Source organism: Petaurus breviceps, unplaced genomic scaffold (assembly GCF_028583685.1).
Source record: "Petaurus breviceps papuanus isolate PSGF00001 unplaced genomic scaffold, PetGlider_PUasm1.0 90617, whole genome shotgun sequence".
NCBI classification, from domain to species: Eukaryota; Metazoa; Chordata; class Mammalia; order Diprotodontia; family Petauridae; genus Petaurus; species Petaurus breviceps.
In genome coordinates this window covers 107,057-179,145 of record NW_027187287.1, presented here as the reverse complement: position 1 = coordinate 179,145, position 72,089 = coordinate 107,057, and positions in this window count along the sequence as shown.

Here is a 72,089-nt window from a genome sequence, read left to right as displayed (position 1 = left end):
AGGTTATGTTATACTAGTTTGGTGTTCTACTTTAATGTTTAATAATAAATGTTTTTTTTTGTTTGTCTGTTATTATTATTATTTGGTTTTTGGAGGGGGGAAGGCAGGGCAGTTGGGGTTAAGTGACTTACCCAAGGTCACATGGCTAGTAAGTGTTAAGTATCTGAGGTCAGGTTTGAACTCAGGTCTTCCTGATTCCAGGGTGGGTGCTGTATTCACTGGGCCACCTAGCCACCCCCAAGTAGCCTTCCAATAATGTATTTTTGTTGGGTCTTAGGCCAACCTTTTATTAATCTTGTTTTCTCTTTTTTTTTGCCTTTTGCTGTTTTGTATTCATTATCTTTTGTCAACCTCCAAAATGTTTATTAAATAAACTTGAACCAGTGTTGTTATTGGCTGCTGTGGTTTTATATTTGGTAAAAGATCAAATGTTTATTCATTGCAGTGCTTTTTGGGATCTTAAGGCATCCTCCTTGTGGTTGAAATGATGATCAGAGTTAGTATCTTTGCTTTGATCATCTTTCTATTTTTCAATGTTAATGCCTTGTTAAAAAGATTTTGTTAGAGATGTTCTAACTGCACACAGTGTCTTTTCTCATCTTTACCGTTTCATTAACTTGGTTGTTGGTCTTGACTGTTAATATAGTTAATTTATAATCTGACTGAACAAAGGTGACAGCTTTTGAAATTTCTCGAGGAATTATTTACCACTTAAATTTTTTCTGTTAAGATAAAATCAGGTTCCTTTTTTTTTTCTGTGATTTCTTCTCATCAAACCCAGTAGCTTCTGACTCTCTTTAAAAGGATTCATGATATATAGAAATGACATTTCTGAGTAGTCTACAAGCTTTGGGATCTTTCATTTTTTATTTCTGAACCATATTTTTCACCATTTTTTATTTTATCTTAGTTCTCCTGCAACTAAGTTACTGTTGGCCAATGGATATACAAGTATTGAGACCAGATAATTCATTAAGTGGTACACTACTTGTTGGTGACAAGCCTCTTGAAGCTAAATAGGCTGGTCTTTTAAAGAACAGACATGCAATTTGTCACTGAGTTATTAAAAAAAAACTTTCAATTTCTTAGAATGTGCCAAAAGCTTCTTTTTTGTTGTTTTAACCTTTGAGAGAATGTAGCACTCCTTTTATGCCATGTTGAAGTATTTAAGTAGGTCGTTTATGGAGCCCTGAAATAAATAAAAAATACCACACCATTCGGTTCACATACACATTTATTTACCTCAACATCTTAGATTTCCTTTAACTATTATGAAGAACTAATATCGACATTTTGCTCTCTTTACTTGGCATTTTTTTCAGTATGTTAAGTTCATAGAAGGTAGATTCTACAAATTTATAAACCTGTTACTTAATGCTCATTTGTTATGATTCATATTGAAATCTGTTAAGATCTCAGAAGTGTTTTCATATATTTAAAAACATTGGCATATATATCAAAATGCTTTTATTTTGTATATTTGTAAAATATAGATTAATTAGTCTTTAATGTGTTTTTCTTTTGCTAATACTTCAGGCATAAAAAGATCTTTGAATTTCCATATAAATAGGTTTTCAGATTATTACATGTTAACATATTTTGATATCCCTCTCCATGGCCTTGTTTTTTTTTTTAAACCTTATATTTGTGTGCTGAGAAGCTGACAGTTTAAGGGTTCATTGCTAAGTGATAGAAAGCAGATTCCCAAAGAAGGTTATTTTAAATCTTAAAGGTTTACAGTGAAGAAAATACCTTTGTAAATAGTGTCAATAAGTCCTAGATCTTATTAGCAAGCTATGCTCACTTAGGTTGTTAAGCAGTATACTGATAACTTCATCATTTCTCATCCATTACTTAAAGCTACCTTGGAATAGCCTCCCTAACCCACAAAACCTTTATGCACACATAAATAACCCATTGTAACATGAGTACGTGTTTAACCTTATCTTGTGAGTGCTCTGCTGGTTTTTTGTTCATTTGTTATTAACTTGATTTTTTAAAAAGTAGGCAAACCCATCTCAGTGTATGAGAATTTAAGGATTAGCAGTTACTGTAGATGTGTCTATGTGATTTTCAAATTACTCTCTGAGAAAATGTTTCAAAAATTGTTGTATGTTGGGATGCTAAGCTTTTTGAAGACAAAAAAATTAAGTGGAATTGAAGGGTGGAATAATTTTCTTTTGGTTCTTATTGATATATGTTACGAATTCATAGAGAGGTACTCTAGTGTACCTCTAGAAGTACATCATACTATAGAGATGTAAAATTGCAGTAAAAAGTGTACTTCTGACTTCAAGTCAAGGTAGTAAATTACAACATAGTCCCTATTTGTTAATTGAAAATTAAAAAAAAAATTGAACTCCATGTATGTCAGACACAGTAGAAATCTAGTGTTTAATTACTGTTAAAGTCAATTAATCAAAATAGTTTATTAATTAATCATTATGATACAACACTGTGTTTCCAGGCCATTATCTTTTTCCCAGTAGTGATTTAGGTATTATACCCACTTACTGGAATGAATATAGCTATTACCCTATTGGAATTGTTTTGAAGAGAATTTCTTCATTCTAGTTAGTAACTCCTTGTTCTGTTCAATTTAGTAAATTCATTTTATGTGATTATTTTCAGGTTTTCTGAAAGCATCCTGACTATCATTTTTGTTTTCAAATAATTCATTTATTTAATTTTTAACATTTGTTTCCATAAGATTTTGAATTTTAAATTTGCTACCCTACTCTCTCCTCCCCATTTCCCAATGAGTTTTGCAATCTAATGTAGATTTTACTTATACATTGACATTAAATGTATTTTCACATTAGTCATGATATAAAGAAGACTCAGAATTAATGGTAGACACCACAAGAAAATAGAAACAAAAGAAAATAACAAAAGTTGGGAAAACAGTATGAATCCATTTGCATTCAGACTTGAAAGTTCTTTTGCTTAAAGTGGATAATATTTTCCATCGTTACTCTTGGAGTTGTGTTACACTCACTGTTGAAAAGGACTGTCTGTCAGGGTCAGTCATTGTACACTGCCTGTTATTTCTTAGAGTACAGTAGTATTCCATCGCTGTCAAGAAGTCACAACTTGTTCATCCAGTGCCTATTTAATGGGCAACCCCTTAACTCCAGTTTTTTGCCACCATAAGAAGAGCCTCTATAAATATAACTCCCTTTCCTTTTTTTTTTTTTTAAACCTCTTTGGGATATAGACCTAGTAGTTACATTCTTGGTGAAAGGCCAGACACACTTAAAAAAAACTACTTTCAAGATATAAATTGTCTTATTAACTACTGGTCAAATGATTTTATCCATTGTGCCACCTAATGTTGATGTTAAGATACAGATTGTACACGTTTTAGAAAAGAATAAGAAAGAGAGTTAGAGGGGGTCCAAATTATAGATAGTTTTTAAGTATGTTAAATGAAAAAAGGAGTGACACTGTATTAGCTAATGATAAAAGTATGGTCTATTCAGGGGTTCTTACTAATAAGGATTATTTAGGGAAGGAATTAATACACGTATGGAGACATTAAAAACTAGAAATTGTGGCAACAATAATGGGAGTCTTTTGGAGACAGTGGGAGGAAAATGGCTCCATGGTATACAAAGAGACGTTTGTCGTAGAAAGGAAAAGGGCTGCCTCTTCATCAGCCACTAGCATGGAGGAGATGTGGGGAAGAGGATTGTGAGATGAGGAGAAAGCATACCTCTCACCAAATGGCCTGAGTTTCTTTCGTTGAAGTATGGTTGATGAGAGAATTGATGTTTTAGAATAGGTGCTATGGTCAGTGGTATACAATGACCAATTAGGGAAGAGTATTCTCCTTTCATGTTATACTGAGGGTCCATTTGGAAATAGGCATCACAGATTTTTTGGTGGATTTAGACTACATGATTTTATGATTTTTTTTTCCAACTGCAATCAGCAGCTCAAGTGAAAGCAGAGAAGGCAATATTGGAGCAATTTCATGTTTGCTGTCGGAGAAGCATGATTAATTATGGAATAAGGGGAAGGCATTCAGGGTTGAAATTAGTATGAATAGGTATGCCTACAGCTAGTGTAATGACCTAAGAATATATTGACAGTAAGAGGGAGGGAGTAGTGTGTAGGGTGAAGATGAAGTTCAGGTTTAGGAGTAGAATCACATTAGGAGAAATGTATTGATAAAAGACTATTAGCTAATAAAGGATCTTCAGAATTTTTGAAGTCCCTTGAGGGTGATAATATAATCAAAGGTATGATGATCTTAATATGTAAGTTGAATTAGAGTGGATTTGTAGGTGTAGCAGCAAGCACCCCAAGCGCCCTCAGGGTGGCTGCCCATACAGGTTCTTGGATCTGCTTTGTTAAAGGAAAGTAACTCAAAATGGGTTAACAAGCTTACTTTAATCAGTCAGACATATATCATTTACCTTGTTCAGGGGAAAAGGTCAGCACCCCGAACTTCAAAGTATACAGGCAGAATTATCAAGACAGAAACAGATCAAGTAGACAGATTTCCAAACTGTCCAACCATTACATCCATACCCAGTCAACATCTGGGTTTCCACATCTGGGTTTTTCAAAGTCGGGGGGGCCCTGGACAACGGCTTCCCAGAATACAGATCAAATCACAGAACACTTCTCAAAGTGAGCCCTCAAAACAAAGCCTCACATCAGGGTTTATATAGCCTTCTCCTGGCTCAGAGAATGCAACAACCTTATTGACCCACTGGCCAATCAAAAAGTATCTACTGAAAAACAAGCCTCCCTCCCCAGGCTTCTGGTGCACTTTAGCCTAGGGGCAGGGAAGATCTTCCAAATTTGCATTCCCATTACAGAATACAAGCAGAAAAGGCTAGATGGTCTCTGCTTTCAAGGAATTCAAATGCTTATGGAGATGGACAATGCACAAAAGAAAATTCAGAAGCAGGGATGAGGGGGAAGGCACAGAATTCTGAAGAATGGAAGAGAGGAGTGAAAGGCAATGCCCCGACATCTTTGGTCAGTTCAATAGGTAAGACAACAATGGTAGAGAAATAGGACTACAGGATCTGAGAAGGGTATATAGCAAAGCAGTTGCTAAGTCATGGTGGTCCTCTATCTCATCATAAAGGATTCAATAGCTGACTTTCATTTCACTGAATCCCTGAGAGCAGTCACACAACTCTGGCAGGGAAGAGGTAAGGAATCGGGGCAGATGTGGTGTTGGTGTTCTTCCCACCCAGGCACAGGCAGTGGATTCAGGGAGATTCAGACTAAAAAAAGGTAGAGAGAGTTAAAAGATTAAGGTGCCTCTGGCGACGGCAGGAAATCCATTTAAAAAGATAAAGATACAAAAATGATTCAATCTTTGACCTTAAGTACATCATACTAGGGCAATACAATAAGTTCCTAGATAAATACAAGGTAAATGCAAAAAAAAAAAAAGTATGAAATAACATCAGGAAAGGGCAGACATTAACAACTGAGGAAATTAGGAAAGATGGTGATTCCTTTATGGAAGCCCCTGAGGTGACTCTTTAATGAATCAAGGGACTTAAAGAGGCAAAGCAATTTCACCCAATGGATGCCATGCAGGGACGGGACATGGAGGGGAGATGAGGGAGGTATGACTCGTGGAAAGGCACAGAAGCAGGAAACAGAATACTCAGGTAACTAGGCCAGTATGGTTGGATGGCAGAGTGTGTAAAAGAGATTAATATAAAAGATATCTGGAAAGGCAAGAAGAAAAGCAGAAGCAGAATTACAGGAGAATTATACTATATCCCACCAACAACAAGGAGGCACTGAAAATTCACAAACAGGGAAGTGACACAGTAGGACCTGTGCGTTAGGAATATTATTTTGGCATTTATGTACAGAATAGATTAGAAAAGATACAGAATGGAAACAAAAAGAATACATGAAATGTTTTTGTAATCACGGAGGTAAAGGATAGAATCCAATTAATGTGGTGGCTATGGGACTATATAGATGAAATGGTCGCAATAGAACTAACAATATTTGACAACTGACTGAAAATGATAGACAGCAGGGGGAGACGGAACTGAGGCATAGAGTAGCAGGTAGAATTAAGAGCTGAGAAGAATTCACAGGTTAGATGCCTTAGAATACTGAAAGAATGGTATATATGTGAAAAAAGAGGGAAGTATAGATTTAGAAGGAAAGATAAAGAATTCTGTTTTGAACATATCGATTTTAACATGAATGTGAAACATTCCAACAACATGCATTGTTCTTGTTTATTTTACATTCATGTCAGGCTCTTCGTGATTCCATTTGAGGTTTTCATGGGAAAGATATTGGAGGACTTTGCCATTTCCTTCTCCAGCTCATTGTATAACTGAGGAAACTGAGTCATGATTAACTGACTTACCCAGGAACACACAGTTAGTAATGGTTTATTGCCAGATTTACACCAGGAAAATATATACCTTGCCTCCAGCACTGGCACAATAGCTACTGTATCACATGAGTGCCCCTGGAAGAGTCAGCATATGACCTCTACTTGTCATACTTCAGCAGTAAAGACTTGTTTTGAGATGAAAAAAAAATTCATTTTGTTTGTTGAGAAAGAAAGAATAAAATATTTCTGAATGAGGAATTAGGAAACACAGCTGTGTCATGTGTGAATTCAGTGAAACAGGTAACTCATTTAGCATTTCTGTATTCTAGTTCTCTCAAGTATTCAATGATAAACATGAATGGATTGGCTTCTTGCTTCACTGGCTTATTTATTTACTGGAGATTTAAATACAAAGAACAAAATAATGCATACTCTCAAAAGAGCTTGAACAAGTACAGATAAATATGTACATAGCTTAAATATAAATTTAATAAACATGCATAAACAAAAGCAAATAGTTAATTTCAACATTTTTTTCTTTCATCCTGCAATATAATTTGGGAATAAATTCACTATTAATTGTGGTAAAGAAGAAAAGACTCATGCAGGAGCAGCTAGGTGGCACAGTGAATAAAGCACCAGACCTGGAGTCAGGACGACCTGTGTTCAAATCCGACCTCAGACACTTAACACAAAAACTAGCCATTAGACTTTGGGCAAGTCACTTAACCCCAATTGGCCTACCTTCCCCTCTCCAAAAAAGCAAAAAAAAAAAAAAAAAAAGAAAAAAAAAGAAGAGATTCATCCAAAATGAAACAGAAGTGCAAATTGCAATGGGAATGGAAAGAAAATGGTACTTGAGTTATTCCTTAAATTAAGAGAGAAACTCTATAAGATAAGTGTTAGGAGGGAGTGAATTCTAAACATTGAGCATGGAGATGGAATATTAAATGACCTATGTCACGAACAAGAGGAAAAAGGACAGTTTACCTAGAACAGAAATGCAGAAGGAGTATTTTAAAATGTTTCTTTTAGAAGGGTTGAGCCAAGATGGAGGAGTAAAAGCAGGAACTTCCTTCAGCTCGGCCAAACTTAAAATGACTTTACACAAATTTTAGAGATAAAGAACTCACAAAAGGACAGAGTGAAATACATCTTGAAATGAAAATTAATAATTAATTAATTAATTAAATTAAGAAAATTAACAATTAATAGTTATTAATGGGAGTCAGAACTCCTGTACCAAAAGCTTCCAAGAAAAATATGAGCTGGTTACAGGCCATAGAGGATGTTAAGAAGGATTTTGAAAACCAAATAAGAGAAGTGGAGGAAAAATTGGGAAGAGAAATGAGGGTGATACAAGAAAATTATGAAATGAGAGTCAACAACCTGACTGAAGAAAATAACACCTTAAAAAATAGACTAACTCAGATGGCAAAAGAGGCTCAAAAAGGCAATGAGGAGAAGAATACCTTAAAAAGCCGAATTTGCCAGATGGAAAAAGAATCTCAAAAGCTCACTGAAGAGAATCATTCCTTCAGAATTAGATTGGAGCAAATGGAAGCCAGTGACTTTATGAGAAATCAATATACTATTAAACAGATCCAAACAAATGAAAAAATAGAAGGCAATGTGAAATATCTCACTGGAAAAACCACTGACCTGTAAAATAGATCCAGGAGAGGTAATTTTAAAATTATTGGACTATCTGAAAGTCATGATCAAAAAAAAAAAAGAGCCCAGACAACATCTTTCAAGAAATTATCTCACAAAATTGCCCCAATATTCTAGAACCAGAGGGAAAAATAGAAATTGAAAGAATTTACCGATTGTCTATTTTCTTTTCTTTTGCTTTTTGAAGGGCAATTGGGGTTAAGTGATTTGCCCAAGGTTACACAGCTAGGTGTGTGTGTGTGTGTGTTAAGTGTCTGAGGCTGGATCTGAACCCAGGTCCTCCTGACTCCAGGACTGGTGCTCTATTCACTATACCACCTAGCCACCCCATCACCGATTACCTCTTGAAAAAGATCTTAAAAAGAAAACTCGTAGGAATATTATAGCCAAGTTCCAACCATCCCAGGTCAAGGAGAAAATATGGCAAGCAGTCAGGAAGAAACATAATCAGGGTAACACAAGACCTAGCATTTTCTACATTAAGGGATCAAAGGGCTTGGAATATGATATTCCAGAGGTCAAAGGAGCTGGGATTAAAACTAATTTTAATTAATTAATTAATTAAAAAGAATCACCTACCCAGCAAAACTGAGTATAATGTTATGAGGGAAAATATGGTCATTCAATTAAATAGAGAACTTTCAAGCATTCTTGGTGAAAATACTAGAGCTGAAAGGAAAGTTGAATTTTCAAATATGAGAAGTGAAAGAAGCATGAGAATATAAACAGGAAAAAGAAACAATAAGGAACTTATTAAAGTTGAACTATTTACATTTCTACATGGAAAAATGACAATTGCAACTTATGAGTCTTTTCTCAGTATGATTATAGTTGAAGGGAATATGTGTGTGTATGTATACATATATTTGTATACATTTATATGTTTAGGAGAGTGTGTGTGTGTACAAATACATATGTGTTTGTGTATATATGTGTATATGTACACATAGATGGCACAGGATTAGTTGAATAGGAAGGAATAATATCCAAAAATTAAATTAAGAGGTGAGAGAGGAATATAATGAGAGGAGAAAGGGAGAGATAGAATAAGATAATTATCTCATCTAAAAGAGGCAAGAGAAAACTTATAATGGAGGGGAGGAAAAGGAAGGCAAAAAGGAATGGATCAACCTCACTCTCATTGAATTTGACTCAAGGAGGAAATAACATACACAATCAATTAGGTGTCTTACCCTACAGGAAAGTACATGTGAAGGGGATAAGTGTAAGGATGACAAAAGGGAGGGCAGAACGGGGGAGAGGGTAGTTAGAAGCACACACTTTTGAAAAAGGGACAGAGTTAAAGTAGAAAATAGAATGTGTGTGGGTTGGATAGGATGGAGGGAAATATAGTTAATCTCTCACAATATATCTACTTTAGAAGTGTTTTGGGTAACTACACATGTAAAACCTCTATTGAATCACTTATCCTACCAGTAGGTGTAGGTGATGAGGGAAGAAGGGAAGGAATCTGGAAATCTAAGTTTTTAAAACAAATGTTAAATTTTTTTTTTACATGCACTGGGAGGTAAGACACAGGCACTGGGCATAGAAATACACTTTGCCCTGCTACAAAGTCAGAGGGTGAATGGTGGAGGATGTACTAAGTAGCATCTATTTTGGGAGTGCTAGGAGAAAGACGGGGACAAATTTGTAACTCCAAATCTTGTGGAAATGAATGTTGAAAAATAAAAATAAACAAATTTAAAAATAATTTAGATATTTGTGCTGTACTAATTCTCCTTTAATACAGCTGGCTATGTATGTTGATCATATAAAGCCTGAAAAATTTTTGTAAATTTATGTCTTTTTCCAGGTACCTGTCAAATAATTTTTGCCTTTTGTATTTCAAGATCACCCTTTGCACATATAGGTTTTTATAGCCCCTTTGGCATAGTTCCAAATTACTCTCATAATGACTGGATTCATTCACAATTACACCAGCAAAGCAATTGTACTCCAGTTTTCTCTCATTTCTGGTGAAGTAACTGGTCAATACCATCCTTTTTTTTTGGGGGGGGGGTTGCATTGTGAGTGCCATAGGACAAAGTATATTATCTATATGCATCAGATGTTGTTATGTTATTTTCCCTTCCAAACACCTATTATTTTAAAACTATCCTATTTTTTGTACCATGATCTTCTAGGTTCACAAACATGGTGTCGTTTTTGACTCCTCATTCTCCCTCACCTGACATATCCATTCAGTTGCCAAAGCTGTATTTTCTTTTTCCAAGACATCTCTTGCCTTCCTTTTAACACTTACCCAAGTTGTCTATCTTATCTAACATGGTCCATATAAACTCTTAAGTTATTCTCTATGCAGTTGAGAAAATAATTATCCTATACCAATTTGATAATATGCTAAGCTCTGGGAATATATAGAGAAAAAAAGATAAGCCCTTCTCTCAAGTAGTTTCCAATCTAATGGGGAAGCTAACATGGAAACACACACACACACACACAGTATTATGGGGTTGGTGGTGGTGGAGAGGAGAGAAACCCTATGCCACTGATAATGCCTAGTAAAACAATATAAACTACTGTTTTTGCCAAACCCCAAAATAAATGTCATATTTTGCACCCTGAATCCATCACCTGTCTTGAGGTAGGCTGCATACCTCATCAGTTCTCCTTTGGAATTATGATTGGTGATTGCATTAATCAGACTTCTTAAGGCTTTTAATGTTACTTGCCTTTATGACATTATTTCATGAATTCTCCTATTTCAATTCACTTTATTATGCATCACTGTACAAATGTTCTTAGGTTTCTTTGAAACTATCCTCTTCATAATCTCTAATTGCACAACAGTAATTCAAATTCTTTTCTTTTTTGTCATTTAATTTATCCAGCCATTCTTTAAATGATTTTCCCTTTAATTTCTACCTCTTTACCATTGTTACAAATATTTTTTGAACATATGGTATTCTTTTTGCTTTTTAAAAAAATTCTGTTTGACATACAGACTTATTAGTGATAAGTATTTTTTCTGCAGTTTCTCCAATGTTTTCCTTTTCCTTTTTTCGGTCATCATTAATAAAATGATGGGTGTGAGGAGAAACCTCAAAGTTGTTATAATTCTAATTTTTTAAGTTAGTAGCGATTTGAAACATATATCAATGTTAATGATCTTCAATTTCTTTGAAAACTGCTTGCTCATATTGAGAATTTATGAAATAGGCAGTTGTTCTTATTCTTAGTTTTTGTGATATGTGATATGTGTTATATGTATGTGATATATCTTTGAATTACTTTTAATCAGAAATTTGCTGCACAGATTTTTTGTTACCTGTTCTTTTTAAATTTTAGGTTTACTTCCTTGTGTTCCAGACTACAAATTTCTCTTATTTTTAAAATTTTTAATAGAAAATTCTTACTACTTTTTCTCAAAATTAGAGTTTTACATCTTATTCTACAAAGGAAATATGCTATTTCCACAAAATAACTTTATACCTTTCAGCTCTTAGGCGCATTGTTGCTAAAAGCTTTTCTAAACAGATTTTTGTTGATATATTTTGTTATTATATTGCTGAGATTTCTGCTTGTATTCCTCGTCTCCCCTTTCTAGAGAGACATTGCTTATAGAAAAAGAAATGTTTTCAAAAAGAAAAAAAATAATGAAATTGATAAACACATCAAATAAATATGACATTTCATGCAGAGTTTCTTTTTTTGTGCTCTTCCTATCCTTACATAATATTATCGAAAAGTATCCTCTTTTACTTCTTCTTTGGGTAATGCTTGTCCTTTGTTTTTCATTTAATTTAGTTTTTACATTAAACTCTTTTTCATTTTGATTTTTCTTGTCTTGTTATTTCTATTTACATTTTTGTTGCCATTATCTATATTCTTTTCCTCATTCTCCTTACTTTTCTTTGTATGTGTTCCAGGAAGCCTTACTATATATTCATCAAGTTTGACAGTTTTTGCAGCCTGGTATTACTCCACCATTTCTCTACCACACTTTGCTTAAGCATTTTCCAAGTTGTGGAAATCTATGTCTTTTCTAGTTCTTTTTTTTTTCTTTCTTTCTTTTTGGAGGGTCTCTGGCAGAGCAGTTGGGGTTAAGTGACTTGTCCAAGGTCACACGGGTAGTAAGATTAAGTGTCTGAGGCTGGATTTGAACTCAGGTCCTCCTGAATCCATGTCCTGTGCTCTGTGCACTGTGCCACCTAGCGGCCCCCTTTTCTAGTTCTTTGATACCACATAAAAATACTGCTCAAAATTCTCTGTTGTACTTTTTTTTTTTTTAAAGCAATCAGGATTAAGTAACTTGCTCAAGGTTACACGGCCAGTTATTTCTGGGTGTGGTACTGAGTGTTTGAGTCCAGATTTGATCCCCAGGTCATCCTGACCCTGGAGCCGGTGCTCTTACTCGTTGTGCTACCTGGCTGCCCCTGTTGTACTTAAATGCAGCCTTTTTAATGTCAGTGGTCTCCTTTCAGTTTAGCAGAGGAATCTCTGGGATAAAGAATATGGAAGTTTTAGTGACATTATTTGCCTCATTCCAAATTGTTTTCAAAAAGGATGATACTAATTTGCAGTTCCATTAGTGTGACCTTCTTTCCACAACCATTCTAGCATTGGACAGTCTAATATTTTGTCATTTTGACACTAAAAACTTTTATAGTTGTATATATTTTTTGCAGCTTCAGGCACAACTTGTATTATTGGTATTACGTTGTTGAAAATATCAAACTGACAGACAGATCCCTATTTGCTTCCCAGGTTTACTTTATATTACCTTTCATAAAATTTCTCACATAGGCCCCATTTTTCTCCACTTATATTGCCACCATACTGATGCATGCCCTTATCATTTAGAAGTGTACTCTTTTCAGTGGGCTTCTTATTGATCTACAGGCCTCAAGTCATTCCAAACTCTAGTCGTTATTCCAATCAGCTGTCAAACTGATCCCCTTAATGGAGAGATCTGACTATTACCCATCTTCTTTCATGTCCTCTCAATGAACTTCAATCACTCCTTATTATCTCCAGGGTTACCAAGTGGATTGTATGTTTGACATTCATAATCCTTCTACCTTTATGGAATTCTCACATATTTCTTAGTCCCACATCCCCTATGATCTAGTGACACTGACCTCTTTTTTATATAGTTTATATTATTTCCTGAGTCTTAGTATTTTCACTGGCTGTCCCTCCTTGGGAGTCCTCTTTCTACTCATCTCTGTTTCCTAGCTTCCCTATTTTCCTTCAAATCAGAATTAAAAGTCCCATCAAACCTTTGTTGATCCTCCTTAAACAGTGTTATCTGTCTTGTGATTATTTCCTATTTATGCTGTCTCTATCTTGTTTTTTTTTACATTTGCCTGTTATTATTCTTTCTACCCTACTCATTAATTGGTGAGCTTATTGAGAATATAATCTAGAACATAGTAGGCACTCAACAACTGCTTTTTGACTGAATGACTGACTGTAATGTTTTGTAATTAGAGTATTTTTTAAAATAAAAATGGTAGTTAAGTATTGGTGAACAGGTTGATCGATTTGTTCTAGTGCCAAGGTTTAGACATACTTTTTGGTTATTAACTAAGAATTGCTTTATTTAGTAACTCCTACATTACTTAAAGGACATATGGAAGAAAATGGTGAAGAATTGTACTTGGCTCCCTTAATTCTGTTCATAGTATTTGCCCCATAATACCATTTTACTTTACGAAGCAAAACTAATCTTCTAAATTTTTGTGATTTTTCATAAGGGATATTGAGCAACCTGAGAGTAATAGAGCTATTACACATGTAAGAAGTTACCCAAGATTTTCAGTTATTGATTGGAGAATGGTGAGGCATTGATCGGAGGGTTAGATTAGTTGTTCCTTTTTAGCTTGTGAAAGAGTCATTGTTTCCAACATTTATCCAGAACCAAGTCTTTCTTGAGGTACTGATCTAAGGTAAAATTCATGTGGCAGATCCAAGATTATATAACCAAGGAAAGCAAGAATGAGGAAATAAGAATGGGTCAAGAAGGTCAGTAAAGGTACAAATTTACAGGGTCAAGAAGTGTGCAAAGAACAGCTTTAGTTAAGAGTGAGAGACTAGAAAATTATATATTAAGTTGCTATTTGGTCTGCCAGTTTTTAATGTCAAGTACTTGTAAACAGTCCAATTTCACAAACTCAAAAGATAAGAGTATTGTGAGGCTCAAATTACATGATGGAAACAAAGCAATTTGCAAACTTTCTATATGTCATATAAGTAAAAGTTATTGTTGGTGTTGTCAGGCTCCAATTTTGCAATGACCTTGCTCTCTGAGACTTCTCCTCTACTTCTGATCCCAAGGAAAATTTTAGAGCAGTAGTGGACTGTGCACCAAATGTTTAATAACTGGCCGTTCCAGAAAAAGAAATGTGTGCATAGACCTTTACGTTTAATCCATATTATTAACACTGTATGAAGTCTAAATAATCAACAGAAAAACAAGTCCTAATTTTTAGGGTTCATTGATTTTGTAGGTATAAATGTTCCCTTTGAAAATTCAATAGTCAGCTCTCCTGACATGATTCAAGCGGGCTTTTAGCAAGCTAAGTGGTCTTTGGCACTTAGTGGTCTTTGGACTCCTCAGGAACCTTTCAGGTAGTGAGTTCAAAATTATTTTCACAACAGAATTAAGATACTTCATTATCCTATACGTTAAATATCCAGATGTTGTTCAGTTTATTCAGTTATGTCTGTTTCTTGTCACTTCATTTGGGGTTTTATTGGAGTGGTTTGCCTTTTACTCCTTCACCTCATTTTCATAATGAGGGTTTGAGGAAGAATGTTTTTTTGTGACTTGCTCAAGACTACATAGTTAGTAAGTGTTTGAGGACATATTTGACTGTGGGAAGATGAATTTTCCTGATTCTAGACCGGGCATTCTATGTTCGATGTCATTTGGCTGATCTCAAATATCGTCAAATAAAACTCAAATAAAGAAAAGCTCTTTGTGGTCCTTGATGATTTTAAGATTGTGATGGGATCCAGAGACCAAAAAGTTCAATAAACATTGATCTAAAGTGTGAATATATAAAAAAAAAGTTGAATGATATGAACAAGTTTTTATGTGGGTTATCAACATGAGTTTTAATTTACCAAAGATAGTGGTAGGGATAGGCTAGAGTGAACATGAAAAAGATGCTAAAGCCATTGAAAATCTGGGGACAGTATCATGGAATGAGAAATGAATGAGGATTCATTGATTATTTGTAGTTTGTAATTAAGAAAGATTCTTGAGTTATTAATGGAGGAAGGGGGTTGGCATAACGTAGACAAAGAAAACTATTCATTTAAAAGGTAAGACCTCCTTAATTACCACTTTTGAAAGATTTTATTTTCTTAGTATGGAGTGGGGAAATGGAATAATTATAATAAGGGGAAGGAGAGAATGGAGAAAATGTAGAAAAAGGAAGAGATAGAACAGTAGGTAAGGACAGGCTAGAGAGGGAATTTGAAATGGGTGTAAAGTAGATGGCATTGCTGAATTCTAGTAGCTACTAATGTCCAAAGGGAATAAGAATTTTGCCCCTATCTTCCCTTCTTTGCTTGCACTAATCAAGACCTTTTGTATTCCAGAAGGTTATTTTTTGCCAGTTTATTTCCATAAGAATGACATCCCTGAAATTTCTATTTGGGCCAATTTTTTTCTGCTTTGGGGAAATCTTTTCTAAATGCAAATCCATTATTATTGTTGAGTGAATGTTTATCTAGTATCTATATCTGAGCGTTTTGTGGTCCATCTCCTTAGATTTTGATTTTGAAAGGTTTCTTTTATTTCTGGGAAACTTTGGACTTGTTACTGTCTTATACTTAGAACAAGGTTGTTCCTTTAAGTAGGCACTGTTGTATGAAAGTTATGTAGATCACAAGATATATTACTAGATGTTTGTTTTCATATGTGCATTTTTTGTGGGTGTTTCATTTCATAGGTAAGCAGTTTGTCTTGAGTGGTGATATGATTTAACTGAGTTCTTATCAACATGCTAAAGCATGTCAACAAATTCCAACTTGTGAATAATTCTTATCAGAATCAAGAAAGCTTTTAAGAGCCTATCACCATATTTGATGGGTGTTTTGCAATTCCAAAAATTACAATGTACACATGTATAAGTAAAATTTACAATGTTTAGATAGCTAGCTATACCTTGAGTAATCAAACCTTTCTTTTGTTATCGATTAGAGGTAAATTTCAGCCACTATGGCATACTTTACCATCTTGCCAGTAATTTGGGTAGTATCAGCAGTTACAAAATGGCTTTCTGATCTCTTAAGATTTTATAGTTCCAGCTTCTCCACATCACTGCTCTCCTTTGAATACATGGGTGCTCCAACTTCATTACTTTCCTAATAGTTCAGGCTCAGTCCTTCTAAGAAGACTTCTCCATACTTTTTTTGTCTTCTCAAAATTTAATCAACATACATAGCAATAATTGACTGAAATCCACAGTTATTTTAGGTACAGTTGGACTGGGTTTTTTTGTTCCCTTTCTTTTCTGACTCATTCCTCCTTCCACCCTCCAATCAATTTCAAGAATTTGTACTGTAATTCCAGTTATCTCACAAAGAACGTGAAAACAGTTCTTTAAAATGTTTATTGGTTTTCTTCATTATCTTGTGTTCCAGCTGCTACCAGTTCATTTCAGGATCTCATTGACTTATGATGCCTAGTTTTAATATACAACAGCTGTGCTTTCAACCTGTAGTCTCCTTTCACTCTACTCAGGCCTCAATATAACTTCAAGCTCTTGAAAGCATATGATATCACCTCTGTGCCCACGAATCTCCTTCAACTACTACATGGCCCCTCCCATGAGTTCCTTACTATAACATATCCTCTAAATTCTGCATGGCTTGCAAGGACCTACAGAAAATGATCCTACTTTCCTTAGTTAAGGATATTTCCTACTACTAGCTATAGAGAAACAGAGTCACATGATGATTACTCTTATCACTTTTATACTCATGTTGTTACCTAGGATACCATTCCTTCTCCTTTTAGTTATGTTCAACTCTTTGCTGACCTTTTGTGTGTGTGTGTGGTTTCATGACAAAGATACTGGAGTGCTTTGCCATTTCCAACTTCAGCTCATTTTTCAACTGAGGAACTGAGGGAAACAGAGTTGAGTGACTTGCTGGGGGTAACACAGCTAATAAGTGTCTAAGGCCAGGTTTGAAGTCAGGAAGATGACTCCTCCTTTTTTTTCTTCTTTCTTCCTTTTTGGAGGGCAGTTGGGGTTAAGCGACTTGCCCAAGATCACCTGTCTAGTTTTTGTGTTACGTGTCTGAGGTCAAATTTGAACTCAGGTCCTCCTAACTCCAGGGTGGGTGCTCTATTCACTGCGCCACCTAGCCACCCCAAGATGACTCTTCTTATCTCCAAAACCGGTACTTTATTCATGTATTATGTAGCTGCCCTTTCTAGTCACATAGTCTATTTTAAAATTATTGCATTTCTCACTTTACAACACACACATCCATCCATCCATCCTTCTATATATTAGAGCATCAAAGAAGACTTGCTGTGAAAGAATGAACTTCCAAAGTATACCCTTGGCTTAAAAAAGGTATATGTTTTTAAAAAAATGGATATAGTTCCACTGGTTAGATTCAAAACCGCCCTATTTATTTGTGCTTCACTCTAACTTAACTATCTTCTGTGCATTTTAAGGAAATTTTTCAGTAACTTAAAAAACACAATAATTGCTAATTCTCCCAGCCTATGAACCCAATTAATTAAATGAAGGAGAGAGAAAAAAATAACCCAGGCCACAAATAAGGGCAGCCAGACACAACCCACAAAATCATCATATTAAAAAAAATCTCTCTCTCTCTCTCTTATTCTATATATGTAAACCTTCATGTCTTTCTATATCTATGTAGTTATTTATATTTATATGTATATAAATACTGGGTCGGCTAGTTGGCCACTGAATGGAGTACTGGCCCTGGAGTCGGGAGGACCTGAATTCAAATCCAAAGTCAGACATTTAACACTTACTAGCCGTGTGACCTTGGGCAAGTCACTTAACCCCAATTGCCCTCCAAAAAGTAAAAAAAAAACCCTATATCTATGTGAATCTCTCTCTCTCTCTCTCTCTCTATTTCTGCACTTTATTTCCATTACCTCTTTGTCAAGAGATTGAAAATGTGCTTCATCATATGTCCCCTGGAAAGATGGCATTGATCAGATTTCATAAATCTTTTTTTTCAAATGTTTTATTAACTTCTGATTTACATCATTCATTTCCATCAGATTTTGAGTTACAAATTTTCTCCCCGTTTTTCCCCTACCCACCACCCCAAAATAGCAGTCCCACAGGATATCCCCTCCTCCAATCTGCTCTCTCCCATATTTTCTCCCATACTCCTTTCGACTTTTCCAGTGGATCTCTATGCCCCAGTGCCTGTATATCTTATCTCCAAATTACATGTAAAATAGTATTATTAATAGTATATATATTTGAATATTTGATTTTAAAACTTTGAATTCCAGATTCATTCCTTCCTCCCTTGTCACCCACCCTTACTGGGAAGCTAAGCAGTTCAGTATAGGATGTACATGTGTGGCTAATGCAAAACAATAACATAGTAGATATATTGTAAAAGACTGACTATATTTCCCTCCCTCCTATCCCACCTCCCACTTGTGCTATTCTCTACTTTGATCCCATCCCTTTTCTTTTTTTTTTTAATTCAATTTTTAATTTATTAATTTGTTTGTTTCCTTTTAGTTTACAGGATTCAATTCCACAATTCCTTGAATTTCACATTTTGTCCCCCTCCTTCCCCTCCCCCCCCATGGCATCTTATAATCAAGTATAGGATCTGTAAATACTTTCACATTATACAATGGTCAGGTTATAAGGATGGATTGTACCAGCTGGAATGAAAAATGGTAAAGAGGACATAAAATCAAATAAGAGAACGAAAAAGATCAGGTATTTTGCTTCCACCTGGATATAAATTTAGTTCTTTCTAGTTCTTTCTCTGGATGCACATTTTTCTCTCCATCATGCGTCTTTTGGGATTGACTTATATCCCTGCATTGTTGAGAAGAGTCCAGTCTATCAAAGTTGATCATCACACATATGTTGTGTCTGTAATTGTGTACAAATTCCTCCTAGTTCTACTCTTCTCACTCAGCATCAGTTCTTTTAAGCCTCTCCAGGTAAATATGAAGACCGCCTGCTCCCCGTTTCTTATAACGCAATAATATTCCATAACATGCATGTACCACAACTTGTTCAGCCATTCCCCAATTGATGGACACCCCCTTAATTTCCAATTCTTTGCCACAACAAAAAGAGCTGCTATAAACATTTTTGTACATATAGGTCTTTCTCCCATTTCTATGATCTCTTTGGGATATAACCCTAGGAGTGGTATTGCTGGATCAAAGGGTATGAAAGTATTTATAGCCCTTTGGGCATAGTTCCATATTGCTTTCCAGAAAGGCTGGATCAGTTCACAACTCCACTAACAATGCATTAGTGTTCCCGTTTGCCCACATCCTCTCCAGCATTTGTCATTTTCCTGTTTTGTCATCTTAGCCAATCTAACTGGTGAGATGTGGTACCTCAGAGTTGTTTTGATTTGCATTTCTCTAATCAATAGTGAATTAGAGCATTTCTTCATGTGCTTATAGATAGCTTTAATTTCTTTCTCTGAAAACTGCCTGTTCATATCCTTTGACCATTTATCAATTGGGGAATGACTTGTATTCTTATAAATTTGACTCAGTTCTCTGTATATTTTAGAGATGAGTCCTTTGTCAGAGACATAGGTTGTAAAGATTCTTTCCCAATTTCCCACCTCCCTCCTAATCTTGGTTACATTGGCTTTATTTGTACAGAAACTTTTCAATTTCATGTAGTCAAAATTATCCATTTTACATTTTATAATGTTCTCTAATTCCTGTTTCATCATAAAGTCATTCCCTCTCCACAAGTCTGATAGGTAAACTATTCCTTGTTTTAGCAGACTGCTTACAGTATCAACCTTTATACCTAGATCATGAACCCATTTAGACTTGATTTTGGTATATGGTGTTAGATAATGGTCTATGTCCAGTTTCTGCCATACTATATTCCAGTTTTCCCAGCAGTTTTTGTCAAATAGTGAGTTCTTATCCCAAAAACCAGGGTCTGGGGGTTTATCAAACAATACATTACTGTAGTTGTTGACTTCTGAATCTTGTGTGCCTAATCTATTCCATTGATCCACTCCTCTATTCCTAAGCCAGTACCAAGTAGTTTTGATGACTGCTGCTTTTTAGTACAGATTGAAATCTGGTAAAGCTAGTCCACCTTCCCTAGCATTTTTTTTCATTAATTCCCTTGATATTCTGGATCGTTTATTCTTCCAGATGAATTTTGTTACTATTTTTTCTAACTCTATAAAGTAGTTTTTTGGTAAATTAATTGGTATGGCACTAAATATATAATTTAATTTAGGTAAAATTGTCATTTTTATTATATTAGCTCGACCCAGCCATGAGCAATTGATTTTTTTCCAATTAGTTAGATCTGACTTTATTTGTGTGAAAAGTGTTTTGTAGTTATGATCATACAGGTCCTGGGTTTGTTTTGGCAGGTAGATTCCCAAATATTTTATTATGTCTACAGTAACTTCAAATGGGATTTCTCTTTCTACTTCTTGCTGTTGAGTTTCATTGGAAATATATAGGAATGCCGAGGATTTATGTGGGTTTATTTTCTATCCTGCAACTTTGCCAAATTTATTTATTGTCTCAAGCAGTTTTTTACTTGATTCTCTAGGATTCTCTAAGTATATCATCATATCATCTGCGAAGAGTGATAGCTTGGTCTCTTCTTTGCCTAACTTGATTCCTTTGATTTCTTTTTCTTCTCTAATTGCTACTGCTAACATTTCTAGTACCAGATTGAATAAGAGGGGTGATAGTGGACACCCTTGTTTCACCCCTGATCTTATGGGAAATGCTTCCAGCTTCTCCCCATTGCATATAATACTTGCTGATGGCTTAAAATAGATGCTACCTATTATTTTAAGGAAGGCTCCATTTATTCCTATACTTTCTAATGTTTTTTAATAGGAATGGATGTTGTATTTTGTCAAAAGCCTTTTCTGCATCTATTGAGATGATCATGTGGTTTCTGCTAGTTTTATTGTTGATATGCTCAATTATACTGATGGTTTTCCTAATATTAAACCATCCTTGCATTCCTGGAATAAATCCTACCTGATCAAAGTGTATTATTCTTTAGATAAGTTGCTGTAGTCTTTTGGCTAGTATTTTATTTAGAATTTTTGCATCTATATTCATGAGGGAGATTGGTCTATAATTTTATTTCTCTGTTTTATCTCTTCCTGATGTAGGTATCAGTACCATATTTGTGTCATAAAAAGAATTTGATAGGACTCCTTCTTCACTAATTTTCCCAAATAATTTGTAGAGTATTGGAATCAATTGTTCTTTAAATGTTTGATAGAATTCACTAGTGAATCCATCTGGCCCTGGAGATTTTTTCCTAGGGAGGTGACTGATGGCTTGTTCAATTTCTTTTTCTGAGATGGGATTATTTAAGTAATTTACTTCCTCTTCAGTTAATCTGGGCAACTTGTATGTTTGTAAATATTCATCCATTTCCCTAAGATTGTCAAATTTATGTGCATACAATTGGGAAAAATAATTCCTAATTATTGTTTTGATTTCCTCTTCATTGGAGGTAGATTCACCCTTTTCATTTTTGATACTCATAATTTGGTTTTCTTCTTTCTTTTTTTTTTTATCATATTGACTAAGGGTCTATCAATTTTGTTGGTTTTTTCATAAAACCAGCTCTTGGTTTTATTTATTAGTTCAATAGTTTTCTTAATTTCGATTTTATTAATCTCTCCTTTAGTCTTCAATATTTCTAGTTTAGTATTTAATTGGGGATTTTGAATTTGTTCTTTTTCTAGGTTTTTTAATTGCATGCCCAATTCGTTGAGCTCCCTTTTCTCTAATTTAATCACGTATGCACTCAGGGATATAAAACTTCCCCTAAGAACTGCCTTTAATGCATCCCACAGATTTTGGTATGTTGTCTCATTATTATCATTCTCTTGAATGAAATTACTGATTGTTTCTATAATTTCTTGTTTGACCCATTTATTCTTTAGGATCAAATTGTTTAATTTCCAGTTAGTTTTTAGTCTGTCTTTCCCTGGCCCTTTATTGCATATAATTTTTATTGAATCATGATCTGAGAATGACGTGTTTAATATTTCTGCCTTACTGCATAGAATTGTGAGGTTTTTATGCCCTAGAACATGGTCAATTTTTGAATATGTGCCATGAACTGCTGAGAAGAAAGTATATTCCTTTTTATCCCCATTCAGTTTTCTCCAGAGATCTATCATACCTATCTTCTCTAAAATCCTGTTCACCTCCTTAACTTCTGTCTTGTTTATTTTGAGGTTGGATTTATCAAGTTCAGATAGGGGGAGATTAAGGTCTCCCACTAGGATAGTTTTGCTATCTATTTCTTCCTCTAATTCCTTTACCTTCACCTCTAGGAATTTGGATGCTACACCACTTGGTGCATATATGTTAAGTAGTGATATTGCTTCATTCTCGATGGTGCCTTTTAACAGGATAGTTTCCTTCCTTATCTCTTTTAATTAGGTCAATTTTTGCATTTGCTTTATCTGAGATAAGGATTGCTACCCCTGCTTTTTTTACTTTAGCTGAGGCATGATATATTTTACTCCAACCTTTTACCTTTACATTGTGTATATCCCTCTGTTTCAAATGTGTTTCTTGTAAACAGCATATTGTAGGATTATGATTTCTAATCCATTCTGCTATCCGTCTCCGTTTTATAGGATAGTTCATTCTATTCACATTTACAGTTATGATTGTTATCTGTTTCTTTCCCCTCATCCTATTCCTGCCCCTGTTAATGTTCGTATTTTCCCTCCCTTCTCCCTTCTCCCCCTTAATAGTTTTCCTTTTGACCACCGCCTCCCTCAGTGTTCCCTTTTTGGCCCCCCTCCCTTTTCCTCCCCTTTTCCCCTTACTACTTCCCTCCCTACAAATCACTCCCACCCCCCTTTTGTAACCCTTTCCCCCTCCTACTGCCTGTAGGATATTGTTATACTTAATGAGGTATGCTCTTTTTTCTTCGCATCAAGAATGACAGGAACAGATCTCATGCGAAGCTCCTCTCCCTCCCCTCTTTCCCTCTAAAATGATGTGTGTTCTCCTTGTTTACCTTTCTAAGTCACTGTTGCTTCTTGTAATTGGAGGTTGAATTTTCCATTGAGTTCTGGCTTTTTTATCAAGAAGGTCTGGAACTCTGTTATATCATTGAATGACCATCTCTTTGCCTGGAAGAATATGCTCAGTCTCGCTGGGTATGTGATCCTTGATTGTAATCCAAGCTGTTTTGCCTTCCTGAAAATTGTATTCCACTGCCTCCGATCTTTCAGTGTGGAGGCTGACAAATCCTGTGCAATCCTCACTGTGGACCCTCGATATTTGAATTGTTTCTTTCTGGCTGCTTGAAGTATTTTCTCTTTTATCTGGTAGTTCTGGAGTTTGGCCACAACAGTTCGAGGATTTTTCAGTTTGGGATCTGATTGATTCAGATTGACCTCTTACAGCAGGTGTCCGGTGGATTCTGTCGATTTCTATTTTCCCCTCAGGTTCTAGTATCTCAGGGCAGTTTTCCTTAACGAGCTCTTGGAGAATGTTGTCCAGGCTTATTTTTTCATCATAATTTTCTGGTAGGCCTATGATTCTCAGATTATCTCTCCTGGATCTGTTTTCCAGGTCAGTTATTTTTTTCTTTGAGGTATTTTACCTCTTTTTCTAATTTTTCATTTTTGTTGTTTTGCTTGGCTAATTCTTGGTTCCTCATAGAGTTATTTGTTACCATTTGTTTAATTCTGGTTTTTAGCAAATCATTTTCCTTGGTTAATTTTTGAAGCTCCTTTTCCATATCATACACTTTTCTTTTTAGAGAGATGTTTTCCTCATTATAATGTTTTTCGAATTCTGCTATTTTCGTTTTGAGAGAATTATTCATTTTGTCTTCTATCTTTCTCATTTTGCTTTCAAAGTTCCTTTTGATCTCATCTAGGAGAGACTTCTGTGCTTGGGATCCATTCCCTGTTGAAGTCTCAGCTGTGGGTGTGGAGTCCACAGTGTCTCCCTCTGAGGTTGGTTCCTCCCTCTGAGGATAGTAGGACTCTAGAGTCTGTCTTTGTAGTCTGCTTTCTACCCATTTTGAAGCAGTGTCCTAGCCACGCCCTTCCTCTAGGATCCCAAGCCTTTACTGTAGAGGGTTTTGCCCTGGGGCAAAAGTTACTATATTTTCAGGGTCAGAGGGGGGGTTTGGAGCAAGTGGGGTTCACTCTGCCATCCTTGTCTTTGGAGGTCCTGAAAGGGGCTTTTTTTTTTTTTTTAAAGATTTCTGGGCTATGAAGTGGTAGCCCCAGGAGTGTTTGCTGTCCAGTATAGGGGCCCCTGTATTTGCTTCTTACCTTGCTCTTTCCAGTCCCAGCCCTTTGGTGATAGGCCTGGTAGTGGACCTTGTGGTTGGTGGGAAGACTTGCCCTCCAAGTTGATCAGGCCCCTTCCAGGCCTGCGTCCACCACGCCGTCCCGCACAGGCCGCTGTGCCTTCCCGGCCTGCGCCTGCCGCGCTGCCGCCGCCGCACCTTTCCGCGCAGGCCACTGCGCCCTCGCCCGCTATTATTCCTTATTAGAACTTGTCCTTCGCATCTATGTATTGATAAATCTGGAAATGGCCACAGCTGCTGCTGATCTGGAGTCCCTCTGGCTGGCGGCTGGTCAGGCCTGCCCTGGGGCTAAAGCCTCAGCGTGGGGCTGGGCTTGGCTCCCAGAGTGTTGTGCTGGCCGATTCCTGCCAGCCTGCCGGGCTGTTCTCAGCGGGAGGTTAGCTTCTCTGTGTCATTTTGTGGGTTCTGCTGCTCCAAAGTTTGTTTAGAGTCCCCTTTTTACATGGATTGGGGAGGGTGGAAGCTGGAGCCGAGGGAGGGTCATGCTTCTACTTCGCCATCTTGGCTCCGCCCCTAAGCTAAGCCGATCCCATCCCTTTTCAAAAGTGGGTGCTTCCAACTTCCCCCACCTCCAGCCTGCCCTCCCTTCCATCATCCCCCCTCTCATCCCCTTCCCCCCTACTCTCCTGGAGGGTGAGATACCCTATTTAGTGTGTATTTCATTCCCTCCCCAAGCCAAATTCAATGGGAATAAGGTTGACCCATTCCCTTTTGCCTTCCTATTCTTCCCCTCCATTGTAACCATTTTTCCTTGCCTCTTCTGTATGAGATAGTTTACCCCAATCTGTCTCTCCCCATCTCCTCTCATTATATTCCTCTCACCTGTTAATTTCACCTTTTAAATATCATCCCTTCCTGTTAAATTTGTCCTGTGCCCTCTATCTATGTATACCTGTAAGTATATATACAAACATTCACATATGTATTCATATGCCCATATACCCTCATATATAGACATATATATATTTCTATTCCCTTCAACTACTGAGAAAAGTTTTATAAGTTACAATTATTGTTTTTCCATGTAGGAATGTTAATAGTTCAACTTTGAAAAGTTCCTTATGATTTCTTTTCCCTGTTTACCTTCTCATACTTCTCTTGCTTCTTGTATCTGAATGTCAAATTTTCTGTTCAACTCTGGTTTTTTCAGCAATATCATATTCCAAGCACTTTAATCCCTTAGTGTAGAAGGTGGTAGATATTGTGTTATCCTGATTGTGTTTCCATAATCCTCAAATTCTTTCTCCCTGGTTACTTGGAATATTTTCTCCTTGACATGGGAACTCTAGAATTTGAGTAAAATGTTTCTAGGAGTTTTCTTTTTAGGATCTTTTGAAATAAGTGTTAGGTGAATTCTTTCATTTTCTATTTTGCCCTCTCTTTCTAAAATATCAGGGCAATTTTCCTTGAGAATTTCTTGAAGTATGATTTCTAGGTTCTTTTGTTGATTGTGGCTTTGAGGTAGCCCAATAATTTTTTTTTGTTTTTGGAGGGGGGAAGGCATAGCAATTGGGTTTAAATGACTTGCCCAATGTCACACAGCTAGTAAATGCTAAGTGTCTGAGGTCAGATTTGAGCTTAGGTCCTCCTGACTTCATGGCCAGTGCTCTGTTCACTGTGCCACCTAGCTGCCCCCAATAATTTTTGAATTATTTGTCTTGCATCTATTTTCTAGGTATTGCCTTCTATTTTTTGGTTTGTTTAGATCTGTTTTGTAGTATCTTGATTTCTCATTAAGTCATTAGCTTCCATTTGCTCCAATCTAATTTGGAATGAATTATTCTCTTCAGTGAGCTTTTGAAATTCTTTTTCCATCTGGCCAATTTGTTTTTTTAAGGCATTCTTCTCCTGATTGGCTTTTTGGGCCTCTTTTGCCATTTGAGTTAGTCTATTTTTTAAGGTGTTATTTTCTTCAGTCATGTTGTTGACTCTCTCTTTTTTTTTTTTTAAAGCAATTGGGATTAAGTAACTTGTTCAAGGTTACATGGCCAGTTTTTTTTGTGTGGGTGTTAAGTATCTGAGGCCTGAACCAATCCCAGGTCCTCCAACTCCAGGGCCAGCGCTCTTTCTCACTGTGCTACCTAGCCGCCCCTGTTGACTCTCTTTTCATGATTTTCTTGCATCATTCTCATTTCTCTTACCAGTTTTTCCTTCACTTATCTTACTTGATTTTCAGAAACCTTTTTGAGCTCCTCCATGGCCTGGAACTAGTTTATATTTTTCTTGGTAGCTTTTGATGCAGGAGTTGGACTTTGTTGTCTTCCTCCTACTCCATGCTTTGATCCTTTTTATCCTGAAAAAAGGATTCAATGGTCTGTTTGTGTTTCCTCTGTTCATTGATATTGCTAGTCAATCACTTGACATTTGAGCTCTTTGCCACAGTATTACTCTGCTTTCAGAGAGGGAGCTTTTCCCCACATTTCTGGGGTTTTCACAGATGTTGTCAGAGGTCTGAGGAGGGTACCCTCTCTACAGACTGGCAAACTGGCTTTTCACACCCCAGGACCACCCCCAAAAAAGCAACCCAGACCCAAGCAGGTCAAAGCAAGAGGAATTACTCTCTGAATGGTCGTTTTGTCCCCCTACAATCTGTAGGCCAGGAACACCTGAGGCAGCCACTGGGTAGCCAAAGTGCCTCTGCCATGTCTTGCCCTGGGGGCCTGACCATTCCCTCCCTTTCCAACAGACTTCTGACTGACCTTTTAATTTCTTTTTGGTGTTTATGGGTTGAAAAGTCTGGAAACCACCACAGCTGCTGGTGTTTAACCCTCCTGAAGTCTACTCCAGCCTCTGCTAGTTTGGGCTACCCTGGGGCCAAAACTAGGTGGCTCAGGCCAGACTGCACTCAGCCTGCTGCAATGAACCCTTCCTATTGGCCTGCCAGGCTGCCTTCAGTGGGAGATTTGTTTCTCTGTTATTTTGTAGGTTCTGTAGGTCTAAAATTTGTTCAGAGTCATATTTTATAGGAATTTGAGGTAGTTGTGGGGAGAGAACAGGGAATTTCCTGCTTTTTCTCCACCATTTTGGCTCTGCCTGACACTTTATAGATTCTGTTCCCGGGAAGACAAACCTTAACAAAACCACAATAATAGTGCCAGCATTCTCATCAATTCACTTTCTTCTTGTGAAATCAACATAGACCCAACAACAAGATCTATGTAATCAACACAAATCATCATTATAGCCTCAGAACCTCTGAAATCATCCACAAGACCCTCCTCCAGGATTTCTGTAAGCATAAAAAAAGAAAATCCTCTTACAGGACTTTTGAACCAGCAGCATGGTCCTGGGGCTTCTGTAACAATAGAACTGTCTTCTGTCAGCAGACAAATCTGACACAGTAATATGAAAACAGACAAAATACCTACACCACACCCATACCTCCTCCCACTTCTCTCTTCTCATTTCTCTTCAATTCTCTGTTTAGTCCTCTGTTCTCATTTCCCTTCTCAGTTCTTCTCAGTTCTCTTCTCTCTCTCTAGCAGTAGCAGCCCAGCCTCCAGATGCTTGCTCCCAGAAGTTCTACCTTGTCCTGGCTTGGGCTTTTCCTTATATTCGGTATCAGCTCCTCCCTATTCTGCCCCCTCCTGTTCCAGCAACAAGTCCCTCCCACTGTGGAATTCACAAGTTCTGCGTCTTAAAACTTGACATAATTGTGAACTTGAAACTAAGTGCTAAGTACTTGTTAGTTTGCCAATACAGGAAGATCTTCAAATTCCCATTACTATTACATAGTGACAAGTAGATTGATGAGTATTTGGTATTATCATATCTATTCTTAACATGTCTTAGTACATAATAGGTAGGTGCTAAACTTTGATGCAATATTTTCTGATTAATTGTGTCATCTATATTAAACCTGGGCTTGTTTTTTAACAACCTTCCTATAATTTTTGGTGATATTTCCCTGCTATTGAATTGTACCTATAAATTCCATTGTTTTCACAAACACATCTGCTTGACTCTACTGTTTCTTTGAATAACTGTTTCAATAAATTTTTGTTTAAGTTCACGGCCATCTTGCATATGGAAAGACTTTTGATTCTATTATTGTTCTTATGTAATTTGTTATTCCTAATTTGGAGATAACCAACTTCTACTTAATTTAAAAAACTTCAGTGTTAGTTACCTGTTACCAGCCTTTACTATTGCTTAGTGAATTGATGTCTGCTTATTTTCAAAGTAGTTTTTTTTTTTGACTTTTATTTGTTCATAATGTGGCCTTATAAAAGTGTTTCGCTTTTCTTCATTTCTTGTCAGGGACACAGAAATATTAATTCTGAAACCATTGCCATAGCATGATAGATCATTTGTTTTGCTAGTAGTAATATTGATAATAATGATCTGCTAGGTAGTATCATAGTAAACACTTTGCAATTACTATCTGACTTGAGCCTCACAGCAATTTTGGGAGGTGTTTCCTATTATTATTTCCACTTTATAGATGAGGAAACAGAACTACACAAGTGACTTACACATGGTCACAAAACCAGAAAGTGTCCAAGGCTATACTACAACTTAGTTTTTCCTGCCTTCAGGCCCAGCACTTTTTCTAGCTGTCCCCCATACCTGGAATGTATTCCCATTCCATTTCTGCCTACTGATTTCCCTGTCTTTTTTCAAGTTCCAGCTAAAATTCCATCTCATACTGTAAACTTTTCCTAGTCTCACTTTTTTAAATTTCTTTTTTTCTTTCTTTTTAATTTTTTTAGTTTACATCATTCATTTCCACAAGATTTTGAGTTACAAATTTTCTCCCCATTTTTCCCTACCCACAACCCCAAAACAGCAATACCATTGAATATTCCCTTCCTGAATCTGCTCTCTCCCTTATGTTCCCCCATGCCCTCTCCGACTTTCCAGTAGAGCATGGTGGATCTCTATGCCCCAGTCCCTGTATATCTCATTTCCCAGTTACCTGTATAATAATAATAATAACAACAAGAACAACAACAATAATAATGTATTTTTTTTTGAACATTGGTTTTAAAACTTTTAATTCCAGATTCTTTCCCTTCCTCCCTCATCACCCTCCCTCACTGGGAAGATAAGCAGTTCAATATATGTTGTACATGTGTAGCTATGCAAAACATTTCCATAGTGGATATATTTTGAAAGACTGACTGTATTTCCCTCCATCTTATCCCACCCCTCACTTGTTCTATTCTCTATTTTGATCCTGCCGCTTTTCAAAAGTGGGTGCTCCCAACTTCCTTCCCCCACAAGCCTGCCCTCCCTTTCATTATCCCCCCTCTCATCCCCTTCTCCCCTACTCTCCTGTAGGGTGAGATACCCTATTTAGTGTGTATGTCATTCCCTCCCTAAGCCAAATTCAATGAGAATAAGGTTGACACATTCCCTTTTGGCTTCCTGTTCTTCCCCTCCATTGTAACAGTTTTCCCTTGCCTCTTCTATGAGATAGTTTACCCCATTCTATCTCTCCCCATCTCCTGTCATTATATTCCTCTCTCACCTCTTAATTTCACCTTTTAAGTATCATGCCTTTCTATCAAATTGGTCCTGTGCCCTCTGTCTATGTATACTTGTACATATATATACACACACTCACATATGTATTCATATGCCCATATACCCTCCTATATGGACATATATGTATATATCCATCCATCCATCCATCCATCCATCCATCCATCCATCCATCCATCCATCCATCCATCCATCCATCCATCCATCCATCCATCCATCTATCTATCTATCTATCTATCTATCTATCTATCTATCTATCTATCTCTATCTACACATTTCTATTCCCTTCAACTATTCTCACACTGAGAAAAATTTCATAAGTTAAATTATCATTTTTCCATGTAGGAATGTAAATAGTTAAGCTTTGATAAGTTCCTTATGATTTCTTTTCCCTGTTTATCTTCTCATGATTCTCTTGCTTTCTGTATCTGAATGTCAAATTTTCTATTCAACTCTGGTTTTTTCATCAAGAATGCTTGAAAGTCAGGGGTGGCTAGGTGGGTAAAGTGCCGGCCCCAGAGTCAGGAGAACCCAAGTTCAGTTCCGGCCTCAGACACTTAACACCCACACAAAAAAACTAGCTGTGTAACCTTGGGCAAGTTACTTAACCCCAACTGCCCTCCAAAAGGCAAAAAAAAGAATGCTTGAAAGTCCTCTATTCCACTAAATGACCATATTTTCCCCTGAAACATGATACTCAGTTTTGCTGGGTAGGTGACTCTTGGTTTTAATCCCAGCTCCTTTGACCTCTGGAATATCATATTTCAAGCCCTTCAATCCCTCAGTGTAGAAGCTGCCAAATCCTGGGTTATCCTGATCATGTTTCCACAATATTCAAATTGTTTCTTCCTGGCGGCTTATAGTATTTTCTCCTTGATCTGGGAATTCTGGAACCTGGCTATAATATTCCTAGGAGTTTTCTTTTTGGTATCTTTTTCAGGAGGTGATCAGTGGATTCTTTCAACCTCTATTTTGCCCTCCAGTTCTAAAACATCAGGGCAGTTTTCTTTGAGAACTTCCTGGAGGATGATTTCTAGGTTCTTACTTTGATCATGGCTTTCAGGTAGTCCAATAATTTTTAAATGATCTCTCCTGGATCTATTTTCCAGGTCAGTGGTTTTTCCCATGAGATATTTCACATTGCCTTCTATTCTTTCATTTGTTTGGATCTGTTTATCAGCATCTTGATTTCTCATAAAGTCATTAGTTTCCATTTGCTCCAGTCTAATTCTGAAGCAATGATTCTCCTCAGTGAGCTTTTGAGATTCTTTTTCCATCAGACAAATTTGGCTTTTTAAGGCATTCTTCTCCTCATTGCCTTTTTGAGCCTCTTTTGCCTTTTGAGTCAGTCTGTTTTTTAAAGTGTTATTTTCCTCAGTCAGGCTGTTGACTCTCATTTCATAATTTTCTTGCATTGTTCTCATTTCTCTTCCCAATTTTTCCTCCACTTCTCTTGTCTGCTTCTTAAGGTCCTCTATGGCCTGTAACCAGTTCATATTTTCCTTTGAAGCTTTTGGTGCAGGAATTCTGACTTCATTGTCTTCCTCCTGTTTTGTCCCCAAAATAGGAGTGTAATGTTGGGATCTTCTGTCTGCTTTGCCTGGTCATGTCACCCCTCAGTCACTTGACCCCTGGGCTTTTTGCCACAGTAGGACTCTGTCATGTGATAGTAATGGCAATTAAAGATTCCCCTGTATTGGCTTGGTTTTCAAATTGATTGTGTTAAAACCCAGAGTTTGTTAATCCCACCTGTGGGATGGGCTTGTTGATGTGAAAAGAAAGTCCTGAATTGGGAGGAGCTGGTGACTTAGATTTGGAGACACAAGAGAGAGGCGGAAGATCTTTTTTTGGTAGCAGCACCTCGTGGAGAGAGAGAGACTAAGAGAATTGCTGGTGGCCGCTTTGAATTGCCCTGGACTTTTGAGACCTGCCCCCTGAGCTGCCAAGGACTGAGGAGACATGGCTGTTTTGCTGGTACTTTGTCTGTCTGTTTTGATGTTATTTTGCCAGATTTGTCCACTGGTGAAAGACTGTCCTTTTGTTGAAGAAGTCCTGGAACCTGGCTGTTCGCTAAGAAGGCCTGAGACTGTCCTGCAGACAGAGAGTGAATACTGTCCACTGGTGAGGGACAGTACTGTTGTTGCAGGGGTCTGGAGACTGTCCGGCAGACAGAGTGAATACTGTCCACTGGTGAGGGACAGTGCTGTTGTTGCAGGGGTCTGGGAGCCTTTCTGTTGGTTCAGAAGCCCTGAAGAAGGATTTTCTTGTTGTATGTTTACAGAAATCCTGGGAGAGGGCTTTGCTAATGTGTTCAGGGGTTCTAGGACTGTTCTACAGGCAGAGGATAAATTCATGAAGGGACTGGCAATGTATCTTATGGCCTTGCTAAGCCTTGTCTCCCCAGGAACTAAGATTGCTGAGAACTTGCCTCGTGTCAAGATGAGGAAAAGACCTCCATTTGGGTATTAAGTGCTGTGTTTAAACTTGATGTAACTCTGGGGTAGATTCAATTGTGATCCAGGGGTGGGGAACTTTTGACCTTATGTTTGGAAACTAATCTCCATTTGAGAAGAGGGGCTTTGTGGTGGACTTAATTAAGGTATAGCCTAGGGGTGGAGAAGTATTTAGAACAGAGACTTTGTAATTGATTGAATGATTGGAAGGTCCTGGGGTGGGGTAGTACTTGGAGATTATTTAATCATACTTAGTAAATACTGTATTTTGAATGATGTCATGTTTTGATCTTCTCTGTTCTTGGTTTGTCACTGAATAAAATAGAGAGCACCTATGCTGGTATTTTGAACCTGGGAAGTTGCCTTCTTTTGGCATTACATTACATGTCACCAGATAGGGGAGCTTTCATCCCAAACACTGGGGTTTTCTCAGTTGCTGGAGGTATTAGATGTAGCCTCCACATTCTCTGGCAAGCTGGACATACACTCCAGGACCTCCACCCTAGACTGCAATTCAGATCCAAGCAGGTTAAAGCAAGAGCGATTACCCCTCAGACTGGTGCTTGGTCCCCCTACACTCTGCAGGCCAGGAGCTGAAGCTGCCACGTGGTGCTGTCTGGCTGTGTTGGCATCTCAGCAACTTCTAGCCCTGGGGGCAAAAGCCACGCCCTCCCACTTACTGGTCCCAAAGTCCAGACTGCACTGACCTCTCACTTTGTCCTTCACATCTATGTATTTATAATTCTGGAAACAGCCACAGCTACTGCTGATCTGGGGTCCCTCTGGTGGCTGGTCAGGCCCGTCCTGGGGCTAAAGCCTCAGCATGGGGCTGGGCTGGGCTCCAGAGGGCTGTGCTGGCCGATTCCTGCCGGCCTGCTGGGCTGTCCTCAGTGGGAGGTTAGCTTCTCTGTGTCATTTTGTGGGTTCTGCAGCTCCAAAGTTTTTTCAGAGTCCCCTTTTTACGTGGATTGGGGAAGGTGGAAGCCAGAGCAGTGGGGAGGTCCTGCTTCTACTCCGCCATCTTCCATAAATCTTTCCTCGTTATTTCCACTTTTTTCTATTTCTGATCGTATTTTCTCAGATTATCTGAAAACATCTCTTGTTTCCTACAGCAGAACATTTCATTACATTCATTTAGCACAATTTTTTGATTCCCCATTGTGTAAGATTTAACCCAAGATACTCCATTGTATTCCAGTTGTTTTCTTTATTTTCTCTCCCCCACAATACTCCCCTTTCCCTTCAGCTTCAAGAATTTTATTTTGCTTACAGCTATCTACTCTATCCTCTCTTACCTGCTCTCCCACAGTTCATCTTCCACCACTTAGTTCAAAATATTTTTTATATCAAACTCTTTCTGTATGAGTGTGTATTGAATGCTTGCCTCTTTATGAGAATTAACTTTTTCTTTTTTTGAACTACTGTGTTTCTTATCCTCCCTTCCCCATTTTCCCTTTCAAATCCTAAAAATCTGATTTCTTCTGAATACTCTAGTTTGTCTTATTTCTCACCTTCATAACTTTTTAATATACTAAAGTTTGAAGGGACATTTCATTTTCCTCCCTTTGTTAGAATATTAGCACTTCGTGACCTTTGATTACTTTCATTTTATAAACTGATCTTTTTTAGGGTTCTCTGCATTTTTATTTGAAAGTCCCTATTCAGCAATGTTATTTAGAAATAAAGAATACTTCAATGTTCCCTATTCTATTCCCCTCTTTGACACTAGTTATACTCAGTTTTTATTGGTAAGTTATTTTTGATTGCAAACACATGCTTTTGATGTTTAGAATACTGTATTCCAAGATTTTCTTATGTATGGTGAAAACTGTTAGATCTTGCATGATGTTCAGTGTGGTCCCTTGGTGCCTGTGTTTATACTTTTTTTTTCTGTAAACTTACAGGAATTTTTTTGGCTTTGACATTCCTCATACTTTTCTTTTTGGGCTTCTTTTAGGCCATGATATATGACATCTTGGAGCAAGTTTTACTTATGAATTATCTTCGAATTATTTGTATGTAATGGTCTGGCCTTTTAAAAAAAAATGATTGTTTTCAGTTGACCATTTTCCCAAGTAAGTTGTTTCTGATATTGTTTTGCTTCCTTTTTTTTTTCTGTTCAAGTCTTTTGATTTTGCTATTATATTTCTCAATTTCTTACACATTCATTGATTTCTTTTTGTTTTACTCTAGTTTAGAGAAATACAATTTGTACATTAACTGCATTACTTTTTATTCTAGGCCATTTATTCTCCTTTCTTTCCCTTCAGATCTTTTACTTCATGTTTTATCTCATCCTTTCTTTCCTCCAGTTATGCATACATTCCTTGTGAAAACCCCTAACCCTTCTCCCCCCTTTTTTTTTCTGCTTAAAATGCCAGTAGTTATTACACCATTGTTTGGAGGCATCTATAGATGGATGATAACTGTTTATACAGGTTACAATCTTTTTGATTTGCTCACCTCTTCGAATAGGTTTCAGGAACAACTTCTGAACTTAGTCTTACCCTTGGTCTTCTAAATTTTTCCTTTGAACTTTCCCTCCTGAGGTTAGTTTTCCTGGAGGTTCAGACTACTGGATATCCAAGACCATTTCTATAGTGAGTTACCTTAGGATCCTTGGTATCACATTGCCCTGGTGCTTCTTGCTCCTTGCTTCTGAGGACCTCATCCTGGGATTTCTGACCACCGTCAAAATGTCCTCTGCTCTAGTTCCTTCCAGATTCAGAGCTAGTGAGTCTCTAATCATGTATGGTTGTTTTTTTTTTTTTTCTGAGAAGCTGCCCTGTGCTGCTGAGTGTTACCTTTGCTGGTGATCCCCATTTTTGCTGCTCAGGGCATTTTTGTTAACCTCTCACGAAATTCTATTATATAAGAAGGCACTTAAATATAGTTTTAAAAATCAGATTTCATTGTCATTACTTGGTCTGTGGCAAACTTGATGGCTGTATATGAGAAGGGATATTGGAGTTGGTTGACTTACCTCCCTTTCATACATTGATCTTGTTCAGAACAACTTTCTATTTAGTCTTAACTCATCATTCTTTGCTTATGTTGCACCTTCTACCTCCTGTATGTAAATTATCATGGATGAAAGGGTACATATATAGCAAATTATATCAAAAGAATCAAAGCTAGAAATTAATGAAGTGGCAAAGATCACAATCAGAAGTTGCAACCACATTTGTTATAAAACCAATTAATATGACAGAATAATATTAATTTTTAAAATTAATGAGGTCTGTCATTCTACACTTAGGATGATTGGAGATTTAAATGCAGAAAAGAAACATTCCCTACTTGGAGATTATATTTTCTAGAGGGCTCATTCCACATATGTATGTGTTCTATATACATTCATTGTAATGGTAATAGGAATTTGAAGACCTTCCCTGCTTCCAAAATCTTCCCTGTCCCCTAATAGGTCAAATAGAATCACCTGGAACCTGTGGTAGTAGGAGTTTGCTGAAGGGTGGACCTGATCCCGCAGGAAGCTGGGAGTCAGAGCAGTTAGAGCTCAAGGGAGGAGAGGTCTCACCCAATGTGACAGCTAGGTTTCTGAGTGTTGGTTTGTGGGAAGGGTAAAGGATGCTTTGCCTCTCTATTGTGTTATGGTATATTGACTTCTTTCCTAATATGACAAATTTGACTTTCTATTGCTATGATTGTAATTTTCTCATTTCAGAGTAAATGTTTTACTTCTGACTTATTCATGGACAGTTGTTACATTTTGTGATTGAGAAGGATGCTGGCACATTTACAGTTGCTACAGGTACTAAGAATATTGTGTTGGCTTTACACACATATATAGAAATACACACATATACCCATATATAAGTAAATTTTTTATATTTTGAGGACAGAGATAATACTGATCAGGATGAGAATCTTTTTTCTAGAGTAGAGCACATAATCTGACCTTTGAAGGAAAGTAGGAATTCTGTGATAGAAATGTTAGGGTCGTATAGGGGATATTCTACATGAATGAGTGTTTGAATATTGAATTCAAGGAATAACTAACAAATCACTTTCAGTGATAAAGTGTGTCATAAGAGACTTGTGAAATAAACCTCAAAAGGTAAAGATCTTCAGTAAGCACTTGATAATTAAGAACCTGATATCTTCATCTGGATGTATTTTATTATTTTTATTAACAACATGCACTTATCTCAAAATGTTTAAAATGGAAAAATGTTTTTTAAGAACCAAATTCCTTCTCCTATTTTCTGCTTTACTGAGGACAAGGTCTGCTAATGACAGAGTGTGGAACAAGTGTTGGCAGTGGGCTCCTTGGTGGTAGTTCTTTGTAAAGCCAAGCAGGAGCAGCTCTCCAGAGGACTCCTGCTGTGAATAGCTTTAAGGTTCTGATCACATAGTTTTGTGAACTCTCTATTTATTTAACAACAAAGTCAAAACATTCACAGAAACCAAAGCACAGCATTCACAACAATAGAACATAGCAACTTACCACAAAAGTGGCCACTTAGTTTTACATTAAAGATTTTATTCAGTAAGGCCTTATTTCAATCATATTTAAGGAGTTGTAGTCCTTAAGGGATATTAAGTACAAAGGTCTCCCACTGAGTAGGTCACATTGTCTTAATCTCTTCATTTAAAAAGTCTTCTTTCTTGATTGGAGACAAATTTCCAATAATCCTTAACTGAATCTTCTTTATGGGCTACAAGGTACAAAGCACGAAGTGCTCCACCCCTAGATCACAGTAAATCATGATCTCTTCAATCAGCAGTAACTACTCAAGGAAAGGTCTTTTCATCTTGGCTCTAGCTTGGCTCCCACATTCCATGGTTCCTCTTCCTTGGTCCCAGCTTTTTCCTGAATTTAACAAACTGTCACCTGGATAATTTTTATGCTGTAATTTCCTTCTCAGTTGTGAGAAGAATTATATATTTTTGAAGACTTAAATCACATTCTTATGCCTATAATAATAGCTATAATTAGGAAAAAGGAACATATGAAATAAAATCTTTTCTCTGACACTTATTAACTTTGTGACCCTGGGCAATTCAGTCAACATTTGTTTCCTTATCTTTAAAATGAGGAGTATAATAGCACCTTCCTTTCAGAGTTTTTGTGAGAATCAAATGACATAATAATTTTAAAGCACTTACTATTGTTCCTGGTATATTATCAAGCACATATAAATGTTTTGCATTAAAATAACTGTTATAATTTTCATTATTATTAATCTCACTACTTCTCTTCTTCTAAGCCCTTGTTTTACTTAATTATTCTTCCTTTTTTATTTTATATTTTCAGGTTCACGAATTTGGTACTGTGAAAACAGACTGGGTTCTGGAGTCAGAGGCCTTAGATTCAAATCCCACTCTGACTCATACTAGAAGTATGACCTTTGGTCAAGTCACTTAACCTCTCTGATATTTAATTCGTCTCTTTATTACATTAGAGGATTAAACTAAATGTCCTTTGAGAGACATCTTTCTCTTCTACTTTCACTTTTATTCAGATTTCTATTCTAAAATAATCCTTCTACTTTAAAAAAATGCCTTTTCAATCATAAACATAACAAACATTTATTACAACGAGGAATGGTGAGAGGAATGCACATGAAATTCAATCTTGATTACTTATATCTGTATTTTCTAACCCATGCACAACTTGGAAACTCAGGTCTATTTATTAAGCAATGTTTATTATTTTTTTTTAATAATAATTATTTTACTATAATTTTTATTCTTATTTGTTCCAGTGAAGGTCTGATAGAAATAGTCCCAAGAAAAGTGTAAATTCTCTCTCCTGGATCTATTTTCCAGGTCAGTGGTTTTTCCAGTGAGATATTTCACATTTCCTTCTATTTGTTCATTTGTTTGAATCTGTTTAGATCTAAGAATCTGTCTAAAATAAGAACTTTTAAAGTTTGAAAAATAAAAATTTATCATTGTGAAAAAAATTTCTCACTACCTTCCATTTGCTCCAATCTAATTCTGAAGGAATGATTCTCTTCAGTGAGCTTTTGAGATTCTTTGTCCATCTGGCAAATTCGGCTTTTGAAGGCATTATTCTCCTCATGGCCTTTTTGAGACTCTTTTGCCATCTGGTTTATTCTATTTTTTTAAGGTGTTATTTTCCTCTGTCAGGTTGTTGACTCTCATTTCATAATTTTCTTGCATCGTTTTCAGTTCTCTTCCCAGTTTTTTCTCCACTTCTCTTATTTCATTTTCAAAATCTTTTTTAAGCTCCTCTATTGCCTGTAGGCAGCTCATATTTTTCTTGGAAGCTTTTGGTGTAGGAGTTCTGACTTTGCTGTCTTCCTTCTGTTCTGTGCTTTGATCCTTTTTGTCCCCAAAATAGGAGTCTAATGTCAGATTCCTCTGTTTGCTTTGTTTCCTTTGCTTGCTCATGTTGCCACTCAATTACTTGACTTTTGAGCTTTTTGCCACAGGAGATTTCTGGTACCAGATAGGGGAGCTTTGTCCTAAATTGCTGGGATTTTCACAGCTGCTGGAGCTGTTAGTTGGGTGCCATCTCTGAAGCCTCCACATGCTCTCTGGCAAACTGCTCACACAACCCAGACCTCCACCCTAGACAGTGATCCAGATCCAAGCAGGTTAAAGCAAGAGTGATTACTCCTCATACTGGTCGATTGGTCCCCCTACAATCTGCAGGCCTGGAGCTCTTAAGCAGCCACATGGCCTGCACTGCATGCCAGTGGAGCCTCAACTGCTTCTCGCCCTTGGGTGGCAACGGCCAAACCGCACTCCCAAATTTCCTGTTCCTGCAAAGTCTACACTGAACTCTCACTTTGTCTTTGGCATCTATGAGTTGATAATTCTGGAAACCGCCACAGCTGCTGGTGATCTGAAGTCCCTCCAGCCAGTGGCTGGTCAGGCCACCCTGAGGCTAAAACTAAGGCTCAATCAGGGCTGGGCTCAGCTCCTAGATCATTGAGCTGGCTCCTTCCTGCTGGCCTGCTGGGCTTTCTTCAGCAGGAGGTTAGTTTCTCTCTGTCATTTTGTGGGTTCTGTGGCTCCAAATTTTGTCTAGAGTAATTTTTTACATGAATTGGAGGAGGTAGAAGCTGGAGCCCCAGAAAGTAGAAACAGAAGTCCTGTTTCTACTCCAACATCTTCACCCCACTGCTCCCCCCCCAATCTCTCAATTCTAGTGGCTTCCCTCTAGTTTATCCTCTATATAGCTTGATTGTATATAGCTGCTTCAATTTCTCCCACATTGTACTGTGAACTCCTTGAAAGTAAGAGCTATTTTTTGCCATCATTTGTATGTCTTGGACTTAACTCATTGCCTGTCTGTCAAGCAGATCTTTTCATTCATCAAAGTTCAATAATTTGTGCAAAAGCCATCTCATTCCTATTTTATTGCAAACTAGTATTCAATCCTCATTGTGAAAGAAACTACTGATTCAGATGTTTGGTGTACATGCCTAATTGAAAAAGCAGTGAGGGTGGACGTTCCCTCTATGAAGTTATATCTGAATAGAAAAAAAAGGCTTGATATCATTGAAATCCTTGTAATCATCGCTAACTTTATTGCACCAATTAAAGTTTATAAAGGTATCTATGTGCTTACTCAGTTGATCCTCATAGAAACTTTGTGTGGAGATTAGTACACATCTTATCAGTCCCATTTTACATAAAAGTTAAATGAAGCTCAGAGAGGTCCAATGATTTTCTTCAGGTAACAGAAGTAGACAGTGTCAGAGCTGGTAATAGGATCCACATTCCTACTTAAAATTCTGCATTCTCTTTATTATGCCAAATTTTCTTGCATCTTTTAAAACAAAATTCAGGACAGCTTATATTTGCTTAAATTGCTTTCTCTTTTGATGTTTTTCTATACCTCCCCAAAACAGCCAAGCTTATCTTACCTGACTCTGCATGAAAATCTAACATGCTCACCTGTTATACTTTTTTTGGTAGAACTTGGGATATTTTTTTCTTTTCTTGTTTTGCAATATGCTGAGGAAATATTTCTCTGGGTGGCCTGGGGAGAGTAGGCTATCTACAGTAATAATGCAACAATACCTTGTAATGACATTGGGATTCCACAAAATCTGCATAAACCTTCCTGTTTTATGAGGAATAGTGAAACTTATTGTTAAAAAAAAACCTTTCAAGCAGAATGAACACTTAGTTTTTCTTCTGTGACATTCAGAGGTTTAAGACCCAAGCTAAAAGCATTTTGCAAGCCTTTTTGTAATGCTTTTTGTACAGGTCTGTAATGCTTAGTTGTTTTAAGTTTTAGTAGGTATGTTTGGAAAAGCTCCATTTCCAGATGGTTTTTGTCATAAACTACCCTAAAATATGAGCATTTGAAGATGAACATAGACTGACCCTGGTATAAGTTATTAAATTATGTTACTATTTACCAACAATGTTGAAGTTTAAAAACACAATTTGTGACTTAGAAGGAGAACATTTAGGGAAACCAAGCTCTTTAAATATACAGCATATGTGAATATAAAAAATTCCATAGAATTGGAGAATATCTATGCTGAAAAACCTTTTTGAACTTCTAATTCAATTACCTGAATTTCATTTATAGGAAAGATTGACAGTGAATCAGCTACTTTTTAAGTTGTCTATTCATAGTTCATTTTGAGAAACACTCCATTATAGTGAGAGAAAAAATGTACAAAGTTGTTTTGCTCAGAAATACGTCTTGTTTTTTGCTTTTTAGTTATGTTCACATAATGTTGAATTTGTATATTAATTTACAAAGGGTATCTTTCACTCACTGTCAAGATCTTTACCAACCCAACTGTCAAATGTTTGGTTTCTATAGAATGACCCAGTGAAGAGTGCAATCTTGTCGGTTATTTATATATGGATGACCCATTTTCTTTATTATACCTGACTTTGTTCTTCCTGTATTTCAATTATGGGTTTGGTTTTGCAATTTGAACTGTTTCCACTAGAGGGCATAATGGAAGAAGGAATTGAAACTACAGTCAATTGGTAAAAGTATAAATTAGAATATCCACATTTTGTATTACTTATATTGTGGACATGAAGTAGACTGTTAAGTTCAAGTGATATTTAGTCGTTTTGAAATTATATTAATTTTCATTCTTTCTATTTAATTAATATTCTATAACTAATTCTATTAACTACATAAGTTTTTCAGGGCCTTTTGAAAGTATTGAATTCTATCGTTAGCATTGTGACATTTTAACCAGGGAAAACAATAGGTAACCCCATCCAATTCCCTCATCTTCTGTGGAACTGTAGTTCTGGAGCAATTAAATGACTCAGAATTATAGGACTGTAAGAATAGGCAGAAATCTCAGGGATCTTTTGTTGGAGTACCTACCCTAACATTAATGCTGCTTTTGAAGTCCCCACTTGTCATTAAAATACACCACTATGGGCATCAGCATCAGAGTATGTCCACATTTTTGAAATGGATTACCAGGTCATTATTACTCATTTTTTTTATGTTTAGTGAGTATTTTTCTTCAGGAGTTAATTCAGGTCATATGACTAATTTATTATTTGGAAAGCTTATGAATCTGAGCTCCTGTGTGCAGTAGGAATGTATTCCCCTTCATTGATATTCCTTAAGGTGTTAAGTCTCTCTCTCTCTTTTTTTTGCCTTTTGGAGGGCAATTGGGGTTAAGTAACTTGCCCAAGGTTACACGGCTAGTTTTTTTTGTGTGGGTGTTAAGTGTTTGGGACCAGAACTGAACTCGTGTCCTTCTGACTCCAGGGCTGGTGCTTTACTCACGCCAAGTCTCTTTGAGAAAACTGTTGCCTGATAGGACTGGGGTATAGTTTGATTTGATCAAGCTAATATATAAAGACATAAAAGATGGGCAAGGGGACAGTGAGATGTAATGTCCATTTTATTTGTTTTACAATTGTTCTTGTGATATTTGTCATATTCTTGTCTTCTAAAAGCAATGGATCTTTTTCATCTTCTTCCTGAGGATCCTTAAAATATTTGAAACCAGCCATCCTGTTCTTCATTATGTTCCTGAGGCACATCTCAATGACTTTTATATTTATCCTTGAATAGCGTGATTTCAAGTTTTTTCACCATTGTGTTTATCCTTCTATTCCACCTTGTCAATCAATAACTTTTCCAAAATGTGGTGCCTAAAGTTACATGCAGTACACATACAGAATTTGGTCCTATTTGAGCAAAGTACAGTAGGATTTCCTTTGCTTTGGTTAACATACTTCTATTAATTGATCTAATACCTCATTATCTTTTTGGATTTCCATGTCACACTGCTGAGTCATATGGAGAATGTGTTCCCTCAGATTCACCAAGCTCGGTGGTGTAATCCATAGAATACTGGGCTTAGAGTGAGGAAGACATCTTCCTGAATTCAAATCCACCCTGGGACACTTGATAGCCATGGGACCCTAGGGAAGTCATTTCACTCTGACTGATTTTCCTTATCTGTAAAAAGACTGGAGAAGGAATGGACAACCCACTCTTATATAACTCTTTCAAGAAAGCCCTAAGTAGAGTCATTTAAAGGTGGACACAACTGAACTGAATAAACAATAACCTCTAAAGTTCACTGCTTGTTCTATATAAGTATTTGAAGATTCAAATAACCTAGAATGCTTGGATCCCTTTCATATAAACTAATGGGTCTCTGAAGTAGAACCCAGCTGTCCTGACTACCACTCCTATATTCTGTTTACTACTTTTATACTTATGTAGGTGAACTAATTTGTAGACAGATCAATGTGTCTGATCCTGTATAAAAGAGGTATCATTGTATGATGGACCTAGTTTCTATTCTGATCTCTATCATTTACTGACTGTGACATTTGGCAAGTCACTTAAATTATGTATGTGAGCATTTGTTTCTTTTATGTAAAATAGAGAGGTGAGATTAGGGTTGTGGGAGTTGAAAAAGCATTTAAAATGAATTTTATTAGTGTATATAATTTTGCATATTATCCTTTATTCCTTAAACTCTTCCAGATCTTATCATCAGTCCTATCTCTTTGTCCTGAATTTCCTTGGCATTATCATTTTAAGTATTTAAGAAAGCCAAGAACCTCTGGATTTTTACTATCCACCCCAAACTTCACTTTTAGGAATTTCAGGCTTCTCCATTTGCCCTGCAGCTTAACTTTCTTTAATCTATTGTCACCCAGAATTGCAGGGAGTTCCTAAAAGCAAGGACTATCTAGATTTTTCTGTTTATATCCCTAGAACTTAATAAAGTACTTGATACATAGTAAGAATTTAAATGATTTTTCACTTATTCATTTGTGACACTAATGTAATGAATAAAGGCAAAGAATTTTGCTTTTTTTAAAAATTAGATTAATCTTTAAAATAGCCTAATGCTAAACAAGACTCTAATCAATGAATTAGTCAATAAAATCCTCCCTGTTGTGTAACATCTGGCAAGCAAATATAGTAATATTTACATAGTATGCTATGCATATACAATATTCTTGATATAAGATCTATAAATATACTAATACTTTTCTGCAGGTATTTCCAAACATTGATATAGTTAACATAATGAGATCCAAGCTTAGAATTCTCTCACAAACAAGAAGTCATGTAAACAAACAAACAAACAAAAAAAAGAGGCAGGGGGAGCGGGTGAATAAAATACATAGATAGAAAATTTTTTTTTAAATTCTAAATCTTGCTTTTTGTGGAGTCTACCAAGATTGTCTAAGAACATAGGAAAATTCCTAGTTGTGAGTGAAATTTGGGGAAAACAAATTGAGGCTTATTTACCTGCAGCAATTAATTTCATAGATGCAATATTTTTTTTTTTGCATAGTATGGATTTCAGACTGGCAGTAAAAAATTATCATAATACTGTGTGATCCACATGCAATTTTCTGCTACAAATAAAAATAAAATGGTCTCTTTTATATAATTTGTTTTTAACTACTCCAAAAAAGTCATTTTTATTCAAAACCAGGATGTGAACTGTGAGGACTCTAAATCACTAGGACCTGTCATCTCTCTTGAATTAATTAAAGCACAATAATTAAATTTTAATTTCAGTTATTTTAATTTCTCAACAAAATTATCATAAAAACTGAAAACATATGGAACTATCTTATTTACAAAGCTATTCCTTAGATTTCTAGGAATTTAGAATTTCATTGTCTCTCATTACTAATCATTAGATAGAAATATTATCTCATAGCATATGACACTCATAGTTTCATAGATTTGGAGGTGAAAGGGAAAATCCCTTTATTTAAAAGGAATAACAAGGCTGAGAGGGGTCAAATGACTTCCCAGGTCACACAAGTAGTATGTGGTTGAGGCAGGAATTGAACCCAGGTCTCCAAGTATAATAAATAGATCAACATTCAAGTGCCTATTATGTGCTAGTTGTTTTTGTTGTTTAGTCCTGTTTCACTCATGTTTGACTCTTCTGAACCCATTTGGGGTTTTCTTGGCAAACATACTAGAATGGTTTGCCACTGCCTTCTCCAGCTCATTTTATATATGAGGAAACTGAGGCAAACAGGGTAAGCAACTTGTCAGGGTAACACAGCTAGTGTCTGAGGCTGGATTTAAACTCATGAAGATGAGTCTTCCTGATTCTAAACCCTGTGCTCTATCCACTGTGCCACCTAGCTGCCCTAAAATTATGTGCCAGGCATTGTGCTAAACACTGGGGATACAAAAAGAGGCAAAAGGAAGTCCCTGTTCACGGGAGCTCACAAGCCAGTGGAGGAGACAACAAACAGGAAAAATAAACAGGAAAAATAAGAAATTGTAAACACAGAGGAGATATTCAAAATGAGGGTTTGCAAAAAGTTTTCTGTAAAAGGATGGATTTTAGTTGAGATTTAAAGGAAGCCAGAGAGATCAAAGGAGAGTGTTCTAGGCTTAGGGGAGAGACAGAAAAAAAATTCCTGGAATTGAGAGGGGGAGTGTTTTGTTCATGAAATCTCAAGGAGAGCAGCATTCTATCTAACTTAGATATGTATTTCATCTATTATTAACCATCCTTTTAATACAGATATTAATTCAGCACACGAGTAAAGCTTTAATTTTATTGATTTGAAATACTAGCTGGATTTTTGACATCTTAGTCATTGGGAAAATGATAGACATATCAGTGATACCTGTGGAAAAGACAGTAAGATGGTATACGTGGGTCACAGAAGGTCAGAAAGAAAAATGTAAGAAGATTGGAAGGATAGAAAGGCACCATTTTGAGAAGAAATGTAAGTGCCAAACTGAGGAGGTTATATTTAATCCTAGAGGCAAAAGGGAGCCACTGAAGTTTTTTGAGCAGACTGTCAAAGGTAGGATGTAATGTGATCAGACTTGTGCATTAGCAAAATTATTTTGGCAACTTTGTAAAGGATGGATTGACATGGGAGGACAAAATAGAAAATATTGAAGTAGTGCAAGATGAGAGGTGAAAAGGACCTGAACTAGAGTGTTAACTACATGAGTGGAGAATTAAGGGATTTAGAATAGACAGGAATTTGGCAACTACTTGGACCTATAGGGTAAGTTCAAATAAAGGTATTGAAGATAACATCCAAGTTTTGAACCTTACTAAGTGGAAGATTGGTGGTACTGAAATAATCAGATTGATCCTTTATCTTTCTTTTTTTATTGATCTTATTTATAATCAGTTGACTTTGTCCTGTAACTGCTTATGTGATAGTTCTTTGTCTCTAAACTTAGTTTAGAATTCAGCTGGTCTTTAAGGAATTAAATTTAGAAATGCAGTTCTTCTGCTAATTACTGTTCTATTCTTGCTTCAAAAAATCTGTTATCCTTGAGGGATATAGGTAGACACCAGAGAATCTGGTCTAGTATCTTTACACTACCAAACCATCCTTCAAGTATGTCTGGTTTGTTATCCTTTAAAGAAGTCTTATCCACAATCTCAAACATTGAAGATGGACTCAATGAACATTTCTTAGTCACAGGATAAAAGGAAGGGTTTGTTGCTAGCCCCTATTTACCAATCTCCATCCAATCATATTATACTCCATGCCTCAGCACTATAACAAATCATATTGAATTTGCTGTTTATGACATTGAGCTCTTGCAACCAATCATATACTGTTCCCTGTCTTTGATGTGCTAGTCTTTGTTCTATTCTCCCTAAAACTGTTGAGGAGTCATACCCCTCATTTAGGATCTTAGCTTTGCTGAGGAAGCATTGGTAAATTTGTGCTTCACTAATAAATTGATCATGCTCAGGACTGTGTGCCTCAGTTTACTTTAGTTTGACTTTAACAGTACTTTCATCAGTTAATAGGGAAGGTCAGAAGAAGGGTGTGCTTAGGAGATGATTAATGTCAAACTTTGTAAAACTGACCTTTAAAAAAAGGAACATGCCAACCTCCAACATGATATAGTCAATTTAGGTCTTCTATTTTAATTCAATGGGATGTAACAAAAAACTCTGGATACAAGTAATATTCTTCAGTTTTTATGTGTGAGCCTGATGGTGCTTGGCAAAAGTGCATCTAACATCTTAAGAAGGTCACTGTTGGCCAGCCTTTTGTCCAAACTCTGTAGGGAAATGAAAAGTTGAAGATAACACACCACTGTACTAAATGTTTATAGTATTTGCACTGGCTGTCCCTCATGTATGAAATGGACACACTCCTTTCTGACCTCCACCAGTTGGCATCCCTTGTTTCCTTCAGTACTGAGCTCAATCATCAATTTCTACAGAATAGATATAAATGATATCAAACACAAAAGTATAATCAGAAGACTCATTAATTAGGATATGTGTGATTTTTCTGCGAAGAACAATCCTTTATTTTAGTAAGATTCTGTGTTTTTATTGTGGAAGTCATTATGTGAAAATATAAAATGTTCATGGGGCTCTTTCAAGAAAATTGCATGTTTGAAGTCAGGAACATTTGTGAATTTCAGGCACTGAGATAAATTAAATTACAAGCAACTGATTACAATTAATGAATATAAAAATAATTCCAATGAATAAATTTTAAAGTCATTCTTTTTCCTCAACCTGTTAACCTTGGTATGCTCTGAGCTATTCACTAGATGGCTAAGGATAAAAATACAACAGATCTGAAAAGCTAAAGGTATGGAGGTCATGAAGCACCAAATCAAAACATTAGGCTAATGTCCTTATCTATTCAAAGAAGGGTTAAGCAACAGAGGCCACAGGTACCCCATTTCAACATGTATTGCAGTCCTAGTATAGGTGAGATACACACACACACACACACACACACACACACACACACACAGACTTTAATGGGTTTAATTCAAGTTGGAGGATCCAGATCCTATTCCAGAAGGCAAGGAAGGCAAGAGCAAAGATGGTGAAGAAGGAAGATAGATGGTTAGACCACATGCTATTAATTTCTCCATCCCTTTCTTTACACAGGCACAGAGATTTGTGAGTGACTTATTCTCTCCAGCTAGGAAGCAGCAGGCACATAGCCCCAGAATGGAGACACATCACAATTGATATGGCTCTTTATCAGCCTGCTATAGGTATTAAATTGTCTTGGTATTTGTTTTTTCTCATCTGAATTCTTGAGTGTTGCTGATTGTGTGACTGTGGGACAAATCAGATCTTTGACTATCATCAATTTGCAATCTATAATCAGATGAGAGTGAGAGAGAGAGGACAGAAATAGCTAGGGTAAAGGCATAAAGGGGAAAATGTGATGTGGTTGAAGGAGAAAAAAAAGGAAACTAGTAGAGATTAAATGAAAGGAAGAAAAATAAAGATGAAGAAATGAGGACAAAGGAAATGAATTTGCATTCACTGCCTCTTTTTTTCTCTCTGCTACTTAACATTTACAATATTGCTTTCAGTCTCAGCATTCAAGAAACTTTCTCCAGGGCTACAAAATCACATTCCCACCCCCAGGGAAAATGTAATTGCCTTATGGCAGTCCTCTTTTATTTGTTCTTGTTGTTTTTAATTTTTTTATTTTGGCTTTGTACCTCTTGGATATTACAGAACATCTGGTACCTAGCAGGCACTTAATAAATAGTTTTATTTTCTTAACTATTTTTTTCCTCAGTCCTCATAATCTTAGATCTCTCTATAGTCTACTGTCGATTTCCTATTTTTTTTTACCTGTCCCTTCTCAATGTTTTTCTTTTTACCATATATTTCTGATTTCCTATTCTGGGTGTCCAGCAAGACTCTACTTGTGCCCCATTCACTTTTCTCTCCTCAAAACTCTCTTCATAAACTTAGCAATTGCATTGTGTCAACTGTCATAGTGATATAGATATTTACCATGCCTATGTATTCAGCCCTTAGTTCAGCCTTCTAGGTCCAAGAAAAATAAGTTAAGATTCTCTGTCCCTAAGTCTTTATTTCTAGGATAAATATCCCAAATTTCTTCAAGCAATCATCACATGACATGCCCTCAAGGCCTTTCATCATCCTGGTGGTGCTATAGTTTGTCAATGTCTTTCATAACAAAAGGCCCTCAAAACTAAGTGTTGAACCCAAATAGAAATGTATTCCTAGGGGTCAAATATTAGCTTAGAAAACTATAGACTTGAATGAACTATTTTATATAATTTTTTTAAACATTTCCCAATTATATTTTAATCTGGTTCAGGCTACAGTTGGGAGCTTTGCTACCCACTTGACATCTCTGTTCAGGTGTTATCTGGTCAGGACCCTTAAAATTTCATGCATGCTGTGGTTATTTCAGTACATAACCTGAAATATTTGTCATATTTAAGTGGGAAATTCCTCCTCCCTAAAATAGATGACTTCCAAGACTTCACTACTATATTCAGCCTCTGAGGTGTGTACTATAGCTACATGTATTATAAGAATCATTTTATAGACAATGATTTTGAGGGTTGGAAAGCTTATATGATTTAATCATGGTCACATAGCCAGTAATTGTCAGAGGTGAGATTCAAACCCAAATCTGAGTTATTCCAAGTCTAGTCCTCTATTATGCCACATAATAAGTGGATCCATAAAAATTTGTGGATTGAGTGATATTTTTGTATTGTTAAATGTGATCATCTCTAGACTACATCTGTGCTATTTGTATAAAAGAGAACAAGGAAACACCTGGGAAACAATATATTAATATCATTTGATGCCTAATATTAATGTATCAGGAAGTCAAATTTTCTGTTCAGCTCTGGTTTTTTCATCAAGAAAGATTTTAAATCCTCTATTTAATTGAAGGACCATATTTTTCCCTGAAGAATCGTAATCAGTTTTTCTGGGTAGATGATTCTTGGTTTTAATCCTAGCTCCTTTGACCTCCAGAATACCCTATTCCAAACCCTGTGATCCCTTTATATAGAACTAGGTCTTGTGTTATCCTGATTGTGTTTCCACAATACTCAAATTGTTTTTTCTTGACTGCTTGCAGTATTTTCTCCTTGACCTTGGAACTCTGGAATTTAGCTATAATATTCCTAGGAGTTTTCTTTTTGGGATCTTTCTCAAGAGGCGATTGGTGAATTCTTTCAATTTCTGTTTTGCCTTCTGGTTCTAGAATATCAGGACAATTTTGCTTGATAATTTCCTGAAGGAGATTTCTAGTCTCTTTTTTTGATTATGGCTTTCAGGTAGTCCAATAATTTTAAAATTATCTCTCCTGGATCTATTTTCCAGGTCAGTGGTTTTTCCAATGAGATATTTCACATTGCCTTCTATTTTTTCATTTGTTTGGATCTGTTTTATAGTATCTTTATTTCTCATAAAGTCATTAGCTTCCATTTGCTACAATCTAATTTTGAAGGAATTATTTTCTTCAGTGAGTTTTTGAAATTCCTTTTCTATCTGGCAATTTCTACTTTTTTAAGTCATTCTTCTCCTCATTGGCTTTTTGGGCCTTTTTTTTTTAGTGGAATTTTTTTATCCCTAAAAATTCATTAATTCACTGTTTATTGATCATCCACAAAGTACAAATTATTACTTTGTAACTTTGATAAATAATATTTCTTTTTCTTTTTTGTATTCATATGCCCATATACTCTTATATATATATGTATATATGTATATATATTTCTATTCCCTTCAACTACTGAGAAAGGTCTCATAAGTTACAATTATTGTTTTTCCATGTAGGAATGTTAATAGTTCAACTTTGATAAGTTTCTTATGATTTCTTTTCCCTGTTTACCTTCTCGTGTTTCTCTTGCTTCTTGTATCTGAATGTCAAATTTTCTATTCAACTCTGATTTTTTTCATCAAGAATGCTTGAAAGTCCTCTATTCCACTGAATGACCATATTTTCCCCTGAAACATGATACTCAGTTTTGCTGGGTAGGTGACTCTTGGTTTTAATCCCAGCTCCTTTGACCTCTGGAATATCATATTCCAAGCTTTTTGATCCCTCAGTGTAGAAGCTGCCAGATCCTGGGTTATCCTGATTGTGTCTCCACAATATTCAAATTGTTTCTTCCTGGCTGCTTATAATATTCTCTCCTTAATCTGGGAATTCCAGAACCTGGCTATAATATTCCTAGGAGTTTTCTTTTTGGGATCTTTTTTCAGGAGGTGATCCGTGGATTCTTTCAACCTCTATTTTGCCCTCTGGCTCTAAAACATCAGGGCAGCTTTCTTTGAGAACTTCCTGGAGGATGATTTCTAGGTTCTTACTTTGATCATGGCTTTCAGGTAGTCCAATAACTTTTAAATTATCTCTCCTTGATCTATTTTCCAGGTCAGTGGTTTTTCCCATGAGATATTTCACATTGCCTTCTATTCTTTCATTTGTTTGGATCTGTTTAACAGCATCTTGATTTCTCATAAAGTTATTAGCTTCCATTTGCTGCAGTCTAATTCTGAAGCAATGATTCTCCTCAGTGAGCTTTTGAGATTCTTTTTCCATCTGGCAAATTCGGCTTTTTAAGGCATTCTTCTCCTCATTGCCTTTTTGAGCCTCTTTTGCCATTTGAGTCAGTCTATTTTTTAAGGTGTTATTTTCCTCAGTCAGGCTGTTGACTCTTATTTCATAATTTTCTTGCATTGTTCTCATTTCTCTTCCCAATTTTTCCTCCACTTCTCTTATCGGTGTCTTAAGGTCCTCTATGACCTGTAACCAGTTCGTATTTTCCTTTGAAGCTTTTGGTGCAGGAGTTCTGACTTCACTGTCTTCCTCCTGTTCCCTGCTTTGCTCCTTTTTGTCCCCAAAATAGCAGTGTAATGTTGGAATTTTCTGTCTTCTTTGTTTCCTTTGCCTGGTCATGTCACCCCTCAGTCACTTGACCCCTGGGCTTTTTGCCACAGTAGGACTCTGCCACCAGACAGGGGAACTTTCGTCCCAAATGCTGGGGTTTTCTCAGTTGCCAGAGGTATTAGATGGGTGCCCTCTCTGAGGTCTCCACATGCTCTGGCAAGCTGGACATACACCCCAGGACCTCCACCCTAGACTGCAATTCAGATCCAAGCAGGTTAAAGCAAGAGTGATTACCCCTCAGACTGGTGCTTGGTCCCCCTACACTCTCCAGGCTAGGAGCTGAAGCTTCCATGTGGCGTTGGCTGGCATCTCAGAGGCTTCTTGCACTGGGGGCAAAAGCCACACACTCCCACTTACTGGGTCCCAAAGTCCAGACTGCACTGACCTCTCACTTTGTCCTTCACATCTATGTATTGATAAATCTGGAAACAGCCACAGTTGCTGCTGATCTGGACTCCCTCCAGCCAGTGGCTGTTCAGGCCCGCCTGGGGCTAACCGTTGGCATGGGGCTGGGCTGGGCTCCCAGAGGGCTGTGCTGGCTGATTTGCTCTGGCCGATTCCTGCCGGCCTGCCAGGCTGTCCTCAGTGGGACGTTAGCTTCTCTGTGTCGTTTTGTGGGTTCTGCAGCTCCAAAGTTTGTTTAGAGTCCCCTTTATACATGGATTGGGGAAGGTGGAAGCTAGAGCTGCAGGGAAGTCCTGCTTCTACTCTGCCATCTTGACTCCACCCCCCAATTTCTAATTCTTTACCCCCAAAATGAACTGCTATAAATTTTTTTATACATATAGGTCCTTTTCCTTTTTTAAAATCTTGTTTGGTATGCAGATTTAAAAAAATATGTGGTTCTATAGCCCTTTGCTCATAGTTCCAAGTTGCTCTACAGAATGGTTGAATCAGTTTGCAACTCTACTAAAAGTGCATTAATGTCTCATTTTTTTCACATCCCCTCCAACATTTGTCACATACCTTTTCTGTCCTATTAGCCAATCTAATAGGTAAGAAATAGTACCACAGAATTGTTTTAATTTGCATTTCTCCAATCAATAATGAGTTAGAGTATTTTTATGTCTATAGATATATCACCTGAAAACCAATCATATCTTTTGACCACTTATCAGTTGGGGAATGGCTCTTATTTTTATAAATTTGACACAGCTCTATATGTTTGAGCAATGAGGTCTGTATCAGAGATACTTTTTTCAACATTTTTTTTTCAGTTACTAATATTGATGTATTTTCTCAATTGGCATTAAAAAAATCCCTGATGGTAAAGTAATTGGCATTGGTTGTAGCTCTGGTGTAAGTTGCTGGGATAGAATAAGACTAGACATAGGCCATATTTCATCAAGAATTTTTTCCCTTAAAGTAGTCTCTTGACTTAAATGAGGTTAGAATCTAGAAGAGACCTCATTTCTCTACCTTAGCATCACTTGTCTGTTGTCTACATTCAGTTTTGCCATTGCATATTTTAAAAAGAAATGTTAACTTAAAATACTGACCCAAGGTTGGAGCCTTATCTTCCAAGCATAAATAATTAAGTAAATAAATAAAAAACAAATAAATGAGCAAATGAATGAATGAAGAAATCAGAAAGTGTCTCTTACCTTCCAGTAGCTACAAAATAAATATCTTCAGAAGATAAGAGACTTGCCTTCCTTTCAGGTGCACTTTAAAGCAAATTTAGATCACTTATTGGCAAGATTTAAAGTCTAAAATGCAAATCTTTCTGGTAGTGACCTAATGGAGTGGTGTAAGCAGTTGACCAGTAATATTTTCATTGCAAAATATACTGATAAATGTATAGCTAAAGAAAGAATAGCAAATTTCTGACCATTCAATTCTCCTTTGTAGAATGTATATAGAGTAGAAATGGACTTACTACTAGAGGTAAATGTGATTTAATTCAACAAATGTTTATAGAACATCTAATATGATACTGATACTGTGCTAAACACAGCAAGAGAAACAAATGAATAATATGCATGACCTGTTTTTAAAAGTTTTAAAATCTAGTGTGACTGAAAAGGTTGGGGAGAAATAATGTACATTTCCACAATCAGTCAACAAGCATTTAATCAGCATGTGCTTATGTAATGGGGTTGGGAATTTGAAGATCTTCCCTGCCTCTTAATAGACCTAGGGGAGTTTGAAGACCTCCCCTGCTTTGCAAGTAAACTCTGTCCCCTAATAGGCTGAATGTATTCCCATTGGTGGGAAAAGTTTGATGAAAGGAAGCAGAACCCACAGGAAGTTGGTAGCCAGAGCTAGCCAGATGGTGGGAGAGAGAGAGATGCTCAGGCAAGGAGAGAGAGAGAGGTTTGTGAGTAAATATTGATCTTGTATTGGTTTGTGGGAAGGCTAAAGAATGGTGTGGTTCTCAGTGTTATTATGGCTTTTTAATATCTTTAGTACTATGATGGAATTGGATTACTGGTTTTGGGATTTGGTTTTCTGGTATCTAAATAAATGTCTCAGTTCTGTCATCTACCTGGAGAATCTGGTTTATTTTGTGATTGAACATCATGCGATATTTATAGTTATAGTCTTTATCTCGTGGGCGCTATAAATATTGCACTGGTGCTACAGCTTATTTAATATAACATCTAATTTAATATAATTTATCTATTTGTAAATATATATTTAGTATAATATATGATTTATTATAATATTTAATAAGTGTGCTAAGTGCTGGGAATATAAGGAAAGAAAAAAAAATCTCTGATCTCAAGGAGCTCAGTCTAAAGGGAGAGAAAACCAATAACTATGTACAAATAGAGAAAGGCATGAGCATTAAGGGAATCAACAAAGTCCATAACAGAAATGATGTATAAGAGAACTGAAAGTCCTGAGAGAAGAGGAAAGAATGCCCAACCTTCTTAATAGACAGGAAAATTTTTTTTTTACTGAGATGGAAGTCATTCTTGTACCAGGAAACCATTGACTTATTACAGCAAAGATCAACATTCTTACAAAACTAGAAGAATGAAGAAATGAGAAAAAAAGAGGTGGTATCTAGTTAAAACTCCAATCTGACCTTATAAGCAAGTTATTAAAGAATGCGAAATAGAGAAATGTACATCAATATCAACTGAACAATTTTATACAGAAGTTTAACTAATACAAATCACTTATTATAATGAATAAAATTGTCTTATTTTGATTTCCTTTCAGAGTGGAAAGATACGGCAGCCAAGGGAAACACCAATTTAAAATGAAAATTCCTTTGCAAAATCTAACAGAAAAGGATTATGGAAGGTGATACTATAAGTACTATCACTTTCGATAGGAAATGAAGGAAAATCAAGCTTAAAGAAAGCTTGGTGAGTTGTATGTAATAAATTTATGGTGTCCTATACAAGCCTCTTTTTTTTAAAGTTTCTAGTATAAGAAAATATTTATATTTGTTGGCATGTATTAACTTCACAATAATTTTTTTAATTAAAAAAATTAATTTTTTTTAATTAATTAACAAGCTTAACAAGAGAATGAGTTAAGCAGAACTACCAAGGCTTTGAAAAATAGAATTGTTCTGTTAAGATTTTTATTCCAAACTATTTTCACTATCAAGCATAGTAGAGTCACAATTTTAGATGCTAACATCACAGTCCTTGACATACATCTTGAGGAAATAGAAATGGCACCAAGAAAAAAAATGTGAGAAAAGCAGTTGCAAAAATATTCAAAGATCTATAATGATAGCATTATAATTTTGATAGCATTGAAGAAGGTGAAAAGTATATAGCTACAAGTTGTACAATATATTAGTCTTTGAGGAACTAAAATCAAGACCAGCCAGAGGTTAACAAGAGAGGTAAATGGTGGCCAAAAAAGGCTGCAATACATACCAAACAAGGAATTACATAAAAGAAGCAAGGTAAAAAATATCAAAGAAATGTATAACCATAAAAAATGATATGCTGGTTCTTTTTGTGGTAGCAAAGAATTGGAAATTGAAGGGATGCCCACCAATTGGGGAGTAGCTGAACAAACTGTGTTATATGATTGTGATGGAATGCTAATGTGCTGTGAGAAATGATGAGCAAGATACTTTCAGAAAAACCTGGAAAGCTTATGTGAACTGATATAAAGCGAAGCTAGCAGAACCAGGAAAGCAGTGTACAATATTGAATGATGATCAGCTATGAATGACAGCTATTCTTAACAATATAATGATCCAAGGCTTTTGTTTAGTCTATTTCCTACAATAATGACCTCTATTACTTCTTCAAAATACCGCAGTGACAGAAATTGAAGGTATTGATTTTCAAATCCCCTTTCAATTCAAACATTTATTAAATGTCTACTATGTATAAGGCACCGGAGAGAGGAGAAACAGAGATCCAAGACCTTCAAGGAGTTTATATTCCAGGGAGTTAAAGGGATAACATATAACATAAACACAGAAATGGCCTCCAACACTCACTGCGTGACCCTAGGCAAGTCACTTAATGTTGGTCTGTCACAGTTTCCTCATTTGTAAAATAGGTGTCATAATAGCACCTACCTCTCAGAGTTGTGAGGATAAAATGAAATAATTGTAAAGGCTTAGCACAGTGCTTGGCACATAGTAAATGCTATATAAATGCTAACTATGATGATGATTGTTATTATTATTATTGATTTGCAAACTTTAAGGCATTCTATAAGTACTTTCTATAGAAATGATAATAATTATTAAGTAAACAAAAGGTAATTTTAGGAGGGAGAAAGCATTCACAACTGAGCTAGAAGAGTGGGGAAGGCCGAAGCAGAAGGTGGCAACCTGACAGTATTCTTGAAAGCAACTAGGAATTCCAAGAAGAAGGGTTGAAGAGGCAGTGAATTCTGGGTGTATAAGTCTATGCTTATATTCAGAGAGGGAAGATAATAAAAAAAATGATATCTAGCATTTATATAACATTTTAAGGTTTTTAAAGAGCTTTACCAATATCTTCAAAACAACCCTGGGAATTAGATGTTATTATCACTATTTTATTGATGAAGAAAACTGAGGCAGACAGAGATTAAGTGCCTTGCAGAGGGTCCCACTGCTAGTAAGTGTTTGAGGCTGGATTAGAGTTTAGAGCTTCCAGACTCCAGGTCCCTAGTGGGTCAATCTGACTGAAAAGTAGAGTGTGTAGAAGAGAGAAATATCAAATAAGACAGAAAAAATAGTCTGGAGTCAGATTTCAAAGAACTAAGTGCCAGACTGAACTGTTTGTATTTTGTCCTATAGATTAGAAAAGATGTGAGGAGGGTGAGGAAGAGAAGAAAGAAATACAGTCAGACTGATGCTTCAAGATTGCAATACCTCAGGCAATCTTATTTTGGCAGCTGTGTGGAGAATGTATTGGAGTGGGGTGAGGGGGAGCCTAGAAGCTAGAAAGCCATTAGTGGGCTAGTTAGCTTTGAAAGAAAAGAGAAATAGCCTACTATCTTGAGGGGATAGCAGACCCTAGAGAAGTTTTTTCTGTGTTTGCTTTTTTTTTCATTAATGATAAGGGAGACCTGAGAATGTTTATAGACAGAGAAAGGAATCAGTGGAAAACCAAAAAAATTAAAGATGCATGATTACTGTTAACAAGGCCATGCAGTAGACTGGAAAATACATGATCAAAGGCATACATGCAAGGGTTAGCCTTGGCAGGGAGGAGGGATCCTTATTCAGTGATGAGGGCAAGAGGATAACAAGAGATTCCAAAGTTGAAAGAAAGGAAACTAAGGGAGTTCTTACTGGATGATCTGTGGTCTTGGAGTCAAGAAGACTTGGGTTTAAACCCCAGCTCTCAAGCTTATTAGCTATATAACCATAGGTCAATCACTTAATCTCCCTAAATCTCAGTTTCCTAATCTGTAAAAGAGAAGATAATACTTATGGTACCTATTTCAGGGGGTTGTTATAAGAACAAAATGAGATAATTTATATAAAGGACTTTGCAAACAATGAAAATGTAATATATTGGTGTGTTACTATGATTATTGATGATTAGAGCTACGACAGGTATGAGATATCATTGTCCAGCTGCCTCATTTTAGAGTTCCAATTCTGTGAACAAAATACATATGTAATATTTTTCTATTATGCTAGAAAACAAAAGATTTTCTTCTATAAGATACTCACTTATACCAAAAAAAGAAGTGCATCAAAATAAGGAAAGAATATAGTTATGGGAGCCTACCTTCAAGAATGGCTGGGGAACCACATGAGATAATTACTTTTTATGTATTATTTGCACTTGTCTGTCTTATATCATAGTATTCCATTTTATTTAAGCACTGCAGTGCAGTTACCTATCCCCTTTTGTTGGGCATTTAAGTTAGTTCTAGTTTCCACAGCAGCAATGACAACTTGTGTGAACAATGATTCCTGGCTCAGGTTTTGTTTTTCGTTAACAGTTTCATTTTATATTTTCAACGATACTGGTGATGTCTTGGAAAGATCTATGATTGTTGCCTCTAACTCACTGGCCATAGCTGGGCAGTCTCCAGGTCTTATCTATTCTATCTCCACAATGTTGTTCACATTCTTCTTCTCTTCCCTCACATAGCTGTCATCCTAGATCAGGCCTTCACCATCACTTAATCGTGAACTCCTTGAGGACAGGGACTGTTATTTGCTTCTTTTTGTATCTCCAGCACTTAGCATAGTTCCTGGCATATAGTAGGCACTTAATAAATGCCTACTGATACCAGACAACTCTATAAGTTTCCCCATTGATCTCCCTGCTTCCCTCATCTTCCATACCTCAGCCAAAATAACCTTATCACATCAGAGATTGGACAATGTCATTCTCCCTCTTGAAAACATCCCACTGATGCAAGGATGAGATAACAAACTCTTTAGTTTGCATTTAAAGGCTTTCACTACCTTACTCTGACTTACCTTTCCAGAATGGATTTAGAGTCAGAAAAAGTTAGGTGCAATTTCTCCCTCCAATTTATACTATGGGACCATAAGGCAAATCACTTAACATTTATTATCACCTCCTGCCTGGGCTATTAGTCCATGTTGGTGAAGTAGCCTTCTGGCTAATCCTCCCTGTCTCAAATCTTTCCCCATTTCAGTCCATTCTCTACTCAGCTTTCAAATTAATCTTCCTAAAGTGCAAATCTGACCATGTCATCCTCTAGTTAATCAAGCCCAGTGGCTCCCTATTACCTCCAAGATCAAATATATACATTAACTGATTTAGAAAATCCTTTAGAACTTGGCACCTTTCCATTTTCTTAAACTTAACATATCCCCACGTCCTCTCAATGTTCCATCTCCAGACTCCAAGTATTTTCAATGCCTGGAATTCTCCCCCTCCTCATCTTTACATCCCAGATTCCCTGGTTTCCTTTAATTCCCAACTCACATCTCACCTTCTTCAAGAAGCCTTTCCCAATCCTACTTAATCCTGGGACCTTCCCTCTGTGATTATCTCCAACTTATCCCATCTCTATCCTGTTTGAGCATCTAGGTGGTGCAGTGGATAGAGTGCTAGACCTGGAATTAGGAAGACCCAAATGGGGTCACAAAGAGTTCAGACATGAATAAAAATGACTGAACAAAAATATTTTGTATGTATATACTTATTTACGTGTTCTCCCCAGCAGACTGTGAGCTCCTTGAAAGCAGGGGCTGTCTTTTGCTTTCTTTGTATTCTCAGTGCTAAGGACAGTCCCTGGCACATAGTAGGTGCTTAATAAATGCCAGATGACTGGCTGAGTCTCAGTTTCCCCATTTGTAAAACTGGAATAATAATAACCCCAGAGAGTGTAATGATAATGAGGATTTGATAATCTTCCTTGCCCCTTGTAATGGCAAGTAAACAAGTACTTAGAGCCTTGTTTCAAGTTGAGCCTTGCCCTAATTATATCAAGCCTTTGTTAAAGAACAGAACTTGTGAATCCCACAGTGGGATGAACTTGCTGATGCAACAGGAAGGGGTAGGGCAGAGAGGAGCTAACGATCATATATAAGGAGAGGCCCAGTCTGGAAAGAACAGAATTGAGAACAGAACGTATGGTGGCAGAAATGAGAACTGAGAGCTGAGAAGAACTGAGAAGAAAACTGAGAACTGAACTGAGAAGTGAGAAGAACTGAGAAGAGAATTGAGAAGAATTGAGAAATGAGAAGAAAGGAGAACAGGGAGGAAGCATGGCTGTGGTGCCAGTACTTTGTCTGTCTGTTTTTCTGTCACTTTGTCAGATTTGTCTGCTGATAGAGGATGTTGCTGTTGTTACAGAAGCCCTGGGACCTTACTGCTGCTTCAGAAGCCTTGAAAGAGGACTTTCTTGTTGTATGTTTACAGAAGTCCTGGAGGATGGTCTTGCTGATGTTTTCAGAGATTCTGGGACTATACTGATGATTTGTGTTGATTTCTCAGACCTTGTCGTTGGGTCTATGTTGATTTCACAGGCAGATAGCAAATTGATGATGCTGGATATGTGAATGAATGTTATTGTGGCTTTGCTAAGCTTTGTCTTCCCAGGAACAGAAACTGTGAAGGACTTGAGGTGGACTGGACACTGTGAGCTTCAAAATGGAACATGAACTGGGCAAGGAGCTGGATGAGGAATTGGGAGCTGCCTGTCTTTAAACATAGGTGACAGTTGGGTAGATTCAGATAGGAGCTAGAACCATGGAAGAGGAAGCATGGAATCTGGAGCCAGTCTCAAGTCAAGATGAAAAGATCTCTCCTTGAGTATTTAATGCAAATTGAGAAGATCGTGATTTACTGTGGCCAAGGGGTAGGAGGACTTTGTACTCTATCCTGTACTCTCTTTTTTTTCTTTTTGGAGGAGGCAGGGCAGGACAATTGGGGTTAAGTGACTTGTCCAAAATCACATGGCTAGTAAGTGGTAAGTGTCTAAGGCTGGATTTGAACTCAGGTCCTCCTGATTTCAGTGTCAGTGCTCTAGGTGCCACCTAGCTGCCCCTATCATGTACTCTTCTGGATGATTGAATTAAGGATGATTGGAAACTAATCTCAAATTAAGAAAGAAGACTTTTTGACTGAGAGATTAAGATAATGTGACCTGGGGGTGGAGAGCTCTGACTTTTATTCTTTGTGTACATTAAGGAGGACACAAATCCTCCTTAAGGATGATTGAGTTAAGGATTTACTGAATGCTTGTACTTTGTTTAAAACTATGTGGCCACTTTAGTTATAACTTGTTATGTCATAACATTGTGAATTCTGTACTTTGGTTTCTGTCAATGTTTTGTCATAGTTTATTACTGAATAAGTAGAGAGTTCACTATACTATTTAATCAGAACCTTGAAGCTGTTCACAGCAGCAGTCCTCTGGAAAGCTGTTGGTGCTTGGCTTTACAGAGGGTTTTTGAGAATGAACATGAAGTGCTTTGAAACTTTAAAGTCCTATATAAATGTCCATTATAATGATGATACACGAACTCTTCTCCAGCCAAAAAGGACCAATAACTAGAAATAAATATCTCATATCCTGCCTCAAACATTTGCACAAATTATTCCTTATACCTGCAATATGCATTCACCTCATTTCTACCACCTGTTCTGTGAAATTCCCTAAAGCTATGACTTTACTGAGGTTTTCTTCCTTAAAATACATACATACATGCATTCATACATATATATGTATATGTATATGTATATATATATATATTCCCTAACCTAGCTTCAGATACTTACTAGCTATGTGACCATGGTGAGGTTGCTTTACCTCTGCTTCCCTTAATCCACTAAAGAGAGAAATGGCAAACCACTCTAATTACTTTGCCAAGAAAACTCCATGATCAGTGTGGTACACGAGGTCATGAAGAGTTGGATATGACTGAACAACAATAGCAACAATAACAACATGCAGGAAGGATATGGGGTGGAGGTAAAGGTAGGGAGTAAGAAGCAAAAGAAAGGAAATTCATTCTCAAGAAGAAACTCCAAGTCGTTAATTAATAGTCAAGGCATCCTTTCATGACAGAGTTGCATTTTAAAGCATCACAGAAATCATCCACAGTCTTCTTTGTCTCTGTCATCTTAGTCTTGGCTAAAATCCTGTCAAATCATGGAATGGCTAATCAAAACCCTTCTAGATTCATGACAACCAATGTCGCCTAGCTTCTTTTTCTCCTCTCTCCATCACCACTGGCCCATTTGCACTACATTTGCTATTTGATAAACTTTTGGTTTCACTATAAGTTGAATTCAGTTATCTATAGATAATATCACAAGACTATGAGTGAAAAGAATAGAATAAACTTGTCTATTTTCATTGAAATCACTATTTAATAAACTTTTGGTTTCATTAAAGTTGAATTAAGTTACTTTTTTTTTTTTTTGCCTTTTGGAGGGCAATTGGGGTTAAGTAACTTGACCAAGGTTACACGGCTAGTTTTTTTGTGTGGGTGTTAAGTGTCTGAGGCTGGAATCGAACTCAGGTCCTCCTGACTCTGGGGCTGGCGCTTTTACTCACTGCGCCACCTAGCTGCCCCTAAATTCAGTTACTTATAGTATAAAAAAAATAATAGAGTTAATGATTTGGTTATATAATTATATGTCTGTACATAATATATAATTATATTAGGCAATATAATTATAAATTTGTATATGATGTATATTATATTAGGCAATTGATGTTCAAACATGAATATATAATTAATAAATTTAAATATTAATATAATATAAACTGTTAGATAATACAATTATATATTCATATAACATGCAATCATGTCAGCCAATATAGTTATATATTCATTTATATTATTATATGTATATTATATATAATATAGTATAAAATAATATAGTTAATAAAAAAGACTTTGGGTGATTAGGATACAATAAACATGGAAGTAAGCTCACCACATTTCATCATTCCAATTTCACAACATTTCCGAAGTCTACAAGCCTGGCAACTTTTGCGTCAATTCTCATCGATTGTGCACTGATTTGTAGCTGGACAAATATAATCCTTATGTCCTATTTTTAAAAAGCCAGAAAAAAAAGTTTATGGTTATATTTTGTTTATGCATCTTCTGGAGAATAGCACTAGTAACACAGCATAGCTGAAATGCTTTGCTCTCTCTTCCTACAAGGTAAAAGAGCTAAAGCTTCTGGTATGAAGGAAAACCATGAGGTATCATTGAAATCAAAGAAAAACATGTAGGTTCAAAGATCAATGACATTTAGAATATCCCAGTGTTCTTGACTGCAAGTAAACTGACTTAGATTACTGCTGGGCTCTCCTTCCCAGCTCCGGCCTTGTCTTACCTTATTCCTGGTCTTCGGACGTCTCCGGCTTCTTGTCTCCAAGAAGAACTTACCCCCACAGAACACCCAAGGACACGGAGGTTGCCAAGCGAGGCTGCTCTTTATTCAGTTACATCTTAACAGTGTGGCCATCAGAACAAAGCAGAACGGAATCGTGGGACAGAGAGAGCGGGACACAGAGAGAGAGAGAGAGAGAGAGAGAGAGAGAGAGAGAGAGAGAGAGAGAGAGAGAGAGAAAGAGAGACAGAGACAGAGACAGAGAGAGAGACAGAGAGACAGAGAGACAGAGAGACAGACAGAGAGAGAGACAGAGGGGGGAGGGAGCCTCCCCTTGCTTTTTCCCTAATATCCTTATCATTCTTCTTACTGTCACATGCCATGTGGGAGCCAATCGTGCACTCTTCCGAGTGCAGGGCAAAGGAGTATGTGTTAAGAGGAGTCCGTGTTGATAAGGCACGTTCAATGCCACGTTGGCCTTTCCCAATCTGGCAAAGTCAGCTCCCATGGCCCTGCGCTCAATGCCATGTCAGCCCTTTTGGCCCAGCAGAGTCGGCTTCCACATCTCCAAGCTCCTGCCCCTCAGAGCTCACGTGCACCCCCTCTGACATCTTGTGACTGCCGCAGTGTCTCTCACACTCGTGGCTCTATCATCTCCCTTTTCTTGTTTTGCGGGTGACCGCCAAGGGGAATAGCCATAGTGACAGCATGTCGCAAGCTTGCATATAAAATAGAAAAAGCACAGCGAAGTGCAATACAACCAAAGATAACTATAAGTAGCGTTTGCAACAAGGAGGCTCCCAGCCCCGTAAGCCATGAAGTAATGAAATGACCATGTATCCAATCTACTAAATCTTGAGGCCCACCTGATGGTATGGTAAAATTGTTAGCCACTTGTTGAATTTCTCTGGCTAAGAATGCCAATTGTTCTATTTCTTCAGACACATTGGCTGCCAGAAAGGCGACCTGTAAATGTTTCTCTATGTTTTCTCATAATGCAGGAAATTTAGACCCAGTAAGGTTTAAAGGTAGAGGAGTAACACATATTGTGGGTTTATATTTCCAATGGCAGGGTATTGCTTGCAAAACCTCCTCTAGAGACATTTCATTACCCACTGCAAGAATAGCTTCCTTCAAGGGTGATATTTCCCTTTGAATACCCTTATCTATTCTAGCTTGCAAATCCCATGCTTTTGTTTCTTTGTCCATAAAGGTTTTCAATTGTGAAGCTATATATCCCACTTGGTCATATAGCTGCTGTATTTGAAATTCTTGAAAGGTGGAAATAGCTAAATTTACAACATCAAACACAAGGTCCAATGCCTCTTGCTTTTCCCTCCTTATCATATCTGTCAAAGTCTTCCAGGCCGCTTCTCCTGGGGATGCTGCCCAGGGCATCATGGCCTTTGCTGGTATAATGACATACCTGGGTTGCTTAACTAACATTAGTGCACCTCTCTTTGGGCTGTACTGATTTATCAATTGTTTCAAGTCACACTCACGTGCTTCCACCTTATACTGAGGTGGAATGCTGTGAAGTTTAGTAGTCTTGATGCTGGAACAATCTAAAAAGGCATAACCTTGCGAGGCCCGAACCTCCCCCAAGAAGTTATATAAAAACATGTCACAAGTCGCATTGTGAGAATGAGTATAGTTCATCCCATCTGCAAAGATGCGATACCACACTTCATATGTATTGTCAGTACAATTTGTGTCTGGGGTGGCGCATTGGCAGACCGTCACCCATGCCTGAATTTTGTTCATGGTGGCCCAGACTTTCCAGAGGTCGTGATGACATCTCCCTGCTTTAGTGCAAGGGACAGGTGCTGCCAATTGCTGCCATGCCTTGTTTCCTGGACTGTCCCAAAAGATTAACTCTATGTCTGCAATGTTTCCCACCTGCCCCTGAATCGTATGTCCTGAACTACAGGCCACTATGTGTGACCAAGTGTCCATTTCTCCAGCTTTGCAACCAGAGAGTTCGGTATTTAGGTTACCAGTAGGAGACTCTTGCTGTTCATGTGGAATTGCCAACATAGTAATGTTCAGGCTGGACGGGTGAGTAGAGTCTCGAGCCCGTCATCATCCCGTGGACACGTTATGTGGTTTGAGTTCAATACAACCTGGAACACTTGTTTCCGCAAAACAAATGGGGTAAGAAGGTGTTAAAAATGTGAAGTTGAGGTTGGAAATCGTTATGGTGTTTCGTTTTGTTTCAGGGACCATCGACCCTACTAGGCGAGATATGTTTCCCCTCAGTTCAAATGTGGGAGTCGGCTCTCCCCACCCCACAAGGTGTACTGTAGGTGGGTGTTTTATGAGAGCCCAGGTCCATTGTCCCTGCATGTCAGCGGCCTGGTCCTCTAGGGGTGTTAACTGCGTCCAGTTTCTTTCTGCATTCACTGTTGTCACATGCAATACCGCACAGAGGACCATTGCCTGCATGGCTGTCAAGCTGACTCCACAATTACCTTGTGGATTTCTCCACTTCCACCATCTCAGCTTTCTGGCTCTTGGTCCTCTCTTCCTTCTCTGGCGTTTCTTGTGTTTCTCTTTCAGGCACACCTTGTCCTGGGGAGTGATACCTGTGGATTGTTCTTGCTGGCACCCAAGATCCTCCTGTCTCAGGTTCTCCATCTGGAATGACATAAGCATATCCTGGTCCCCACGTTAAAACCCTCCCCGGGCCATGCCATTGGCCTTTCATATCTTTCCACACCACTCAGTTCCCCTTTTCTTTGTCTTCTTTTATGTGCATCCCTGTTCTCAGTGTACCTCGTTTGGGCATAAGATGCCAAAATTTTAAGGCAGGAGTTAGGTCATCATTCCCCAATTTTAAATAATCATAGGTATACACTGCCATATGTAATGCTGTTTGTGTCACTTTTCTCCGGGGTTTCACCCCAACATCATCCTTCTCTCCCTTTTCTTGTTTAAGAAGGATTGTCTTCAGCGTTCTATTTGCCCTCTCAACTATAGCCTGCCCTGTTGGATTATATGGAATACCACAAATGTGGCAAATTTGAAATTCATCACAAAATTTTGCAAAACTTTTGGCTGTATAGGAGGGACCATTGTCTGTTTTCAAAGTATGTGGGACTCCAGCCACACTAAAGCAATAAAACACATGTGCAATTACATGCCCAACTGCTTCTCTGGGCTGTATGGAAGCCATAAGGAATCCAGAATGTGTATCAACAGTTACATGTATTAATTGCTGCTTTCAATGAGCAATATCCATTTGCCAGATTTCATTAGGTCTTTCTCCTTTAGGATTAAAAGAGGAGTGAGAGGGAGGTGGTCTAAATGGTATGCAAGCTAAACAGCGTTTCACAATATCAGCAGCTTGGTGGCGGGATATACCATAAAGGTGTCTTAATGACCGTGCAGACAGGTGGAATCTATTATGTGCTGCTATAGCTCTTTCCTCGAGAGAAAGAGTCCCTACCCATATTGATCCTACTAAAGCATCTGCCACCTTGTTCCCTTCAAATATTGGTCCTTCTCCAGCCATATGTGAATGGATGTGCATGATGTATATAGGTGCCTTCAGCTGAAATAGGTGTTCTTGTGCCAACAGGAGCAGTTTCCCGATCTTAGATGCTGTCTGATTAATAAAAGTATCAGGTAGCATTTTGATGGCATTATAGGCATACAGACTATCTGTTACTACATTAAAAGGAGGATGAAATTTCTCTAGAACTTTTATGATAGCCCATAGTTCATTTTTTTGAATGGAATTAAAAGGTGTATCCAACACTAACTGTGTTCTCAATTGTGGGCAATAAATGCTGGCCTTCCCTTGCTTAGTGGCATCTGTAAAGACATTAGGGCCATCCACTGGAACCTTGCTAATAATACAATGTGGCATTGTTACTTCAAACTGCTGAAACACGGGCTAAAATAGGTAACTTTGGAGAACTTTCAAGACAGTATGGCAATAAATCCAAAACCTCATCAGCTTTTCCTGCCTGGATAGACTCTACTAAGCCTTTGATCCATATTTTTGGTGGGCGTCCATGACCATGATAACTCTTTGTATCGCCCCCGTGACAAATTCCTTTATAAGTTCTAATTTAGGAACCAAAGTTTTTCCACTATGTTTAGGATATATCCATTCAATAATTCCATGACTCTGCAAGATTGCTCCAAACAGAGGCTCATCTTGTAGGCAAGTAACATACACTTCTTCCCCTGCCCTCAATCTAACTGTGGAAGCCCCAAAAGCTTTCTGGATCTGAGACAAAGTTGTTAAAGCCTCAGGAGTCCAATTCCTAGGGGACCTCAGGTCGAAGGTGCCATCATGGATGGAGGAATTGGCACAGTGGTCCTGACCCACTGTATGCTCCCCACTAAGCGTTGGAAATCATTGAGGGTCTTATATTTTTGGGGCTGTATCTCTGGGGCCTCTTTCCTCACCACAACATCAGTTAAAACATATCCCAAATATTTAAAAAGAGGCTCTGACTGTATTTTTTTCTGGGGCTACTATTAGCCCTTGTTCAGACAAGGCTTGTAATACTTCCTTTAAAACTGTTTGTAGCTTTTCCTGTTTTTCTGTAGCCAATAATATATCATCCATGTAATGTATAATGACAACTTCTGATGTCCCAACCTTATAGGTTGCAGAATCTGATCTACAAACCATTGGCATAAGGGTCGGGGGTCAGCACTGGGTATGCGTTTGGGGCCCGCTTGGGGCCCCTCCACCCATTTCCTGACCAAGGCTTGGTGGATCTGCAGAATTTTGCAACATGTCCTGGCTTTCCACAAGCATAGCATAAAGAGAAACCTGATCTCCCACCTCCTGGAGGTGCCTTCCTACACATGCTTTGAATATGTCCTAACTTCCCACATCTAAAACACCTTTGAGTAGAGGTTCTTTGTCTGTGAATTTGCAATTCCAGAGGCAACCGCTGCTGCCACGGCCTCAACGGACATGGTTTCATAATCCACATCATTGCATCTCTCTGTGATTTCATTCAGCGGAGCGTCTTTGGGCAGAGATTCTACAATCCTTTTGCAGCTTTTATTCAACCCTTCTCTCAATAACTATTGGAATATTATCGTGCCAGGTTCTCCTCTCCCTATGATCCTATCCACCACCTGCTGTAGACGGGAAGCATAATCGAAGATGGATTCCCGAGCACCTTGTTTAATAGAAGTCAGAGGCCTTAGCTACCCTGGTTTGTTCCACCTTTTCCCATGCCTTAAGGGCACAAGTGCTTAGGGCGATGTAAGTCGCAGGGTTGTGTTGACACCGAGCTACTGGGGTGGAGTGTCTACCTGTCCCGGTAAATGCCTCAAATGCTTCCTCTGGATTGGGTACAGCATGGCACCGAATAAAGGACTTACATTCCTTGTGCCACTCGGCTTTCCATATCAAAGCCTGGCGGGGGTAAGGCATGCAGTAGCTAAAGCCTCCCAATCTCCAAGGGTACATGCGATGCGAGCGACCCAATTAGTCAAAGTCTGAATCACAAAGGGTGAATTTGGTCCGTAATCAGTACATGCCTGCTTTAGGTCTTTTAACAACTTGAAAGGTACGGGAGTGTACTTCCGACCAGGATCATTCAAATTAACAGGCATTAGGACCGGGTCCCATTCAGTCAAGTCCTCCCCAGCTAAAACAGCCTCTTGCAAAGAAGCAGGCACTAGGTTAGGCCTAGTACGCCCGCTAGGTGTCAGTATTGCGCTGTCCCCCCAAGAAAGGATGGGAACTGAGGAGGAGGCAGAGGCGGAGGCGGAGGACTGGGCACCGGGGGAGGAAGAAGCTCACATTGTAAGTTCTCTAAGGCTGTTGTGAGCGCCTCCACTTGTTTATGAAGTTTGTTCTCTTCTTTATCGGGGGGCTGTACTTTCTCTTCTTTATCAGGGGGCTGTGCTTTCTCCTCCTGTTTTGTCTGATCGACCTGTTTTGTCTCTTCTTCCATTTTGTACTGTGAGAAAGTATCTAGTGGTGGATAAATTTCTGGCACTCCCTTCGGCCCCTCTTTTTTTTAGCTTTTTTAGCCCTCTTCTCAGTGGTACTATCACGTACCAAATCTTCTGCCTCCTCTTCACTAGAACTACCACTTTCTCCTAAGAGAGACTCCCCTGTCTGAGACGCTTGGGGTACGTTGATCGGGGGGATGGGTCCGTAAACGGATGCTTTTTACCAGACTGTAAATCATGAAATCTAAGTCCCTAATCTGCCCTGGATTGTCTTTATCATAGGATGCTAGCTGGTTCCCAATTACAACCCATCTCTGTATATCTAGGCCAGTATGTTCCACCCAAGGGGATGTTCTCCAGATAATTTCTACAAATCTTTGGCAATCCTTTTGTTTCACTTTTATCCCCTTGTTCTTTACTAGGTTATAAATCTGCCTCACATAAACTTCTGTGTCAGTGGGTTTAACAACTGGGAGGTGCAAAGCCTGACCCATGTTGTCTTTATTCCCTCCCGCTTCCTACTTAAGGCTTCTAAGCTTAAGTAAGCCTGTGGGGGTCTTCCAAACAAGGCCCTTATATCAGTCCCTATATAGGTCCTTATGTTGGTCCTTATATAGGTCCTTATATAGGTCCCTTGTCGGGCACCAGCTGCTGGGCTCTCCTTCCCAGCTCCGGCCTTGTCTCACCTTATTCCTGGTCTTCAGACGTCTCCGGCTTCTTGTCTCCAAGAAGAATTTACCCCCACAGAACACCCAAGGACACGGAGGTTGCCAAGTGAGGCTGCTCTTTATTCAGTTACATCTTAACAGTGTGGCCATCAGAACAAAGTAGAATGGAACCGTGGGACAGAGAGAGCGGGACAGAGAGAGAGAGAGAGAGGGAGAGAGAGGAGGAGAGAGAGAGAGAGGGAGCCTCCCCTTGCTTTTTCCCTAATATCCTTATCATTCTTCTTACTGTCACATGCCATGTGGGAGCCAATCGTGCACTCTCCCGAGTGCAGGGCAAAGGAGTATGTGTTAAGAGGAGTCCGTGTTGATAAGGCACGTTCAATGCCACGTTGGCGTTTCCCAACCTGGCAAAGTCGGCTCCCATGGCCCTGCGCTCAATGCCATGTCAGCCCTTTTGGCCCGGCAGAGTTGGCCTCCACATCTCCAAGCTCCTGCCCCTCAGAGGTCACGTGCACCCCCTCTGACATCTTGTGACTGCCGCAGTGTCTCTCACACTCGTGGCTCTATCAGATTACCCCATTCCCTGCCTCTTTATTCTTACTTTACTCTGAAAAAATGTGTAGAATTAAAAATCTCTAGAACCAATTCATACATGGAACTAAACTGAAATAGCCATGCAAACAGGTTATATACTTATGTGCTTGTCTATCTTTCCATGCTTTCTTCCCTACATTCTCAATATACAATTAAGTGTGTGTGTGTATGAAAGCCCACAGCATTAAGATAAGGGGTAAACCAAAAAGGCCAATCTTAATGAAAATTAAGACAAGAAATTGGATGCTTCAAAATGGAAAATTGGACATGTTTTGTCAATAAACTGCTCATGCTGGAAGAGTTCCCAACTTTTTCATGATCCTTGTTTTAAATTCTGAATCTGTTTTCCCATGGCAACAATATCATAAATGGTAATAAGGTTTCAAGCCCAGCCCACAGAAACCTAACATGTCCATTAAGCAGAATATTAATGGGACTATTTTAACTACACCTAACTACTTTTTATAACATTGTTTCTACCGTGTTTCCCCGATAATAAGACACTGTCTTATTAATTTTTTTGGACAGAAAAACACCAGAGGGCTTATTTTCAGGGGAGGGCTTATTTTAATGAACATTGACAGCAATTTTAATAAACAGGTAAATGTGAACAAAAAAATGTATCTTTATTCAATAAGCAAATCACTGGGGAAGAACAGGATGACGCGCTCACTGCTGCAGCTCTGATTGGATGCAGCTCGGAGCGCGGCGTGCGTTTCATGGGGGGGAGGGGACGGTGCATACAGAGGGTACCGTAATGTAGCGTGTAGCGCAGGGGATCGCCTTCACTACAGTAGCAATCTCAATAGGGCCTATTTTCGGGGGAGGGCTTATTTTAGAGGAATCTTACACAGTAAGGGGAGGGCTTATTTTCGGGGAAACACGGTATGAGTCAGTGAGTCAACAAGCATTTATTCAGTACCTACAATATGCCAGGCACTGTCCTAAGAGTTGGGGATACAAAGAAAGGCAAAAGAAAGTTTTCGCTAGTCTCGAAGAGCTCTAAAGGGGGGAGACAAAATGCAGAAACCTATGTACAAGAAGTCGTCTACACGATGAATGAGAAATGATCAACAAGGAAGGCGCTAGAATTTATGCAGATGGGGAAAGACTTCCTGTAGAAAGTAGGATTTTATCTGGGACTCGAAAGAAGCAAGGAGGAGAAGACAAGGAGGGAGACCATTCCAGGAATGGGATTTAGTTATTAAAAACGCCCAGAGTGTTTTGTGAGAGAAACAAAAAAGAGAACAGTGTCAGTGACTCACAGAGTATTTGAGGGGTTAGAAGTGAGTGAATGAGGTTCTTAAGAAGACTGGAGATATAGGAAGAGGCCAGGCCATGAAGACCTTTGAATCCCAAATGTAGGATTTTATATTTGATCCTGGAGACGATAGGGAGCCACCGAAGTTCACTGAGCAGAAAGGTGACATGGTTAGACCTGTACTTTGGGAAAATCACTTTGACAGCTGGGTGGAGGATGCCCTGAAATGGGGAGAGACCTGTGGCAGGGAACGAACGAACCAGTGGGTTTTTACAGTAGTCCAGGCATGAGGTGATGAGAACCTGTACCAAGATGGTGGCAGTGTCAGTGGAGAGAAGCAGCCATATGTGAGAGATGAGGGAGGAGAGAGAGTTCAGCATTGTGAATGATACCCAGGTTGTAACCCTGAGTGACTGTGGACATGTTGATACCTTCAATACAGAAAACCTGAGAAGATGGGAGAGTTTTGGGGAAAAATAATGAGTTCAGTTCAGGACATGATAACTTAATTCAATTTGAGATGTCCAAATGCAGTTCTGCCAGCGACAGATAAGTAGGTTTCCTCTTCCCCATTAGATGATGGGCCTCTTGAAAACTGGGGTTGTTTTTAACCTTTTTTTGTATCCCCAGTGCTTAACTCAGTGATGGGCACATAGTAGGCACTTAATAAATACTTGTTGCCTTGATTTCTCAGAATAAAGGAAGGCAGCTATCTAGGTCAGTCATTCCCTTGGTCACCATCTCCCTAGTTATGTTCCCAACCTTATAACAAGAGGTTCTATGGGAA